This window comes from Eubalaena glacialis, chromosome 7 (genome assembly GCF_028564815.1).
Source record: "Eubalaena glacialis isolate mEubGla1 chromosome 7, mEubGla1.1.hap2.+ XY, whole genome shotgun sequence".
Lineage (NCBI taxonomy): Eukaryota > Metazoa > Chordata > Mammalia > Artiodactyla > Balaenidae > Eubalaena > Eubalaena glacialis.
In genome coordinates this window covers 126,774,607-126,846,695 of record NC_083722.1, presented here as the reverse complement: position 1 = coordinate 126,846,695, position 72,089 = coordinate 126,774,607, and positions in this window count along the sequence as shown.

Here is a 72,089-nt window from a genome sequence, read left to right as displayed (position 1 = left end):
GGTGTACGTACCGAATGGAATAGTAGCCTCGGGAAAAAAATGAACAATGCCGTTTTCAGGACTACACATGAGCCTAGAAATAATCATAGTACGTTAAGTAAGTCAAAAAGGAATGACAAATATCCTATGATATCATTTATACGTGTTATCCATCCTAAGATTGCTCCCAATGAACATATTTCCACAGAAAAACACACTCACAGACTTATAAAACAAACTAATGGTTAACCAAAATGAAAGGTGGGAGGATGGATAAATTAGGATTATGGGGGTAGCATACATATACTAATGTATGTTAAATGTATATAAACATATAACATATAAACTATATGAATTATATAATCACCAATACATATAAAATATATCATGACAAAACACCTACCAAATACCAAGGGAGGTCTACTCAACATTCTGTAATAACGTACATGGTAACAGGATCCGAAGATGAACAGACATATGTATGAATCATTGACCAGATTCTGTACAGCCAGACAATCACAACACTCTAATCAAATTTCCTCCGATAAGAAATATAAATTAAATTTAAAAAACGAACATAAGTAAGGAGACATAAACTTCTGGGGGCTTGTCCCAGCACATTCCACTCTAATTTACAACCGAGGAACACGACGTCCAGGAAGACTCTGTTGCCCTAGTAACAAGAGTTGAGAACGTAATAATGCTGCCGCCTTGTGGCTGTTTCCCACAACAGCAGCTTTAAACACAGTGCTAATGGTCGCTTAATAGTCACGAGGACTGCGGGGCTGTAAATGATACCTGTCCTCAAAAAATGTCCTGGGGTAGGGAATAGGCAAGAAATTTCAACACATGACAAAGTTTTCAAGAAGTCAACATGAGAGGGAAGTTGTACTCACTCTTTAAAAAAAAAGGAAAAGAAAAAAAAAGACATGCCTATAGCTCAGTATAAGGAATTATTAGCTGCATGCAAATCCCACGTCCACAAAGGTTTCAGCTCACACCAGTCAAATGACCATCAGCAAAAAGTCTACAAACTATAAATGCTGAAGAGGTTTTAGGGAACTGTGTACCTTCTAGCTGCTGATGGGGTGTAAAGTGCTAACAGCACTAATGAAAACTGAATGCAGCTGCTTTAAAAGGTAAAAATTGAGCTACCGTATGATGCGGCAGGGCACCTTCTGGGCCTATAACCTAAGACCACCAGAATCGGAAAGACAGAGGCAGGCAAATGTGCACTGCAGCAATATTGAAAGAGCCAAGACATGGAAGCAAAAAAAAGCTCCATAAACAGATGAATGGACAAAGAAGAAGTGGTATATGTACAGAATGGAATATTAGCCACGAAAAAAAATAAAAGAATGGCATATGCAGCACCACGGATGAGCCTAGAGATAATCACACAACGTGAAGTAAGTCACATTGCGAAAGACAAATGTTCTACGATATCACTTATGTTATCTGAAAATTCATAAAAATGAACATATTTCCATAGGGAAAGACAATCTCAGATGGAGAAGACAAACTTATGGTTAAGCCAAAGAAAAGGTGTGAGGAATGGACAAATTAGGATATTGGGGTTAACAAACATATACTAATACATATAAAATATATCATCCCCAAAGACCTATGGAATACCAAGAGTGGTCTATTCAACACTCTACAATAACCTACATGGAAAAGGACACAAAGATCAATAGATATATGTATATGTGTACATGAACAAGATTCTGTGCAGCTAGAAGAAAAGACATTTTAAAATCCAATTTGCTCTGATAAAAATGAAAACTTAAAGACACAAACAAGAATTAAGGAGGCTAAAACTTATGGGGGTTTGTCCTGACACATTCCACTCTAATCTGCAACCTAAAAGCACAACTTGCAGCAAGGTTCTGTTTCCCTAGCAAGCAGAGTTGGCAACGTAGAAATGCTGCCACCTTAAGGCCGTTTCCTCAAACAGCAGCTTTAAATCCACTGCTAATGGTCACTGATATTCACAAGGACTGCAGGGCTGTAAATGACTCATGCCCTCAAAAACTGTCCTGGGGTAGGGAATGGCCAAAAAAATCCAAACGCGGCAAATTTTTCAAGAAGGAAATTTGAAGTTGTAAGTTTAGCTGAATCTTAAAAAAAAATGAAAAGGACATTGATCCACGCAAAACATCAGGAATTATTAGACGCATGCAAATCCAATCTACACAAACGTATCACCTCACACCAGTCAGAATGACCATCAGCAAAACGTCAACAAACAATAGATGTTGAAGAAGTTGTGGAGAATAGCGTAACCTCTCGGTCTAAGTGGGATGTAAACTGGTCACCGCCAATAATAGGAACAGAATGGCAGTGCGTTGAAAGGTAAAAATTGAGTCCCCATATGATCCGGAAGGCCCGCTATTGGGCCTGTCACCTGTGAAAGCCAGAATCAAAAAGACACAGGATGGAACATCGTGTATTGCAGCAGTATTTACAATAGCCAAGACATGGAAGCAACAAAAATGTCCATCATCAGATGAATGGACGAAAAAGTGGTCCATGTACACAATGCAATATTAGACACAGAAAAGAATGAAACAATGCCGTTTGCAGCACCATAGACGAGGCTACAGACAATCACACAACTTGAAGTAAGTCAGAAAGCGAGAGACACATATCCTATGATATCACGTATAGGTCTTATGTAAAAATTGATAGGAATGAACCTATTTCCACAGAGAAGGACACTCACGTGTTCAGAAAACAAGCTTGTGCTTAACCAAACGGAAAGGTGTGAGGAATGTATAACGGAGGATATTGGGTTTAACAGACATATGCTAATACTTATAAAATATATAATCATCAGACATACCGAATACCAAGAGAGGTCTACACAACATTCTGTAATAATCTCTACGGAACAGGATCCAAACATGAAAAGATATATGAATCAATGAAAGACATTCTGTACACCTAGAACAAACACAACATTGCAATCAAATTTGCTCTGAGAAAAATGAAAATTAAACTGAGAATATCAACAACAAATAAGTAGACATAGTTTCTGGGGGTTTGTCCTGGCACATTCCACTCTACTTTACAACCTACAAACAGGACTTCCAGGAAGGCTGTGTTGCCCTAGTAACCAGAGTTGGGAATATAGAAATGCTGCCCCCTTGTGGCCGTTTCCTGCAACAGCAGCTTTAAATGCAGAACTAATGGTCATGTGATATTCACAATTACTACAGGGCTGTAAAGGACACCTGCCCTCAAAAAATGTCCTGGTGCAGGTAATGGCCACAGGAATTCAGGGAACATGGCAAATTTTTCAAGGAAACAATTTGAAGAGGTGAGTTTCTCTGTTTTACTTAAAAAAAAAACGTAGATGAAAGCTCAATATCGGGAATTATTAGACGCATGCAAATCCAACCTACAAGAAGGTATCACCACCCAACACTCAAAATGCCATCAGTAAAAAGTCTACAAACAATAAATTCTGAAGGGGTTTTAGAGAACTGTGTACCCTCTAGTTGCTGGTGGCATGTAAACTGGTAACAGCCAGTAGTGAGAACAGAATGGAGGTGCGTTGAAAGGGAAAAATTTGAACCACCATATGATCTAGTAGGCCCACTGCTGGGCCTAATCCCTGAGAAGACCAGAATCCAAAAGACACAGGCTGGCAATCCTGCACTGCATCAATATTTAGCATTGCCAAGACTTGGAAGTAACCAAAATGTCCATCCACAGATGAATGCACAAAGAAGAAGTGGTCCATGTACACAATGCAATATTCGCCATGGAAAAGGATGAAACACTGCTCTTTGCAGCACCATAGATGAGCCTAGAGATAATCACAGAACATGAGGTAAGTCGGAAAGCAGCCGACAAATAACCTGTGATATCACTCCTAGCTGTTACCTAACAACTGACACGTATGAACATATTTCCACAGAGAAAGACTCTCACAGACTTAGAAAACAAACTATGGTTATCTAAAAGGAAAGGTGGGAGGAATGGACACATTAAGATTAGGGTTACCGTACGTATGCAAATACATATTAAACACACGTATCAAAAAGACCGACCATATACCAAGGGAGGTCTACTGAACGCTCTGTAATAATTTACACGGGGGCTTGCCTGGTGGCACCGTGGTTAAGAATCCACCTGCCAATGCAGGGGACACAGGTTCGATCCCTGGTTCGGGAAGGTCCCACATGCAGCAGAGCAACTAAGCCCGTGCACCACAACTAATGAGCCTACGCTCTGGAGCCCATGAGCCATAACTACTGAGCCCATGCACCACAACTACTGAAGCCCACACGCCTAGAGCCCGTGCTCCGCAACAAGAGAAGCCACTGCAGTGAGAAGCCGGTGCACCGCAACGGAGAGTAGCCCCCGCTCACCGCAACTGGAGAAAGCCCACATGCAGCAACGAAGATCCAACTCAGCCAAAAATAAATAAATAAATAAAATAAATTTATTTAAAAAAATAATAGTAATTTACATGGGAAGAGGATCTGTACATGAGTAGATATATATAATGTTCAATTGAACCTGATTGTGCACACCCAGAACAAACACTATTCTGCTCATTACCCCAATTTAAAAAATTAAAACCACGAACAACAATTAATGAGACATAAAGTTATTGGGGTTTTCCCTGGCACATCCCATTCTAATTTACAACCTAGGAACACAACTTTCAGGAAGGCTCTGCTGCCCTAGTAACCAGACTTGGGAATGGAGAAATGCTGCCGCCTTGTGGCCGTTTCCCACAACAGCAGCTTTAAACACAGGGCTAAGGGTCACTTGAGATTCACAGTAATTGTAGGGCCGTAAATGACACGTGTCCTCAAAACATGTCCTGGGGTAGGTAATGGCCAAGAAAGTTCACAACACGGAAAATTTTTCAAGAAAACAATTTGAAGAGGTAAGTGTTACTCACTCGGTTGTTTTAAAAAAAGAAGAACATGGATAAAAGCTCAATATCAGGAATTATTGGTTGGATGCAAATCCAAACTACAAAAAGATTTCACCACCCAATATTCAAAATGCCATCCGTAAAAAGTCTACAAACAATGCATGCTGACGGGTTGGGGGAGAAATGCATACCCACTATGCTGTTGGTTGGATGTAAACTGGTAACAGCTAATCATGAGAACAGAACGGAGCTGCGTTTAAAAGGTAAAAATTGAGCTACCATATCATGCGGCCGATCCCCTAATGGGCCTATACCCTAAGAAGACCAGAATGGGAAAGGCACAGACAGGCAAACATGCACTGCAGCAATATTTACAATAGCCAAGCCATGCAAGCAAACAAAATGTCCATCAACAGATAAATGGACAAAGAAGAAGTGGTGTACGTACCGAATGGAATAGTAGCCTCGGGAAAAAAATGAACAATGCCGTTTTCAGGACTACACATGAGCCTAGAAATAATCATAGTACGTTAAGTAAGTCAAAAAGGAATGACAAATATCCTATGATATCATTTATACGTGTTATCCATCCTAAGATTGCTCCCAATGAACATATTTCCACAGAAAAACACACTCACAGACTTATAAAACAAACTAATGGTTAACCAAAATGAAAGGTGGGAGGATGGATAAATTAGGATTATGGGGGTAGCATACATATACTAATGTATGTTAAATGTATATAAACATATAACATATAAACTATATGAATTATATAATCACCAATACATATAAAATATATCATGACAAAACACCTACCAAATACCAAGGGAGGTCTACTCAACATTCTGTAATAACGTACATGGTAACAGGATCCGAAGATGAACAGACATATGTATGAATCATTGACCAGATTCTGTACAGCCAGACAATCACAACACTCTAATCAAATTTCCTCCGATAAGAAATATAAATTAAATTTAAAAAACGAACATAAGTAAGGAGACATAAACTTCTGGGGGCTTGTCCCAGCACATTCCACTCTAATTTACAACCGAGGAACACGACGTCCAGGAAGACTCTGTTGCCCTAGTAACAAGAGTTGAGAACGTAATAATGCTGCCGCCTTGTGGCTGTTTCCCACAACAGCAGCTTTAAACACAGTGCTAATGGTCGCTTAATAGTCACGAGGACTGCGGGGCTGTAAATGATACCTGTCCTCAAAAAATGTCCTGGGGTAGGGAATAGGCAAGAAATTTCAACACATGACAAAGTTTTCAAGAAGTCAACATGAGAGGGAAGTTGTACTCACTCTTTAAAAAAAAAGGAAAAGAAAAAAAAAGACATGCCTATAGCTCAGTATAAGGAATTATTAGCTGCATGCAAATCCCACGTCCACAAAGGTTTCAGCTCACACCAGTCAAATGACCATCAGCAAAAAGTCTACAAACTATAAATGCTGAAGAGGTTTTAGGGAACTGTGTACCTTCTAGCTGCTGATGGGGTGTAAAGTGCTAACAGCACTAATGAAAACTGAATGCAGCTGCTTTAAAAGGTAAAAATTGAGCTACCGTATGATGCGGCAGGGCACCTTCTGGGCCTATAACCTAAGACCACCAGAATCGGAAAGACAGAGGCAGGCAAATGTGCACTGCAGCAATATTGAAAGAGCCAAGACATGGAAGCAAAAAAAAGCTCCATAAACAGATGAATGGACAAAGAAGAAGTGGTATATGTACAGAATGGAATATTAGCCACGAAAAAAAATAAAAGAATGGCATATGCAGCACCACGGATGAGCCTAGAGATAATCACACAACGTGAAGTAAGTCACATTGCGAAAGACAAATGTTCTACGATATCACTTATGTTATCTGAAAATTCATAAAAATGAACATATTTCCATAGGGAAAGACAATCTCAGATGGAGAAGACAAACTTATGGTTAAGCCAAAGAAAAGGTGTGAGGAATGGACAAATTAGGATATTGGGGTTAACAAACATATACTAATACATATAAAATATATCATCCCCAAAGACCTATGGAATACCAAGAGTGGTCTATTCAACACTCTACAATAACCTACATGGAAAAGGACACAAAGATCAATAGATATATGTATATGTGTACATGAACAAGATTCTGTGCAGCTAGAACAAAAGACATTTTAAAATCCAATTTGCTCTGATAAAAATGAAAACTTAAAGACACAAACAAGAATTAAGGAGGCTAAAACTTATGGGGGTTTGTCCTGACACATTCCACTCTAATCTGCAACCTAAAAGCACAACTTGCAGCAAGGTTCTGTTTCCCTAGCAAGCAGAGTTGGCAACGTAGAAATGCTGCCACCTTAAGGCCGTTTCCTCAAACAGCAGCTTTAAATCCACTGCTAATGGTCACTGATATTCACAAGGACTGCAGGGCTGTAAATGACTCATGCCCTCAAAAACTGTCCTGGGGTAGGGAATGGCCAAAAAAATCCAAACGCGGCAAATTTTTCAAGAAGGAAATTTGAAGTTGTAAGTTTAGCTGAATCTTAAAAAAAAATGAAAAGGACATTGATCCACGCAAAACATCAGGAATTATTAGACGCATGCAAATCCAATCTACACAAACGTATCACCTCACACCAGTCAGAATGACCATCAGCAAAACGTCAACAAACAATAGATGTTGAAGAAGTTGTGGAGAATAGCGTAACCTCTCGGTCTAAGTGGGATGTAAACTGGTCACCGCCAATAATAGGAACAGAATGGCAGTGCGTTGAAAGGTAAAAATTGAGTCCCCATATGATCCGGAAGGCCCGCTATTGGGCCTGTCACCTGTGAAAGCCAGAATCAAAAAGACACAGGATGGAACATCGTGTATTGCAGCAGTATTTACAATAGCCAAGACATGGAAGCAACAAAAATGTCCATCATCAGATGAATGGACGAAAAAGTGGTCCATGTACACAATGCAATATTAGACACCGAAAAGAATGAAACAATGCCGTTTGCAGCACCATAGACGAGGCTACAGACAATCACACAACTTGAAGTAAGTCAGAAAGCGAGAGACACATATCCTATGATATCACGTATAGGTCTTATGTAAAAATTGATAGGAATGAACCTATTTCCACAGAGAAGGACACTCACGTGTTCAGAAAACAAGCTTGTGCTTAACCAAACGGAAAGGTGTGAGGAATGTATAACGGAGGATATTGGGTTTAACAGACATATGCTAATACTTATAAAATATATAATCATCAGACATACCGAATACCAAGAGAGGTCTACACAACATTCTGTAATAATCTCTACGGAACAGGATCCAAACATGAAAAGATATATGAATCAATGAAAGACATTCTGTACACCTAGAACAAACACAACATTGCAATCAAATTTGCTCTGAGAAAAATGAAAATTAAACTGAGAATATCAACAACAAATAAGTAGACATAGTTTCTGGGGGTTTGTCCTGGCACATTCCACTCTACTTTACAACCTACAAACAGGACTTCCAGGAAGGCTGTGTTGCCCTAGTAACCAGAGTTGGGAATATAGAAATGCTGCCCCCTTGTGGCCGTTTCCTGCAACAGCAGCTTTAAATGCAGAACTAATGGTCATGTGATATTCACAATTACTACAGGGCTGTAAAGGACACCTGCCCTCAAAAAATGTCCTGGTGCAGGTAATGGCCACAGGAATTCAGGGAACATGGCAAATTTTTCAAGGAAACAATTTGAAGAGGTGAGTTTCTCTGTTTTACTTAAAAAAAAAACGTAGATGAAAGCTCAATATCGGGAATTATTAGACGCATGCAAATCCAACCTACAAGAAGGTATCACCACCCAACACTCAAAATGCCATCAGTAAAAAGTCTACAAACAATAAATTCTGAAGGGGTTTTAGAGAACTGTGTACCCTCTAGTTGCTGGTGGCATGTAAACTGGTAACAGCCAGTAGTGAGAACAGAATGGAGGTGCGTTGAAAGGGAAAAATTTGAACCACCATATGATCTAGTAGGCCCACTGCTGGGCCTAATCCCTGAGAAGACCAGAATCCAAAAGACACAGGCTGGCAATCCTGCACTGCATCAATATTTAGCATTGCCAAGACTTGGAAGTAACCAAAATGTCCATCCACAGATGAATGCACAAAGAAGAAGTGGTCCATGTACACAATGCAATATTCGCCATGGAAAAGGATGAAACACTGCTCTTTGCAGCACCATAGATGAGCCTAGAGATAATCACAGAACATGAGGTAAGTCGGAAAGCAGCCGACAAATAACCTGTGATACCACTCCTAGCTGTTACCTAACAACTGACACGTATGAACATATTTCCACAGAGAAAGACTCTCACAGACTTAGAAAACAAACTATGGTTATCTAAAAGGAAAGGTGGGAGGAATGGATACATTAAGATTAGGGTTACCGTACGTATACAAATACATATTAAACACACGTATCAAAAAGACCGACCATATACCAAGGGAGGTCTACTGAACGCTCTGTAATAATTTACACGGGGGCTTGCCTGGTGGCACCGTGGTTAAGAATCCACCTGCCAATGCAGGGGACACAGGTTCGATCCCTGGTTCGGGAAGGTCCCACATGCAGCAGAGCAACTAAGCCCGTGCACCACAACTAATGAGCCTACGCTCTGGAGCCCATGAGCCATAACTACTGAGCCCATGCACCACAACTACTGAAGCCCACACGCCTAGAGCCCGTGCTCCGCAACAAGAGAAGCCACTGCAGTGAGAAGCCGGTGCACCGCAACGGAGAGTAGCCCCCGCTCACCGCAACTGGAGAAAGCCCACATGCAGCAACGAAGATCCAACTCAGCCAAAAATAAATAAATAAATAAAATAAATTTATTTAAAAAAATAATAGTAATTTACATGGGAAGAGGATCTGTACATGAGTAGATATATATAATGTTCAATTGAACCTGATTGTGCACACCCAGAACAAACACTATTCTGCTCATTACCCCAATTTAAAAAATTAAAACCACGAACAACAATTAATGAGACATAAAGTTATTGGGGTTTTCCCTGGCACATCCCATTCTAATTTACAACCTAGGAACACAACTTTCAGGAAGGCTCTGCTGCCCTAGTAACCAGACTTGGGAATGGAGAAATGCTGCCGCCTTGTGGCCGTTTCCCACAACAGCAGCTTTAAACACAGGGCTAAGGGTCACTTGAGATTCACAGTAATTGTAGGGCCGTAAATGACACGTGTCCTCAAAAAATGTCCTGGGGTAGGTAATGGCCAAGAAAGTTCACAACACGGAAAATTTTTCAAGAAAACAATTTGAAGAGGTAAGTGTTACTCACTCGGTTGTTTTAAAAAAAGAAGAACATGGATAAAAGCTCAATATCAGGAATTATTGGTTGGATGCAAATCCAAACTACAAAAAGATTTCACCACCCAATATTCAAAATGCCATCCGTACAAAGTCTACAAACAATGCATGCTGACGGGTTGGGGGAGAAATGCATACCCACTATGCTGTTGGTTGGATGTAAACTGGTAACAGCTAATCATGAGAACAGAACGGAGCTGCGTTTAAAAGGTAAAAATTGAGCTACCATATCATGCGGCCGATCCCCTAATGGGCCTATACCCTAAGAAGACCAGAATGGGAAAGGCACAGACAGGCAAACATGCACTGCAGCAATATTTACAATAGCCAAGCCATGCAAGCAAACAAAATGTCCATCAACAGATAAATGGACAAAGAAGAAGTGGTGTACGTACCGAATGGAATAGTAGCCTCGGGAAAAAAATGAACAATGCCGTTTTCAGGACTACACATGAGCCTAGAAATAATCATAGTACGTTAAGTAAGTCAAAAAGGAATGACAAATATCCTATGATATCATTTATACGTGTTATCCATCCTAAGATTGCTCCCAATGAACATATTTCCACAGAAAAACACACTCACAGACTTATAAAACAAACTAATGGTTAACCAAAATGAAAGGTGGGAGGATGGATAAATTAGGATTATGGGGGTAGCATACATATACTAATGTATGTTAAATGTATATAAACATATAACATATAAACTATATGAATTATATAATCACCAATACATATAAAATATATCATGACAAAACACCTACCAAATACCAAGGGAGGTCTACTCAACATTCTGTAATAACGTACATGGTAACAGGATCCGAAGATGAACAGACATATGTATGAATCATTGACCAGATTCTGTACAGCCAGACAATCACAACACTCTAATCAAATTTCCTCCGATAAGAAATATAAATTAAATTTAAAAAACGAACATAAGTAAGGAGACATAAACTTCTGGGGGCTTGTCCCAGCACATTCCACTCTAATTTACAACCGAGGAACACGACGTCCAGGAAGACTCTGTTGCCCTAGTAACAAGAGTTGAGAACGTAATAATGCTGCCGCCTTGTGGCTGTTTCCCACAACAGCAGCTTTAAACACAGTGCTAATGGTCGCTTAATAGTCACGAGGACTGCGGGGCTGTAAATGATACCTGCCCTCAAAAAATGTCCTGGGGTAGGGAATAGGCAAGAAATTTCAACACATGACAAAGTTTTCAAGAAGTCAACATGAGAGGGAAGTTGTACTCACTCTTTAAAAAAAAAGGAAAAGAAAAAAAAAGACATGCCTATAGCTCAGTATAAGGAATTATTAGCTGCATGCAAATCCCACGTCCACAAAGGTTTCAGCTCACACCAGTCAAATGACCATCAGCAAAAAGTCTACAAACTATAAATGCTGAAGAGGTTTTAGGGAACTGTGTACCTTCTAGCTGCTGATGGGGTGTAAAGTGCTAACAGCACTAATGAAAACTGAATGCAGCTGCTTTAAAAGGTAAAAATTGAGCTACCGTATGATGCGGCAGGGCACCTTCTGGGCCTATAACCTAAGACCACCAGAATCGGAAAGACAGAGGCAGGCAAATGTGCACTGCAGCAATATTGAAAGAGCCAAGACATGGAAGCAAAAAAAAGCTCCATAAACAGATGAATGGACAAAGAAGAAGTGGTATATGTACAGAATGGAATATTAGCCACGAAAAAAAATAAAAGAATGGCATATGCAGCACCACGGATGAGCCTAGAGATAATCACACAACGTGAAGTAAGTCACATTGCGAAAGACAAATGTTCTACGATATCACTTATGTTATCTGAAAACTCATAAAAATGAACATATTTCCATAGGGAAAGACAATCTCAGATGGAGAAGACAAACTTATGGTTAAGCCAAAGAAAAGGTGTGAGGAATGGACAAATTAGGATATTGGGGTTAACAAACATATACTAATACATATAAAATATATCATCCCCAAAGACCTATGGAATACCAAGAGTGGTCTATTCAACACTCTACAATAACCTACATGGAAAAGGACACAAAGATCAATAGATATATGTATATGTGTACATGAACAAGATTCTGTGCAGCTAGAACAAAAGACATTTTAAAATCCAATTTGCTCTGATAAAAATGAAAACTTAAAGACACAAACAAGAATTAAGGAGGCTAAAACTTATGGGGGTTTGTCCTGACACATTCCACTCTAATCTGCAACCTAAAAGCACAACTTGCAGCAAGGTTCTGTTTCCCTAGCAAGCAGAGTTGGCAACGTAGAAATGCTGCCACCTTAAGGCCGTTTCCTCAAACAGCAGCTTTAAATCCACTGCTAATGGTCACTGATATTCACAAGGACTGCAGGGCTGTAAATGACTCATGCCCTCAAAAACTGTCCTGGGGTAGGGAATGGCCAAAAAAATCCAAACGCGGCAAATTTTTCAAGAAGGAAATTTGAAGTTGTAAGTTTAGCTGAATCTTAAAAAAAAATGAAAAGGACATTGATCCACGCAAAACATCAGGAATTATTAGACGCATGCAAATCCAATCTACACAAACGTATCACCTCACACCAGTCAGAATGACCATCAGCAAAACGTCAACAAACAATAGATGTTGAAGAAGTTGTGGAGAATAGCGTAACCTCTCGGTCTAAGTGGGATGTAAACTGGTCACCGCCAATAATAGGAACAGAATGGCAGTGCGTTGAAAGGTAAAAATTGAGTCCCCATATGATCCGGAAGGCCCGCTATTGGGCCTGTCACCTGTGAAAGCCAGAATCAAAAAGACACAGGATGGAACATCGTGTATTGCAGCAGTATTTACAATAGCCAAGACATGGAAGCAACAAAAATGTCCATCATCAGATGAATGGACGAAAAAGTGGTCCATGTACACAATGCAATATTAGACACCGAAAAGAATGAAACAATGCCGTTTGCAGCACCATAGACGAGGCTACAGACAATCACACAACTTGAAGTAAGTCAGAAAGCGAGAGACACATATCCTATGATATCACGTATAGGTCTTATGTAAAAATTGATAGGAATGAACCTATTTCCACAGAGAAGGACACTCACGTGTTCAGAAAACAAGCTTGTGCTTAACCAAACGGAAAGGTGTGAGGAATGTATAACGGAGGATATTGGGTTTAACAGACATATGCTAATACTTATAAAATATATAATCATCAGACATACCGAATACCAAGAGAGGTCTACACAACATTCTGTAATAATCTCTACGGAACAGGATCCAAACATGAAAAGATATATGAATCAATGAAAGACATTCTGTACACCTAGAACAAACACAACATTGCAATCAAATTTGCTCTGAGAAAAATGAAAATTAAACTGAGAATATCAACAACAAATAAGTAGACATAGTTTCTGGGGGTTTGTCCTGGCACATTCCACTCTACTTTACAACCTACAAACAGGACTTCCAGGAAGGCTGTGTTGCCCTAGTAACCAGAGTTGGGAATATAGAAATGCTGCCCCCTTGTGGCCGTTTCCTGCAACAGCAGCTTTAAATGCAGAACTAATGGTCATGTGATATTCACAATTACTACAGGGCTGTAAAGGACACCTGCCCTCAAAAAATGTCCTGGTGCAGGTAATGGCCACAGGAATTCAGGGAACATGGCAAATTTTTCAAGGAAACAATTTGAAGAGGTGAGTTTCTCTGTTTTACTTTAAAAAAAAAACGTAGATGAAAGCTCAATATCGGGAATTATTAGACGCATGCAAATCCAACCTACAAGAAGGTATCACCACCCAACACTCAAAATGCCATCAGTAAAAAGTCTACAAACAATAAATTCTGAAGGGGTTTTAGAGAACTGTGTACCCTCTAGTTGCTGGTGGCATGTAAACTGGTAACAGCCAGTAGTGAGAACAGAATGGAGGTGCGTTGAAAGGGAAAAATTTGAACCACCATATGATCTAGTAGGCCCACTGCTGGGCCTAATCCCTGAGAAGACCAGAATCCAAAAGACACAGGCTGGCAATCCTGCACTGCATCAATATTTAGCATTGCCAAGACTTGGAAGTAACCAAAATGTCCATCCACAGATGAATGCACAAAGAAGAAGTGGTCCATGTACACAATGCAATATTCGCCATGGAAAAGGATGAAACACTGCTCTTTGCAGCACCATAGATGAGCCTAGAGATAATCACAGAACATGAGGTAAGTCGGAAAGCAGCCGACAAATAACCTGTGATATCACTCCTAGCTGTTACCTAACAACTGACACGTATGAACATATTTCCACAGAGAAAGACTCTCACAGACTTAGAAAACAAACTATGGTTATCTAAAAGGAAAGGTGGGAGGAATGGACACATTAAGATTAGGGTTACCGTACGTATACAAATACATATTAAACACACGTATCAAAAAGACCGACCATATACCAAGGGAGGTCTACTGAACGCTCTGTAATAATTTACACGGGGGCTTGCCTGGTGGCACCGTGGTTAAGAATCCACCTGCCAATGCAGGGGACACAGGTTCGATCCCTGGTTCGGGAAGGTCCCACATGCAGCAGAGCAACTAAGCCCGTGCACCACAACTAATGAGCCTACGCTCTGGAGCCCATGAGCCATAACTACTGAGCCCATGCACCACAACTACTGAAGCCCACACGCCTAGAGCCCGTGCTCCGCAACAAGAGAAGCCACTGCAGTGAGAAGCCGGTGCACCGCAACGGAGAGTAGCCCCCGCTCACCGCAACTGGAGAAAGCCCACATGCAGCAACGAAGATCCAACTCAGCCAAAAATAAATAAATAAATAAAATAAATTTATTTAAAAAAATAATAGTAATTTACATGGGAAGAGGATCTGTACATGAGTAGATATATATAATGTTCAATTGAACCTGATTGTGCACACCCAGAACAAACACTATTCTGCTCATTACCCCAATTTAAAAAATTAAAACCACGAACAACAATTAATGAGACATAAAGTTATTGGGGTTTTCCCTGGCACATCCCATTCTAATTTACAACCTAGGAACACAACTTTCAGGAAGGCTCTGCTGCCCTAGTAACCAGACTTGGGAATGGAGAAATGCTGCCGCCTTGTGGCCGTTTCCCACAACAGCAGCTTTAAACACAGGGCTAAGGGTCACTTGAGATTCACAGTAATTGTAGGGCCGTAAATGACACGTGTCCTCAAAAAATGTCCTGGGGTAGGTAATGGCCAAGAAAGTTCACAACACGGAAAATTTTTCAAGAAAACAATTTGAAGAGGTAAGTGTTACTCACTCGGTTGTTTTAAAAAAAGAAGAACATGGATAAAAGCTCAATATCAGGAATTATTGGTTGGATGCAAATCCAAACTACAAAAAGATTTCACCACCCAATATTCAAAATGCCATCCGTACAAAGTCTACAAACAATGCATGCTGACGGGTTGGGGGAGAAATGCATACCCACTATGCTGTTGGTTGGATGTAAACTGGTAACAGCTAATCATGAGAACAGAACGGAGCTGCGTTTAAAAGGTAAAAATTGAGCTACCATATCATGCGGCCGATCCCCTAATGGGCCTATACCCTAAGAAGACCAGAATGGGAAAGGCACAGACAGGCAAACATGCACTGCAGCAATATTTACAATAGCCAAGCCATGCAAGCAAACAAAATGTCCATCAACAGATAAATGGACAAAGAAGAAGTGGTGTACGTACCGAATGGAATAGTAGCCTCGGGAAAAAAATGAACAATGCCGTTTTCAGGACTACACATGAGCCTAGAAATAATCATAGTACGTTAAGTAAGTCAAAAAGGAATGACAAATATCCTATGATATCATTTATACGTGTTATCCATCCTAAGATTGCTCCCAATGAACATATTTCCACAGAAAAACACACTCACAGACTTATAAAACAAACTAATGGTTAACCAAAATGAAAGGTGGGAGGATGGATAAATTAGGATTATGGGGGTAGCATACATATACTAATGTATGTTAAATGTATATAAACATATAACATATAAACTATATGAATTATATAATCACCAATACATATAAAATATATCATGACAAAACACCTACCAAATACCAAGGGAGGTCTACTCAACATTCTGTAATAACGTACATGGTAACAGGATCCGAAGATGAACAGACATATGTATGAATCATTGACCAGATTCTGTACAGCCAGACAATCACAACACTCTAATCAAATTTCCTCCGATAAGAAATATAAATTAAATTTAAAAAACGAACATAAGTAAGGAGACATAAACTTCTGGGGGCTTGTCCCAGCACATTCCACTCTAATTTACAACCGAGGAACACGACGTCCAGGAAGACTCTGTTGCCCTAGTAACAAGAGTTGAGAACGTAATAATGCTGCCGCCTTGTGGCTGTTTCCCACAACAGCAGCTTTAAACACAGTGCTAATGGTCGCTTAATAGTCACGAGGACTGCGGGGCTGTAAATGATACCTGCCCTCAAAAAATGTCCTGGGGTAGGGAATAGGCAAGAAATTTCAACACATGACAAAGTTTTCAAGAAGTCAATATGAGAGGGAAGTTGTACTCACTCTTTAAAAAAAAAGGAAAAGAAAAAAAAAGACATGCCTATAGCTCAGTATAAGGAATTATTAGCTGCATGCAAATCCCACGTCCACAAAGGTTTCAGCTCACACCAGTCAAATGACCATCAGCAAAAAGTCTACAAACTATAAATGCTGAAGAGGTTTTAGGGAACTGTGTACCTTCTAGCTGCTGATGGGGTGTAAAGTGCTAACAGCACTAATGAAAACTGAATGCAGCTGCTTTAAAAGGTAAAAATTGAGCTACCGTATGATGCGGCAGGGCACCTTCTGGGCCTATAACCTAAGACCACCAGAATCGGAAAGACAGAGGCAGGCAAATGTGCACTGCAGCAATATTGAAAGAGCCAAGACATGGAAGCAAAAAAAAGCTCCATAAACAGATGAATGGACAAAGAAGAAGTGGTATATGTACAGAATGGAATATTAGCCACGAAAAAAAATAAAAGAATGGCATATGCAGCACCACGGATGAGCCTAGAGATAATCACACAACGTGAAGTAAGTCACATTGCGAAAGACAAATGTTCTACGATATCACTTATGTTATCTGAAAATTCATAAAAATGAACATATTTCCATAGGGAAAGACAATCTCAGATGGAGAAGACAAACTTATGGTTAAGCCAAAGAAAAGGTGTGAGGAATGGACAAATTAGGATATTGGGGTTAACAAACATATACTAATACATATAAAATATATCATCCCCAAAGACCTATGGAATACCAAGAGTGGTCTATTCAACACTCTACAATAACCTACATGGAAAAGGACACAAAGATCAATAGATATATGTATATGTGTACATGAACAAGATTCTGTGCAGCTAGAACAAAAGACATTTTAAAATCCAATTTGCTCTGATAAAAATGAAAACTTAAAGACACAAACAAGAATTAAGGAGGCTAAAACTTATGGGGGTTTGTCCTGACACATTCCACTCTAATCTGCAACCTAAAAGCACAACTTGCAGCAAGGTTCTGTTTCCCTAGCAAGCAGAGTTGGCAACGTAGAAATGCTGCCACCTTAAGGCCGTTTCCTCAAACAGCAGCTTTAAATCCACTGCTAATGGTCACTGATATTCACAAGGACTGCAGGGCTGTAAATGACTCATGCCCTCAAAAACTGTCCTGGGGTAGGGAATGGCCAAAAAAATCCAAACGCGGCAAATTTTTCAAGAAGGAAATTTGAAGTTGTAAGTTTAGCTGAATCTTAAAAAAAAATGAAAAGGACATTGATCCACGCAAAACATCAGGAATTATTAGACGCATGCAAATCCAATCTACACAAACGTATCACCTCACACCAGTCAGAATGACCATCAGCAAAACGTCAACAAACAATAGATGTTGAAGAAGTTGTGGAGAATAGCGTAACCTCTCGGTCTAAGTGGGATGTAAACTGGTCACCGCCAATAATAGGAACAGAATGGCAGTGCGTTGAAAGGTAAAAATTGAGTCCCCATATGATCCGGAAGGCCCGCTATTGGGCCTGTCACCTGTGAAAGCCAGAATCAAAAAGACACAGGATGGAACATCGTGTATTGCAGCAGTATTTACAATAGCCAAGACATGGAAGCAACAAAAATGTCCATCATCAGATGAATGGACGAAAAAGTGGTCCATGTACACAATGCAATATTAGACACAGAAAAGAATGAAACAATGCCGTTTGCAGCACCATAGACGAGGCTACAGACAATCACACAACTTGAAGTAAGTCAGAAAGCGAGAGACACATATCCTATGATATCACGTATAGGTCTTATGTAAAAATTGATAGGAATGAACCTATTTCCACAGAGAGGGACACTCACGTGTTCAGAAAACAAGCTTGTGCTTAACCAAACGGAAAGGTGTGAGGAATGTATAACGGAGGATATTGGGTTTAACAGACATATGCTAATACTTATAAAATATATAATCATCAGACATACCGAATACCAAGAGAGGTCTACACAACATTCTGTAATAATCTCTACGGAACAGGATCCAAACATGAAAAGATATATGAATCAATGAAAGACATTCTGTACACCTAGAACAAACACAACATTGCAATCAAATTTGCTCTGAGAAAAATGAAAATTAAACTGAGAATATCAACAACAAATAAGTAGACATAGTTTCTGGGGGTTTGTCCTGGCACATTCCACTCTACTTTACAACCTACAAACAGGACTTCCAGGAAGGCTGTGTTGCCCTAGTAACCAGAGTTGGGAATATAGAAATGCTGCCCCCTTGTGGCCGTTTCCTGCAACAGCAGCTTTAAATGCAGAACTAATGGTCATGTGATATTCACAATTACTACAGGGCTGTAAAGGACACCTGCCCTCAAAAAATGTCCTGGTGCAGGTAATGGCCACAGGAATTCAGGGAACATGGCAAATTTTTCAAGGAAACAATTTGAAGAGGTGAGTTTCTCTGTTTTACTTTAAAAAAAAAACGTAGATGAAAGCTCAATATCGGGAATTATTAGACGCATGCAAATCCAACCTACAAGAAGGTATCACCACCCAACACTCAAAATGCCATCAGTAAAAAGTCTACAAACAATAAATTCTGAAGGGGTTTTAGAGAACTGTGTACCCTCTAGTTGCTGGTGGCATGTAAACTGGTAACAGCCAGTAGTGAGAACAGAATGGAGGTGCGTTGAAAGGGAAAAATTTGAACCACCATATGATCTAGTAGGCCCACTGCTGGGCCTAATCCCTGAGAAGACCAGAATCCAAAAGACACAGGCTGGCAATCCTGCACTGCATCAATATTTAGCATTGCCAAGACTTGGAAGTAACCAAAATGTCCATCCACAGATGAATGCACAAAGAAGAAGTGGTCCATGTACACAATGCAATATTCGCCATGGAAAAGGATGAAACACTGCTCTTTGCAGCACCATAGATGAGCCTAGAGATAATCACAGAACATGAGGTAAGTCGGAAAGCAGCCGACAAATAACCTGTGATATCACTCCTAGCTGTTACCTAACAACTGACACGTATGAACATATTTCCACAGAGAAAGACTCTCACAGACTTAGAAAACAAACTATGGTTATCTAAAAGGAAAGGTGGGAGGAATGGACACATTAAGATTAGGGTTACCGTACGTATACAAATACATATTAAACACACGTATCAAAAAGACCGACCATATACCAAGGGAGGTCTACTGAACGCTCTGTAATAATTTACACGGGGGCTTGCCTGGTGGCACCGTGGTTAAGAATCCACCTGCCAATGCAGGGGACACAGGTTCGATCCCTGGTTCGGGAAGGTCCCACATGCAGCAGAGCAACTAAGCCCGTGCACCACAACTAATGAGCCTACGCTCTGGAGCCCATGAGCCATAACTACTGAGCCCATGCACCACAACTACTGAAGCCCACACGCCTAGAGCCCGTGCTCCGCAACAAGAGAAGCCACTGCAGTGAGAAGCCGGTGCACCGCAACGGAGAGTAGCCCCCGCTCACCGCAACTGGAGAAAGCCCACATGCAGCAACGAAGATCCAACTCAGCCAAAAATAAATAAATAAATAAAATAAATTTATTTAAAAAAATAATAGTAATTTACATGGGAAGAGGATCTGTACATGAGTAGATATATATAATGTTCAATTGAACCTGATTGTGCACACCCAGAACAAACACTATTCTGCTCATTACCCCAATTTAAAAAATTAAAACCACGAACAACAATTAATGAGACATAAAGTTATTGGGGTTTTCCCTGGCACATCCCATTCTAATTTACAACCTAGGAACACAACTTTCAGGAAGGCTCTGCTGCCCTAGTAACCAGACTTGGGAATGGAGAAATGCTGCCGCCTTGTGGCCATTTCCCACAACAGCAGCTTTAAACACAGGGCTAAGGGTCACTTGAGATTCACAGTAATTGTAGGGCCGTAAATGACACGTGTCCTCAAAAAATGTCCTGGGGTAGGTAATGGCCAAGAAAGTTCACAACACGGAAAATTTTTCAGGAAAACAATTTGAAGAGGTAAGTGTTACTCACTCGGTTGTTTTAAAAAAAGAAGAACATGGATAAAAGCTCAATATCAGGAATTATTGGTTGGATGCAAATCCAAACTACAAAAAGATTTCACCACCCAATATTCAAAATGCCATCCATAAAAAGTCTACAAACAATGCATGCTGACGGGTTGGGGGAGAAATGCATACCCACTATGCTGTTGGTTGGATGTAAACTGGTAACAGCTAATCATGAGAACAGAACGGAGCTGCGTTTAAAAGGTAAAAATTGAGCTACCATATCATGCGGCCGATCCCCTAATGGGCCTATACCCTAAGAAGACCAGAATGGGAAAGGCACAGACAGGCAAACATGCACTGCAGCAATATTTACAATAGCCAAGCCATGCAAGCAAACAAAATGTCCATCAACAGATAAATGGACAAAGAAGAAGTGGTGTACGTACCGAATGGAATAGTAGCCTCGGGAAAAAAATGAACAATGCCGTTTTCAGGACTACACATGAGCCTAGAAATAATCATAGTACGTTAAGTAAGTCAAAAAGGAATGACAAATATCCTATGATATCATTTATACGTGTTATCCATCCTAAGATTGCTCCCAATGAACATATTTCCACAGAAAAACACACTCACAGACTTATAAAACAAACTAATGGTTAACCAAAATGAAAGGTGGGAGGATGGATAAATTAGGATTATGGGGGTAGCATACATATACTAATGTATGTTAAATGTATATAAACATATAACATATAAACTATATGAATTATATAATCACCAATACATATAAAATATATCATGACAAAACACCTACCAAATACCAAGGGAGGTCTACTCAACATTCTGTAATAACGTACATGGTAACAGGATCCGAAGATGAACAGACATATTATGAATCATTGACCAGATTCTGTACAGCCAGACAATCACAACACTCTAATCAAATTTCCTCCGATAAGAAATATAAATTAAATTTAAAAAACGAACATAAGTAAGGAGACATAAACTTCTGGGGGCTTGTCCCAGCACATTCCACTCTAATTTACAACCGAGGAACACGACGTCCAGGAAGACTCTGTTGCCCTAGTAACAAGAGTTGAGAACGTAATAATGCTGCCGCCTTGTGGCTGTTTCCCACAACAGCAGCTTTAAACACAGTGCTAATGGTCGCTTAATAGTCACGAGGACTGCGGGGCTGTAAATGATACCTGCCCTCAAAAAATGTCCTGGGGTAGGGAATAGGCAAGAAATTTCAACACATGACAAAGTTTTCAAGAAGTCAACATGAGAGGGAAGTTGTACTCACTCTTTAAAAAAAAAGGAAAAGAAAAAAAAAGACATGCCTATAGCTCAGTATAAGGAATTATTAGCTGCATGCAAATCCCACGTCCACAAAGGTTTCAGCTCACACCAGTCAAATGACCATCAGCAAAAAGTCTACAAACTATAAATGCTGAAGAGGTTTTAGGGAACTGTGTACCTTCTAGCTGCTGATGGGGTGTAAAGTGCTAACAGCACTAATGAAAACTGAATGCAGCTGCTTTAAAAGGTAAAAATTGAGCTACCGTATGATGCGGCAGGGCACCTTCTGGGCCTATAACCTAAGACCACCAGAATCGGAAAGACAGAGGCAGGCAAATGTGCACTGCAGCAATATTGAAAGAGCCAAGACATGGAAGCAAAAAAAAGCTCCATAAACAGATGAATGGACAAAGAAGAAGTGGTATATGTACAGAATGGAATATTAGCCACGAAAAAAAATAAAAGAATGGCATATGCAGCACCACGGATGAGCCTAGAGATAATCACACAACGTGAAGTAAGTCACATTGCGAAAGACAAATGTTCTACGATATCACTTATGTTATCTGAAAATTCATAAAAATGAACATATTTCCATAGGGAAAGACAATCTCAGATGGAGAAGACAAACTTATGGTTAAGCCAAAGAAAAGGTGTGAGGAATGGACAAATTAGGATATTGGGGTTAACAAACATATACTAATACATATAAAATATATCATCCCCAAAGACCTATGGAATACCAAGAGTGGTCTATTCAACACTCTACAATAACCTACATGGAAAAGGACACAAAGATCAATAGATATATGTATATGTGTACATGAACAAGATTCTGTGCAGCTAGAACAAAAGACATTTTAAAATCCAATTTGCTCTGATAAAAATGAAAACTTAAAGACACAAACAAGAATTAAGGAGGCTAAAACTTATGGGGGTTTGTCCTGACACATTCCACTCTAATCTGCAACCTAAAAGCACAACTTGCAGCAAGGTTCTGTTTCCCTAGCAAGCAGAGTTGCCAACGTAGAAATGCTGCCACCTTAAGGCCGTTTCCTCAAACAGCAGCTTTAAATCCACTGCTAATGGTCACTGATATTCACAAGGACTGCAGGGCTGTAAATGACTCATGCCCTCAAAAACTGTCCTGGGGTAGGGAATGGCCAAAAAAATCCAAACGCGGCAAATTTTTCAAGAAGGAAATTTGAAGTTGTAAGTTTAGCTGAATCTTAAAAAAAAATGAAAAGGACATTGATCCACGCAAAACATCAGGAATTATTAGACGCATGCAAATCCAATCTACACAAACGTATCACCTCACACCAGTCAGAATGACCATCAGCAAAACGTCAACAAACAATAGATGTTGAAGAAGTTGTGGAGAATAGCGTAACCTCTCGGTCTAAGTGGGATGTAAACTGGTCACCGCCAATAATAGGAACAGAATGGCAGTGCGTTGAAAGGTAAAAATTGAGTCCCCATATGATCCGGAAGGCCCGCTATTGGGCCTGTCACCTGTGAAAGCCAGAATCAAAAAGACACAGGATGGAACATCGTGTATTGCAGCAGTATTTACAATAGCCAAGACATGGAAGCAACAAAAATGTCCATCATCAGATGAATGGACGAAAAAGTGGTCCATGTACACAATGCAATATTAGACACAGAAAAGAATGAAACAATGCCATTTGCAGCACCATAGACGAGGCTACAGACAATCACACAACTTGAAGTAAGTCAGAAAGCGAGAGACACATATCCTATGATATCACGTATAGGTCTTATGTAAAAATTGATAGGAATGAACCTATTTCCACAGAGAGGGACACTCACGTGTTCAGAAAACAAGCTTGTGCTTAACCAAACGGAAAGGTGTGAGGAATGTATAACGGAGGATATTGGGTTTAACAGACATATGCTAATACTTATAAAATATATAATCATCAGACATACCGAATACCAAGAGAGGTCTACACAACATTCTGTAATAATCTCTACGGAACAGGATCCAAACATGAAAAGATATATGAATCAATGAAAGACATTCTGTACACCTAGAACAAACACAACATTGCAATCAAATTTGCTCTGAGAAAAATGAAAATTAAACTGAGAATATCAACAACAAATAAGTAGACATAGTTTCTGGGGGTTTGTCCTGGCACATTCCACTCTACTTTACAACCTACAAACAGGACTTCCAGGAAGGCTGTGTTGCCCTAGTAACCAGAGTTGGGAATATAGAAATGCTGCCCCCTTGTGGCCGTTTCCTGCAACAGCAGCTTTAAATGCAGAACTAATGGTCATGTGATATTCACAATTACTACAGGGCTGTAAAGGACACCTGCCCTCAAAAAATGTCCTGGTGCAGGTAATGGCCACAGGAATTCAGGGAACATGGCAAATTTTTCAAGGAAACAATTTGAAGAGGTGAGTTTCTCTGTTTTACTTTAAAAAAAAAACGTAGATGAAAGCTCAATATCGGGAATTATTAGACGCATGCAAATCCAACCTACAAGAAGGTATCACCACCCAACACTCAAAATGCCATCAGTAAAAAGTCTACAAACAATAAATTCTGAAGGGGTTTTAGAGAACTGTGTACCCTCTAGTTGCTGGTGGCATGTAAACTGGTAACAGCCAGTAGTGAGAACAGAATGGAGGTGCGTTGAAAGGGAAAAATTTGAACCACCATATGATCTAGTAGGCCCACTGCTGGGCCTAATCCCTGAGAAGACCAGAATCCAAAAGACACAGGCTGGCAATCCTGCACTGCATCAATATTTAGCATTGCCAAGACTTGGAAGTAACCAAAATGTCCATCCACAGATGAATGCACAAAGAAGAAGTGGTCCATGTACACAATGCAATATTCGCCATGGAAAAGGATGAAACACTGCTCTTTGCAGCACCATAGATGAGCCTAGAGATAATCACAGAACATGAGGTAAGTCGGAAAGCAGCCGACAAATAACCTGTGATATCACTCCTAGCTGTTACCTAACAACTGACACGTATGAACATATTTCCACAGAGAAAGACTCTCACAGACTTAGAAAACAAACTATGGTTATCTAAAAGGAAAGGTGGGAGGAATGGACACATTAAGATTAGGGTTACCGTACGTATACAAATACATATTAAACACACGTATCAAAAAGACCGACCATATACCAAGGGAGGTCTACTGAACGCTCTGTAATAATTTACACGGGGGCTTGCCTGGTGGCACCGTGGTTAAGAATCCACCTGCCAATGCAGGGGACACAGGTTCGATCCCTGGTTCGGGAAGGTCCCACATGCAGCAGAGCAACTAAGCCCGTGCACCACAACTAATGAGCCTACGCTCTGGAGCCCATGAGCCATAACTACTGAGCCCATGCACCACAACTACTGAAGCCCACACGCCTAGAGCCCGTGCTCCGCAACAAGAGAAGCCACTGCAGTGAGAAGCCGGTGCACCGCAACGGAGAGTAGCCCCCGCTCACCGCAACTGGAGAAAGCCCACATGCAGCAACGAAGATCCAACTCAGCCAAAAATAAATAAATAAATAAAATAAATTTATTTAAAAAAATAATAGTAATTTACATGGGAAGAGGATCTGTACATGAGTAGATATATATAATGTTCAATTGAACCTGATTGTGCACACCCAGAACAAACACTATTCTGCTCATTACCCCAATTTAAAAAATTAAAACCACGAACAACAATTAATGAGACATAAAGTTATTGGGGTTTTCCCTGGCACATCCCATTCTAATTTACAACCTAGGAACACAACTTTCAGGAAGGCTCTGCTGCCCTAGTAACCAGACTTGGGAATGGAGAAATGCTGCCGCCTTGTGGCCGTTTCCCACAACAGCAGCTTTAAACACAGGGCTAAGGGTCACTTGAGATTCACAGTAATTGTAGGGCCGTAAATGACACGTGTCCTCAAAACATGTCCTGGGGTAGGTAATGGCCAAGAAAGTTCACAACACGGAAAATTTTTCAAGAAAACAATTTGAAGAGGTAAGTGTTACTCACTCGGTTGTTTTAAAAAAAGAAGAACATGGATAAAAGCTCAATATCAGGAATTATTGGTTGGATGCAAATCCAAACTACAAAAAGATTTCACCACCCAATATTCAAAATGCCATCCGTAAAAAGTCTACAAACAATGCATGCTGACGGGTTGGGGGAGAAATGCATACCCACTATGCTGTTGGTTGGATGTAAACTGGTAACAGCTAATCATGAGAACAGAACGGAGCTGCGTTTAAAAGGTAAAAATTGAGCTACCATATCATGCGGCCGATCCCCTAATGGGCCTATACCCTAAGAAGACCAGAATGGGAAAGGCACAGACAGGCAAACATGCACTGCAGCAATATTTACAATAGCCAAGCCATGCAAGCAAACAAAATGTCCATCAACAGATAAATGGACAAAGAAGAAGTGGTGTACGTACCGAATGGAATAGTAGCCTCGGGAAAAAAATGAACAATGCCGTTTTCAGGACTACACATGAGCCTAGAAATAATCATAGTACGTTAAGTAAGTCAAAAAGGAATGACAAATATCCTATGATATCATTTATACGTGTTATCCATCCTAAGATTGCTCCCAATGAACATATTTCCACAGAAAAACACACTCACAGACTTATAAAACAAACTAATGGTTAACCAAAATGAAAGGTGGGAGGATGGATAAATTAGGATTATGGGGGTAGCATACATATACTAATGTATGTTAAATGTATATAAACATATAACATATAAACTATATGAATTATATAATCACCAATACATATAAAATATATCATGACAAAACACCTACCAAATACCAAGGGAGGTCTACTCAACATTCTGTAATAACGTACATGGTAACAGGATCCGAAGATGAACAGACATATGTATGAATCATTGACCAGATTCTGTACAGCCAGACAATCACAACACTCTAATCAAATTTCCTCCGATAAGAAATATAAATTAAATTTAAAAAACGAACATAAGTAAGGAGACATAAACTTCTGGGGGCTTGTCCCAGCACATTCCACTCTAATTTACAACCGAGGAACACGACGTCCAGGAAGACTCTGTTGCCCTAGTAACAAGAGTTGAGAACGTAATAATGCTGCCGCCTTGTGGCTGTTTCCCACAACAGCAGCTTTAAACACAGTGCTAATGGTCGCTTAATAGTCACGAGGACTGCGGGGCTGTAAATGATACCTGTCCTCAAAAAATGTCCTGGGGTAGGGAATAGGCAAGAAATTTCAACACATGACAAAGTTTTCAAGAAGTCAACATGAGAGGGAAGTTGTACTCACTCTTTAAAAAAAAAGGAAAAGAAAAAAAAAGACATGCCTATAGCTCAGTATAAGGAATTATTAGCTGCATGCAAATCCCACGTCCACAAAGGTTTCAGCTCACACCAGTCAAATGACCATCAGCAAAAAGTCTACAAACTATAAATGCTGAAGAGGTTTTAGGGAACTGTGTACCTTCTAGCTGCTGATGGGGTGTAAAGTGCTAACAGCACTAATGAAAACTGAATGCAGCTGCTTTAAAAGGTAAAAATTGAGCTACCGTATGATGCGGCAGGGCACCTTCTGGGCCTATAACCTAAGACCACCAGAATCGGAAAGACAGAGGCAGGCAAATGTGCACTGCAGCAATATTGAAAGAGCCAAGACATGGAAGCAAAAAAAAGCTCCATAAACAGATGAATGGACAAAGAAGAAGTGGTATATGTACAGAATGGAATATTAGCCACGAAAAAAAATAAAAGAATGGCATATGCAGCACCACGGATGAGCCTAGAGATAATCACACAACGTGAAGTAAGTCACATTGCGAAAGACAAATGTTCTACGATATCACTTATGTTATCTGAAAATTCATAAAAATGAACATATTTCCATAGGGAAAGACGATCTCAGATGGAGAAGACAAACTTATGGTTAAGCCAAAGAAAAGGTGTGAGGAATGGACAAATTAGGATATTGGGGTTAACAAACATATACTAATACATATAAAATATATCATCCCCAAAGACCTATGGAATACCAAGAGTGGTCTATTCAACACTCTACAATAACCTACATGGAAAAGGACACAAAGATCAATAGATATATGTATATGTGTACATGAACAAGATTCTGTGCAGCTAGAACAAAAGACATTTTAAAATCCAATTTGCTCTGATAAAAATGAAAACTTAAAGACACAAACAAGAATTAAGGAGGCTAAAACTTATGGGGGTTTGTCCTGACACATTCCACTCTAATCTGCAACCTAAAAGCACAACTTGCAGCAAGGTTCTGTTTCCCTAGCAAGCAGAGTTGGCAACGTAGAAATGCTGCCACCTTAAGGCCGTTTCCTCAAACAGCAGCTTTAAATCCACTGCTAATGGTCACTGATATTCACAAGGACTGCAGGGCTGTAAATGACTCATGCCCTCAAAAACTGTCCTGGGGTAGGGAATGGCCAAAAAAATCCAAACGCGGCAAATTTTTCAAGAAGGAAATTTGAAGTTGTAAGTTTAGCTGAATCTTAAAAAAAAATGAAAAGGACATTGATCCACGCAAAACATCAGGAATTATTAGACGCATGCAAATCCAATCTACACAAACGTATCACCTCACACCAGTCAGAATGACCATCAGCAAAACGTCAACAAACAATAGATGTTGAAGAAGTTGTGGAGAATAGCGTAACCTCTCGGTCTAAGTGGGATGTAAACTGGTCACCGCCAATAATAGGAACAGAATGGCAGTGCGTTGAAAGGTAAAAATTGAGTCCCCATATGATCCGGAAGGCCCGCTATTGGGCCTGTCACCTGTGAAAGCCAGAATCAAAAAGACACAGGATGGAACATCGTGTATTGCAGCAGTATTTACAATAGCCAAGACATGGAAGCAACAAAAATGTCCATCATCAGATGAATGGACGAAAAAGTGGTCCATGTACACAATGCAATATTAGACACAGAAAAGAATGAAACAATGCCGTTTGCAGCACCATAGACGAGGCTACAGACAATCACACAACTTGAAGTAAGTCAGAAAGCGAGAGACACATATCCTATGATATCACGTATAGGTCTTATGTAAAAATTGATAGGAATGAACCTATTTCCACAGAGAGGGACACTCACGTGTTCAGAAAACAAGCTTGTGCTTAACCAAACGGAAAGGTGTGAGGAATGTATAACGGAGGATATTGGGTTTAACAGACATATGCTAATACTTATAAAATATATAATCATCAGACATACCGAATACCAAGAGAGGTCTACACAACATTCTGTAATAATCTCTACGGAACAGGATCCAAACATGAAAAGATATATGAATCAATGAAAGACATTCTGTACACCTAGAACAAACACAACATTGCAATCAAATTTGCTCTGAGAAAAATGAAAATTAAACTGAGAATATCAACAACAAATAAGTAGACATAGTTTCTGGGGGTTTGTCCTGGCACATTCCACTCTACTTTACAACCTACAAACAGGACTTCCAGGAAGGCTGTGTTGCCCTAGTAACCAGAGTTGGGAATATAGAAATGCTGCCCCCTTGTGGCCGTTTCCTGCAACAGCAGCTTTAAATGCAGAACTAATGGTCATGTGATATTCACAATTACTACAGGGCTGTAAAGGACACCTGCCCTCAAAAAATGTCCTGGTGCAGGTAATGGCCACAGGAATTCAGGGAACATGGCAAATTTTTCAAGGAAACAATTTGAAGAGGTGAGTTTCTCTGTTTTACTTTAAAAAAAAAACGTAGATGAAAGCTCAATATCGGGAATTATTAGACGCATGCAAATCCAACCTACAAGAAGGTATCACCACCCAACACTCAAAATGCCATCAGTAAAAAGTCTACAAACAATAAATTCTGAAGGGGTTTTAGAGAACTGTGTACCCTCTAGTTGCTGGTGGCATGTAAACTGGTAACAGCCAGTAGTGAGAACAGAATGGAGGTGCGTTGAAAGGGAAAAATTTGAACCACCATATGATCTAGTAGGCCCACTGCTGGGCCTAATCCCTGAGAAGACCAGAATCCAAAAGACACAGGCTGGCAATCCTGCACTGCATCAATATTTAGCATTGCCAAGACTTGGAAGTAACCAAAATGTCCATCCACAGATGAATGCACAAAGAAGAAGTGGTCCATGTACACAATGCAATATTCGCCATGGAAAAGGATGAAACACTGCTCTTTGCAGCACCATAGATGAGCCTAGAGATAATCACAGAACATGAGGTAAGTCGGAAAGCAGCCGACAAATAACCTGTGATATCACTCCTAGCTGTTACCTAACAACTGACACGTATGAACATATTTCCACAGAGAAAGACTCTCACAGACTTAGAAAACAAACTATGGTTATCTAAAAGGAAAGGTGGGAGGAATGGACACATTAAGATTAGGGTTACCGTACGTATACAAATACATATTAAACACACGTATCAAAAAGACCGACCATATACCAAGGGAGGTCTACTGAACGCTCTGTAATAATTTACACGGGGGCTTGCCTGGTGGCACCGTGGTTAAGAATCCACCTGCCAATGCAGGGGACACAGGTTCGATCCCTGGTTCGGGAAGGTCCCACATGCAGCAGAGCAACTAAGCCCGTGCACCACAACTAATGAGCCTACGCTCTGGAGCCCATGAGCCATAACTACTGAGCCCATGCACCACAACTACTGAAGCCCACACGCCTAGAGCCCGTGCTCCGCAACAAGAGAAGCCACTGCAGTGAGAAGCCGGTGCACCGCAACGGAGAGTAGCCCCCGCTCACCGCAACTGGAGAAAGCCCACATGCAGCAACGAAGATCCAACTCAGCCAAAAATAAATAAATAAATAAAATAAATTTATTTAAAAAAATAATAGTAATTTACATGGGAAGAGGATCTGTACATGAGTAGATATATATAATGTTCAATTGAACCTGATTGTGCACACCCAGAACAAACACTATTCTGCTCATTACCCCAATTTAAAAAATTAAAACCACGAACAACAATTAATGAGACATAAAGTTATTGGGGTTTTCCCTGGCACATCCCATTCTAATTTACAACCTAGGAACACAACTTTCAGGAAGGCTCTGCTGCCCTAGTAACCAGACTTGGGAATGGAGAAATGCTGCCGCCTTGTGGCCATTTCCCACAACAGCAGCTTTAAACACAGGGCTAAGGGTCACTTGAGATTCACAGTAATTGTAGGGCCGTAAATGACACGTGTCCTCAAAAAATGTCCTGGGGTAGGTAATGGCCAAGAAAGTTCACAACACGGAAAATTTTTCAGGAAAACAATTTGAAGAGGTAAGTGTTACTCACTCGGTTGTTTTAAAAAAAGAAGAACATGGATAAAAGCTCAATATCAGGAATTATTGGTTGGATGCAAATCCAAACTACAAAAAGATTTCACCACCCAATATTCAAAATGCCATCCATAAAAAGTCTACAAACAATGCATGCTGACGGGTTGGGGGAGAAATGCATACCCACTATGCTGTTGGTTGGATGTAAACTGGTAACAGCTAATCATGAGAACAGAACGGAGCTGCGTTTAAAAGGTAAAAATTGAGCTACCATATCATGCGGCCGATCCCCTAATGGGCCTATACCCTAAGAAGACCAGAATGGGAAAGGCACAGACAGGCAAACATGCACTGCAGCAATATTTACAATAGCCAAGCCATGCAAGCAAACAAAATGTCCATCAACAGATAAATGGACAAAGAAGAAGTGGTGTACGTACCGAATGGAATAGTAGCCTCGGGAAAAAAATGAACAATGCCGTTTTCAGGACTACACATGAGCCTAGAAATAATCATAGTACGTTAAGTAAGTCAAAAAGGAATGACAAATATCCTATGATATCATTTATACGTGTTATCCATCCTAAGATTGCTCCCAATGAACATATTTCCACAGAAAAACACACTCACAGACTTATAAAACAAACTAATGGTTAACCAAAATGAAAGGTGGGAGGATGGATAAATTAGGATTATGGGGGTAGCATACATATACTAATGTATGTTAAATGTATATAAACATATAACATATAAACTATATGAATTATATAATCACCAATACATATAAAATATATCATGACAAAACACCTACCAAATACCAAGGGAGGTCTACTCAACATTCTGTAATAACGTACATGGTAACAGGATCCGAAGATGAACAGACATATTATGAATCATTGACCAGATTCTGTACAGCCAGACAATCACAACACTCTAATCAAATTTCCTCCGATAAGAAATATAAATTAAATTTAAAAAACGAACATAAGTAAGGAGACATAAACTTCTGGGGGCTTGTCCCAGCACATTCCACTCTAATTTACAACCGAGGAACACGACGTCCAGGAAGACTCTGTTGCCCTAGTAACAAGAGTTGAGAACGTAATAATGCTGCCGCCTTGTGGCTGTTTCCCACAACAGCAGCTTTAAACACAGTGCTAATGGTCGCTTAATAGTCACGAGGACTGCGGGGCTGTAAATGATACCTGCCCTCAAAAAATGTCCTGGGGTAGGGAATAGGCAAGAAATTTCAACACATGACAAAGTTTTCAAGAAGTCAACATGAGAGGGAAGTTGTACTCACTCTTTAAAAAAAAAGGAAAAGAAAAAAAAAGACATGCCTATAGCTCAGTATAAGGAATTATTAGCTGCATGCAAATCCCACGTCCACAAAGGTTTCAGCTCACACCAGTCAAATGACCATCAGCAAAAAGTCTACAAACTATAAATGCTGAAGAGGTTTTAGGGAACTGTGTACCTTCTAGCTGCTGATGGGGTGTAAAGTGCTAACAGCACTAATGAAAACTGAATGCAGCTGCTTTAAAAGGTAAAAATTGAGCTACCGTATGATGCGGCAGGGCACCTTCTGGGCCTATAACCTAAGACCACCAGAATCGGAAAGACAGAGGCAGGCAAATGTGCACTGCAGCAATATTGAAAGAGCCAAGACATGGAAGCAAAAAAAAGCTCCATAAACAGATGAATGGACAAAGAAGAAGTGGTATATGTACAGAATGGAATATTAGCCACGAAAAAAAATAAAAGAATGGCATATGCAGCACCACGGATGAGCCTAGAGATAATCACACAACGTGAAGTAAGTCACATTGCGAAAGACAAATGTTCTACGATATCACTTATGTTATCTGAAAATTCATAAAAATGAACATATTTCCATAGGGAAAGACAATCTCAGATGGAGAAGACAAACTTATGGTTAAGCCAAAGAAAAGGTGTGAGGAATGGACAAATTAGGATATTGGGGTTAACAAACATATACTAATACATATAAAATATATCATCCCCAAAGACCTATGGAATACCAAGAGTGGTCTATTCAACACTCTACAATAACCTACATGGAAAAGGACACAAAGATCAATAGATATATGTATATGTGTACATGAACAAGATTCTGTGCAGCTAGAACAAAAGACATTTTAAAATCCAATTTGCTCTGATAAAAATGAAAACTTAAAGACACAAACAAGAATTAAGGAGGCTAAAACTTATGGGGGTTTGTCCTGACACATTCCACTCTAATCTGCAACCTAAAAGCACAACTTGCAGCAAGGTTCTGTTTCCCTAGCAAGCAGAGTTGGCAACGTAGAAATGCTGCCACCTTAAGGCCGTTTCCTCAAACAGCAGCTTTAAATCCACTGCTAATGGTCACTGATATTCACAAGGACTGCAGGGCTGTAAATGACTCATGCCCTCAAAAACTGTCCTGGGGTAGGGAATGGCCAAAAAAATCCAAACGCGGCAAATTTTTCAAGAAGGAAATTTGAAGTTGTAAGTTTAGCTGAATCTTAAAAAAAAATGAAAAGGACATTGATCCACGCAAAACATCAGGAATTATTAGACGCATGCAAATCCAATCTACACAAACGTATCACCTCACACCAGTCAGAATGACCATCAGCAAAACGTCAACAAACAATAGATGTTGAAGAAGTTGTGGAGAATAGCGTAACCTCTCGGTCTAAGTGGGATGTAAACTGGTCACCGCCAATAATAGGAACAGAATGGCAGTGCGTTGAAAGGTAAAAATTGAGTCCCCATATGATCCGGAAGGCCCGCTATTGGGCCTGTCACCTGTGAAAGCCAGAATCAAAAAGACACAGGATGGAACATCGTGTATTGCAGCAGTATTTACAATAGCCAAGACATGGAAGCAACAAAAATGTCCATCATCAGATGAATGGACGAAAAAGTGGTCCATGTACACAATGCAATATTAGACACAGAAAAGAATGAAACAATGCCATTTGCAGCACCATAGACGAGGCTACAGACAATCACACAACTTGAAGTAAGTCAGAAAGCGAGAGACACATATCCTATGATATCACGTATAGGTCTTATGTAAAAATTGATAGGAATGAACCTATTTCCACAGAGAGGGACACTCACGTGTTCAGAAAACAAGCTTGTGCTTAACCAAACGGAAAGGTGTGAGGAATGTATAACGGAGGATATTGGGTTTAACAGACATATGCTAATACTTATAAAATATATAATCATCAGACATACCGAATACCAAGAGAGGTCTACACAACATTCTGTAATAATCTCTACGGAACAGGATCCAAACATGAAAAGATATATGAATCAATGAAAGACATTCTGTACACCTAGAACAAACACAACATTGCAATCAAATTTGCTCTGAGAAAAATGAAAATTAAACTGAGAATATCAACAACAAATAAGTAGACATAGTTTCTGGGGGTTTGTCCTGGCACATTCCACTCTACTTTACAACCTACAAACAGGACTTCCAGGAAGGCTGTGTTGCCCTAGTAACCAGAGTTGGGAATATAGAAATGCTGCCCCCTTGTGGCCGTTTCCTGCAACAGCAGCTTTAAATGCAGAACTAATGGTCATGTGATATTCACAATTACTACAGGGCTGTAAAGGACACCTGCCCTCAAAAAATGTCCTGGTGCAGGTAATGGCCACAGGAATTCAGGGAACATGGCAAATTTTTCAAGGAAACAATTTGAAGAGGTGAGTTTCTCTGTTTTACTTTAAAAAAAAAACGTAGATGAAAGCTCAATATCGGGAATTATTAGACGCATGCAAATCCAACCTACAAGAAGGTATCACCACCCAACACTCAAAATGCCATCAGTAAAAAGTCTACAAACAATAAATTCTGAAGGGGTTTTAGAGAACTGTGTACCCTCTAGTTGCTGGTGGCATGTAAACTGGTAACAGCCAGTAGTGAGAACAGAATGGAGGTGCGTTGAAAGGGAAAAATTTGAACCACCATATGATCTAGTAGGCCCACTGCTGGGCCTAATCCCTGAGAAGACCAGAATCCAAAAGACACAGGCTGGCAATCCTGCACTGCATCAATATTTAGCATTGCCAAGACTTGGAAGTAACCAAAATGTCCATCCACAGATGAATGCACAAAGAAGAAGTGGTCCATGTACACAATGCAATATTCGCCATGGAAAAGGATGAAACACTGCTCTTTGCAGCACCATAGATGAGCCTAGAGATAATCACAGAACATGAGGTAAGTCGGAAAGCAGCCGACAAATAACCTGTGATATCACTCCTAGCTGTTACCTAACAACTGACACGTATGAACATATTTCCACAGAGAAAGACTCTCACAGACTTAGAAAACAAACTATGGTTATCTAAAAGGAAAGGTGGGAGGAATGGACACATTAAGATTAGGGTTACCGTACGTATACAAATACATATTAAACACACGTATCAAAAAGACCGACCATATACCAAGGGAGGTCTACTGAACGCTCTGTAATAATTTACACGGGGGCTTGCCTGGTGGCACCGTGGTTAAGAATCCACCTGCCAATGCAGGGGACACAGGTTCGATCCCTGGTTCGGGAAGGTCCCACATGCAGCAGAGCAACTAAGCCCGTGCACCACAACTAATGAGCCTACGCTCTGGAGCCCATGAGCCATAACTACTGAGCCCATGCACCACAACTACTGAAGCCCACACGCCTAGAGCCCGTGCTCCGCAACAAGAGAAGCCACTGCAGTGAGAAGCCGGTGCACCGCAACGGAGAGTAGCCCCCGCTCACCGCAACTGGAGAAAGCCCACATGCAGCAACGAAGATCCAACTCAGCCAAAAATAAATAAATAAATAAAATAAATTTATTTAAAAAAATAATAGTAATTTACATGGGAAGAGGATCTGTACATGAGTAGATATATATAATGTTCAATTGAACCTGATTGTGCACACCCAGAACAAACACTATTCTGCTCATTACCCCAATTTAAAAAATTAAAACCACGAACAACAATTAATGAGACATAAAGTTATTGGGGTTTTCCCTGGCACATCCCATTCTAATTTACAACCTAGGAACACAACTTTCAGGAAGGCTCTGCTGCCCTAGTAACCAGACTTGGGAATGGAGAAATGCTGCCGCCTTGTGGCCGTTTCCCACAACAGCAGCTTTAAACACAGGGCTAAGGGTCACTTGAGATTCACAGTAATTGTAGGGCCGTAAATGACACGTGTCCTCAAAACATGTCCTGGGGTAGGTAATGGCCAAGAAAGTTCACAACACGGAAAATTTTTCAAGAAAACAATTTGAAGAGGTAAGTGTTACTCACTCGGTTGTTTTAAAAAAAGAAGAACATGGATAAAAGCTCAATATCAGGAATTATTGGTTGGATGCAAATCCAAACTACAAAAAGATTTCACCACCCAATATTCAAAATGCCATCCGTAAAAAGTCTACAAACAATGCATGCTGACGGGTTGGGGGAGAAATGCATACCCACTATGCTGTTGGTTGGATGTAAACTGGTAACAGCTAATCATGAGAACAGAACGGAGCTGCGTTTAAAAGGTAAAAATTGAGCTACCATATCATGCGGCCGATCCCCTAATGGGCCTATACCCTAAGAAGACCAGAATGGGAAAGGCACAGACAGGCAAACATGCACTGCAGCAATATTTACAATAGCCAAGCCATGCAAGCAAACAAAATGTCCATCAACAGATAAATGGACAAAGAAGAAGTGGTGTACGTACCGAATGGAATAGTAGCCTCGGGAAAAAAATGAACAATGCCGTTTTCAGGACTACACATGAGCCTAGAAATAATCATAGTACGTTAAGTAAGTCAAAAAGGAATGACAAATATCCTATGATATCATTTATACGTGTTATCCATCCTAAGATTGCTCCCAATGAACATATTTCCACAGAAAAACACACTCACAGACTTATAAAACAAACTAATGGTTAACCAAAATGAAAGGTGGGAGGATGGATAAATTAGGATTATGGGGGTAGCATACATATACTAATGTATGTTAAATGTATATAAACATATAACATATAAACTATATGAATTATATAATCACCAATACATATAAAATATATCATGACAAAACACCTACCAAATACCAAGGGAGGTCTACTCAACATTCTGTAATAACGTACATGGTAACAGGATCCGAAGATGAACAGACATATGTATGAATCATTGACCAGATTCTGTACAGCCAGACAATCACAACACTCTAATCAAATTTCCTCCGATAAGAAATATAAATTAAATTTAAAAAACGAACATAAGTAAGGAGACATAAACTTCTGGGGGCTTGTCCCAGCACATTCCACTCTAATTTACAACCGAGGAACACGACGTCCAGGAAGACTCTGTTGCCCTAGTAACAAGAGTTGAGAACGTAATAATGCTGCCGCCTTGTGGCTGTTTCCCACAACAGCAGCTTTAAACACAGTGCTAATGGTCGCTTAATAGTCACGAGGACTGCGGGGCTGTAAATGATACCTGTCCTCAAAAAATGTCCTGGGGTAGGGAATAGGCAAGAAATTTCAACACATGACAAAGTTTTCAAGAAGTCAACATGAGAGGGAAGTTGTACTCACTCTTTAAAAAAAAAGGAAAAGAAAAAAAAAGACATGCCTATAGCTCAGTATAAGGAATTATTAGCTGCATGCAAATCCCACGTCCACAAAGGTTTCAGCTCACACCAGTCAAATGACCATCAGCAAAAAGTCTACAAACTATAAATGCTGAAGAGGTTTTAGGGAACTGTGTACCTTCTAGCTGCTGATGGGGTGTAAAGTGCTAACAGCACTAATGAAAACTGAATGCAGCTGCTTTAAAAGGTAAAAATTGAGCTACCGTATGATGCGGCAGGGCACCTTCTGGGCCTATAACCTAAGACCACCAGAATCGGAAAGACAGAGGCAGGCAAATGTGCACTGCAGCAATATTGAAAGAGCCAAGACATGGAAGCAAAAAAAAGCTCCATAAACAGATGAATGGACAAAGAAGAAGTGGTATATGTACAGAATGGAATATTAGCCACGAAAAAAAATAAAAGAATGGCATATGCAGCACCACGGATGAGCCTAGAGATAATCACACAACGTGAAGTAAGTCAGATTGCGAAAGACAAATGTTCTACGATATCACTTATGTTATCTGAAAATTCATAAAAATGAACATATTTCCATAGGGAAAGACGATCTCAGATGGAGAAGACAAACTTATGGTTAAGCCAAAGAAAAGGTGTGAGGAATGGACAAATTAGGATATTGGGGTTAACAAACATATACTAATACATATAAAATATATCATCCCCAAAGACCTATGGAATACCAAGAGTGGTCTATTCAACACTCTACAATAACCTACATGGAAAAGGACACAAAGATCAATAGATATATGTATATGTGTACATGAACAAGATTCTGTGCAGCTAGAACAAAAGACATTTTAAAATCCAATTTGCTCTGATAAAAATGAAAACTTAAAGACACAAACAAGAATTAAGGAGGCTAAAACTTATGGGGGTTTGTCCTGACACATTCCACTCTAATCTGCAACCTAAAAGCACAACTTGCAGCAAGGTTCTGTTTCCCTAGCAAGCAGAGTTGGCAACGTAGAAATGCTGCCACCTTAAGGCCGTTTCCTCAAACAGCAGCTTTAAATCCACTGCTAATGGTCACTGATATTCACAAGGACTGCAGGGCTGTAAATGACTCATGCCCTCAAAAACTGTCCTGGGGTAGGGAATGGCCAAAAAAATCCAAACGCGGCAAATTTTTCAAGAAGGAAATTTGAAGTTGTAAGTTTAGCTGAATCTTAAAAAAAAATGAAAAGGACATTGATCCACGCAAAACATCAGGAATTATTAGACGCATGCAAATCCAATCTACACAAACGTATCACCTCACACCAGTCAGAATGACCATCAGCAAAACGTCAACAAACAATAGATGTTGAAGAAGTTGTGGAGAATAGCGTAACCTCTCGGTCTAAGTGGGATGTAAACTGGTCACCGCCAATAATAGGAACAGAATGGCAGTGCGTTGAAAGGTAAAAATTGAGTCCCCATATGATCCGGAAGGCCCGCTATTGGGCCTGTCACCTGTGAAAGCCAGAATCAAAAAGACACAGGATGGAACATCGTGTATTGCAGCAGTATTTACAATAGCCAAGACATGGAAGCAACAAAAATGTCCATCATCAGATGAATGGACGAAAAAGTGGTCCATGTACACAATGCAATATTAGACACAGAAAAGAATGAAACAATGCCGTTTGCAGCACCATAGACGAGGCTACAGACAATCACACAACTTGAAGTAAGTCAGAAAGCGAGAGACACATATCCTATGATATCACGTATAGGTCTTATGTAAAAATTGATAGGAATGAACCTATTTCCACAGAGAAGGACACTCACGTGTTCAGAAAACAAGCTTGTGCTTAACCAAACGGAAAGGTGTGAGGAATGTATAACGGAGGATATTGGGTTTAACAGACATATGCTAATACTTATAAAATATATAATCATCAGACATACCGAATACCAAGAGAGGTCTACACAACATTCTGTAATAATCTCTACGGAACAGGATCCAAACATGAAAAGATATATGAATCAATGAAAGACATTCTGTACACCTAGAACAAACACAACATTGCAATCAAATTTGCTCTGAGAAAAATGAAAATTAAACTGAGAATATCAACAACAAATAAGTAGACATAGTTTCTGGGGGTTTGTCCTGGCACATTCCACTCTACTTTACAACCTACAAACAGGACTTCCAGGAAGGCTGTGTTGCCCTAGTAACCAGAGTTGGGAATATAGAAATGCTGCCCCCTTGTGGCCGTTTCCTGCAACAGCAGCTTTAAATGCAGAACTAATGGTCATGTGATATTCACAATTACTACAGGGCTGTAAAGGACACCTGCCCTCAAAAAATGTCCTGGTGCAGGTAATGGCCACAGGAATTCAGGGAACATGGCAAATTTTTCAAGGAAACAATTTGAAGAGGTGAGTTTCTCTGTTTTACTTTAAAAAAAAACGTAGATGAAAGCTCAATATCGGGAATTATTAGACGCATGCAAATCCAACCTACAAGAAGGTATCACCACCCAACACTCAAAATGCCATCAGTAAAAAGTCTACAAACAATAAATTCTGAAGGGGTTTTAGAGAACTGTGTACCCTCTAGTTGCTGGTGGCATGTAAACTGGTAACAGCCAGTAGTGAGAACAGAATGGAGGTGCGTTGAAAGGGAAAAATTTGAACCACCATATGATCTAGTAGGCCCACTGCTGGGCCTAATCCCTGAGAAGACCAGAATCCAAAAGACACAGGCTGGCAATCCTGCACTGCATCAATATTTAGCATTGCCAAGACTTGGAAGTAACCAAAATGTCCATCCACAGATGAATGCACAAAGAAGAAGTGGTCCATGTACACAATGCAATATTCGCCATGGAAAAGGATGAAACACTGCTCTTTGCAGCACCATAGATGAGCCTAGAGATAATCACAGAACATGAGGTAAGTCGGAAAGCAGCCGACAAATAACCTGTGATATCACTCCTAGCTGTTACCTAACAACTGACACGTATGAACATATTTCCACAGAGAAAGACTCTCACAGACTTAGAAAACAAACTATGGTTATCTAAAAGGAAAGGTGGGAGGAATGGACACATTAAGATTAGGGTTACCGTACGTATACAAATACATATTAAACACACGTATCAAAAAGACCGACCATATACCAAGGGAGGTCTACTGAACGCTCTGTAATAATTTACACGGGGGCTTGCCTGGTGGCACCGTGGTTAAGAATCCACCTGCCAATGCAGGGGACACAGGTTCGATCCCTGGTTCGGGAAGGTCCCACATGCAGCAGAGCAACTAAGCCCGTGCACCACAACTAATGAGCCTACGCTCTGGAGCCCATGAGCCATAACTACTGAGCCCATGCACCACAACTACTGAAGCCCACACGCCTAGAGCCCGTGCTCCGCAACAAGAGAAGCCACTGCAGTGAGAAGCCGGTGCACCGCAACGGAGAGTAGCCCCCGCTCACCGCAACTGGAGAAAGCCCACATGCAGCAACGAAGATCCAACTCAGCCAAAAATAAATAAATAAATAAAATAAATTTATTTAAAAAAATAATAGTAATTTACATGGGAAGAGGATCTGTACATGAGTAGATATATATAATGTTCAATTGAACCTGATTGTGCACACCCAGAACAAACACTATTCTGCTCATTACCCCAATTTAAAAAATTAAAACCACGAACAACAATTAATGAGACATAAAGTTATTGGGGTTTTCCCTGGCACATCCCATTCTAATTTACAACCTAGGAACACAACTTTCAGGAAGGCTCTGCTGCCTTAGTAACCAGACTTGGGAATGGAGAAATGCTGCCGCCTTGTGGCCGTTTCCCACAACAGCAGCTTTAAACACAGGGCTAAGGGTCACTTGAGATTCACAGTAATTGTAGGGCCGTAAATGACACGTGTCCTCAAAACATGTCCTGGGGTAGGTAATGGCCAAGAAAGTTCACAACACGGAAAATTTTTCAAGAAAACAATTTGAAGAGGTAAGTGTTACTCACTCGGTTGTTTTAAAAAAAGAAGAACATGGATAAAAGCTCAATATCAGGAATTATTGGTTGGATGCAAATCCAAACTACAAAAAGATTTCACCACCCAATATTCAAAATGCCATCCGTAAAAAGTCTACAAACAATGCATGCTGACGGGTTGGGGGAGAAATGCATACCCACTATGCTGTTGGTTGGATGTAAACTGGTAACAGCTAATCATGAGAACAGAACGGAGCTGCGTTTAAAAGGTAAAAATTGAGCTACCATATCATGCGGCCGATCCCCTAATGGGCCTATACCCTAAGAAGACCAGAATGGGAAAGGCACAGACAGGCAAACATGCACTGCAGCAATATTTACAATAGCCAAGCCATGCAAGCAAACAAAATGTCCATCAACAGATAAATGGACAAAGAAGAAGTGGTGTACGTACCGAATGGAATAGTAGCCTCGGGAAAAAAATGAACAATGCCGTTTTCAGGACTACACATGAGCCTAGAAATAATCATAGTACGTTAAGTAAGTCAAAAAGGAATGACAAATATCCTATGATATCATTTATACGTGTTATCCATCCTAAGATTGCTCCCAATGAACATATTTCCACAGAAAAACACACTCACAGACTGATAAAACAAACTAATGGTTAACCAAAATGAAAGGTGGGAGGATGGATAAATTAGGATTATGGGGGTAGCATACATATACTAATGTATGTTAAATGTATATAAACATATAACATATAAACTATATGAATTATATAATCACCAATACATATAAAATATATCATGACAAAACACCTACCAAATACCAAGGGAGGTCTACTCAACATTCTGTAATAACGTACATGGTAACAGGATCCGAAGATGAACAGACATATGTATGAATCATTGACCAGATTCTGTACAGCCAGACAATCACAACACTCTAATCAAATTTCCTCCGATAAGAAATATAAATTAAATTTAAAAAATGAACATAAGTAAGGAGACATAAACTTCTGGGGGCTTGTCCCAGCACATTCCACTCTAATTTACAACCGAGGAACACCACGTCCAGGAAGACTCTGTTGCCCTAGTAACAAGAGTTGAGAACGTAATAATGCTGCCGCCTTGTGGCTGTTTCCCACAACAGCAGCTTAAAACACAGTGCTAATGGTCGCTTAATAGTCACGAGGACTGCAGGGCTGTAAATGATACCTGCCCTCAAAAAATGTCCTGGGGTAGGGAATAGGCAAGAAATTTCAACACATGACAAAGTTTTCAAGAAGTCAATATGAGAGGGAAGTTGTACTCACTCTTTAAAAAAAAAGGAAAAGGAAAAAAAAGACATGCCTATAGCTCAGTATAAGGAATTATTAGCTGCATGCAAATCCCACGTCCACAAAGGTTTCAGCTCACACCAGTCAAATGACCATCAGCAAAAAGTCTACAAACTATAAATGCTGAAGAGGTTTTAGGGAACTGTGTACCTTCTAGCTGCTGATGGGGTGTAAAGTGCTAACAGCACTAATGAAAACTGAATGCAGCTGCTTTAAAAGGTAAAAATTGAGCTACCGTATGATGCGGCAGGGCACCTTCTGGGCCTATAACCTAAGACCACCAGAATCGGAAAGACAGAGGCAGGCAAATGTGCACTGCAGCAATATTGAAAGAGCCAAGACATGGAAGCAAAAAAAAGCTCCATAAACAGATGAATGGACAAAGAAGAAGTGGTATATGTACAGAATGGAATATTAGCCACGAAAAAAAATAAAAGAATGGCATATGCAGCACCACGGATGAGCCTAGAGATAATCACACAACGTGAAGTAAGTCAGATTGCGAAAGACAAATGTTCTACGATATCACTTATGTTATCTGAAAATTCATAAAAATGAACATATTTCCATAGGGAAAGACAATCTCAGATGGAGAAGACAAACTTATGGTTAAGCCAAAGAAAAGGTGTGAGGAATGGACAAATTAGGATATTGGGGTTAACAAACATATACTAATACATATAAAATATATCATCCCCAAAGACCTATGGAATACCAAGAGTGGTCTATTCAACACTCTACAATAACCTACATGGAAAAGGACACAAAGATCAATAGATATATGTATATGTGTACATGAACAAGATTCTGTGCAGCTAGAACAAAAGACATTTTAAAATCCAATTTGCTCTGATAAAAATGAAAACTTAAAGACACAAACAAGAATTAAGGAGGCTAAAACTTATGGGGGTTTGTCCTGACACATTCCACTCTAATCTGCAACCTAAAAGCACAACTTGCAGCAAGGTTCTGTTTCCCTAGCAAGCAGAGTTGCCAACGTAGAAATGCTGCCACCTTAAGGCCGTTTCCTCAAACAGCAGCTTTAAATCCACTGCTAATGGTCACTGATATTCACAAGGACTGCAGGGCTGTAAATGACTCATGCCCTCAAAAACTGTCCTGGGGTAGGGAATGGCCAAAAAAATCCAAACGCGGCAAATTTTTCAAGAAGGAAATTTGAAGTTGTAAGTTTAGCTGAATCTTAAAAAAAAATGAAAAGGACATTGATCCACGCAAAACATCAGGAATTATTAGATGCATGCAAATCCAATCTACACAAACGTATCACCTCACACCAGTCAGAATGACCATCAGCAAAACGTCAACAAACAATAGATGTTGAAGAAGTTGTGGAGAATAGCGTAACCTCTCGGTCTAAGTGGGATGTAAACTGGTCACCGCCAATAATAGGAACAGAATGGCAGTGCGTTGAAAGGTAAAAATTGAGTCCCCATATGATCCGGAAGGCCCGCTATTGGGCCTGTCACCTGTGAAAGCCAGAATCAAAAAGACACAGGATGGAACATCGTGTATTGCAGCAGTATTTACAATAGCCAAGACATGGAAGCAACAAAAATGTCCATCATCAGATGAATGGACGAAAAAGTGGTCCATGTACACAATGCAATATTAGACACAGAAAAGAATGAAACAATGCCGTTTGCAGCACCATAGACGAGGCTACAGACAATCACACAACTTGAAGTAAGTCAGAAAGCGAGAGACACATATCCTATGATATCACGTATAGGTCTTATGTAAAAATTGATAGGAATGAACCTATTTCCACAGAGAAGGACACTCACGTGTTCAGAAAACAAGCTTGTGCTTAACCAAACGGAAAGGTGTGAGGAATGTATAACGGAGGATATTGGGTTTAACAGACATATGCTAATACTTATAAAATATATAATCATCAGACATACCGAATACCAAGAGAGGTCTACACAACATTCTGTAATAATCTCTACGGAACAGGATCCAAACATGAAAAGATATATGAATCAATGAAAGACATTCTGTACACCTAGAACAAACACAACATTGCAATCAAATTTGCTCTGAGAAAAATGAAAATTAAACTGAGAATATCAACAACAAATAAGTAGACATAGTTTCTGGGGGTTTGTCCTGGCACATTCCACTCTACTTTACAACCTACAAACAGGACTTCCAGGAAGGCTGTGTTGCCCTAGTAACCAGAGTTGGGAATATAGAAATGCTGCCCCCTTGTGGCCGTTTCCTGCAACAGCAGCTTTAAATGCAGAACTAATGGTCATGTGATATTCACAATTACTACAGGGCTGTAAAGGACACCTGCCCTCAAAAAATGTCCTGGTGCAGGTAATGGCCACAGGAATTCAGGGAACATGGCAAATTTTTCAAGGAAACAATTTGAAGAGGTGAGTTTCTCTGTTTTACTTAAAAAAAAAACGTAGATGAAAGCTCAATATCGGGAATTATTAGACGCATGCAAATCCAACCTACAAGAAGGTATCACCACCCAACACTCAAAATGCCATCAGTAAAAAGTCTACAAACAATAAATTCTGAAGGGGTTTTAGAGAACTGTGTACCCTCTAGTTGCTGGTGGCATGTAAACTGGTAACAGCCAGTAGTGAGAACAGAATGGAGGTGCGTTGAAAGGGAAAAATTTGAACCACCATATGATCTAGTAGGCCCACTGCTGGGCCTAATCCCTGAGAAGACCAGAATCCAAAAGACACAGGCTGGCAATCCTGCACTGCATCAATATTTAGCATTGCCAAGACTTGGAAGTAACCAAAATGTCCATCCACAGATGAATGCACAAAGAAGAAGTGGTCCATGTACACAATGCAATATTCGCCATGGAAAAGGATGAAACACTGCTCTTTGCAGCACCATAGATGAGCCTAGAGATAATCACAGAACATGAGGTAAGTCGGAAAGCAGCCGACAAATAACCTGTGATATCACTCCTAGCTGTTACCTAACAACTGACACGTATGAACATATTTCCACAGAGAAAGACTCTCACAGACTTAGAAAACAAACTATGGTTATCTAAAAGGAAAGGTGGGAGGAATGGACACATTAAGATTAGGGTTACCGTACGTATACAAATACATATTAAACACACGTATCAAAAAGACCGACCATATACCAAGGGAGGTCTACTGAACGCTCTGTAATAATTTACACGGGGGCTTGCCTGGTGGCACCGTGGTTAAGAATCCACCTGCCAATGCAGGGGACACAGGTTCGATCCCTGGTTCGGGAAGGTCCCACATGCAGCAGAGCAACTAAGCCCGTGCACCACAACTAATGAGCCTACGCTCTGGAGCCCATGAGCCATAACTACTGAGCCCATGCACCACAACTACTGAAGCCCACACGCCTAGAGCCCGTGCTCCGCAACAAGAGAAGCCACTGCAGTGAGAAGCCGGTGCACCGCAACGGAGAGTAGCCCCCGCTCACCGCAACTGGAGAAAGCCCACATGCAGCAACGAAGATCCAACTCAGCCAAAAATAAATAAATAAATAAAATAAATTTATTTAAAAAAATAATAGTAATTTACATGGGAAGAGGATCTGTACATGAGTAGATATATATAATGTTCAATTGAACCTGATTGTGCACACCCAGAACAAACACTATTCTGCTCATTACCCCAATTTAAAAAATTAAAACCACGAACAACAATTAATGAGACATAAAGTTATTGGGGTTTTCCCTGGCACATCCCATTCTAATTTACAACCTAGGAACACAACTTTCAGGAAGGCTCTGCTGCCCTAGTAACCAGACTTGGGAATGGAGAAATGCTGCCGCCTTGTGGCCGTTTCCCACAACAGCAGCTTTAAACACAGGGCTAAGGGTCACTTGAGATTCACAGTAATTGTAGGGCCGTAAATGACACGTGTCCTCAAAACATGTCCTGGGGTAGGTAATGGCCAAGAAAGTTCACAACACGGAAAATTTTTCAAGAAAACAATTTGAAGAGGTAAGTGTTACTCACTCGGTTGTTTTAAAAAAAGAAGAACATGGATAAAAGCTCAATATCAGGAATTATTGGTTGGATGCAAATCCAAACTACAAAAAGATTTCACCACCCAATATTCAAAATGCCATCCGTAAAAAGTCTACAAACAATGCATGCTGACGGGTTGGGGGAGAAATGCATACCCACTATGCTGTTGGTTGGATGTAAACTGGTAACAGCTAATCATGAGAACAGAACGGAGCTGCGTTTAAAAGGTAAAGATTGAGCTACCATATCATGCGGCCGATCCCCTAATGGGCCTATACCCTAAGAAGACCAGAATGGGAAAGGCACAGACAGGCAAACATGCACTGCAGCAATATTTACAATAGCCAAGCCATGCAAGCAAACAAAATGTCCATCAACAGATAAATGGACAAAGAAGAAGTGGTGTACGTACCGAATGGAATAGTAGCCTCGGGAAAAAAATGAACAATGCCGTTTTCAGGACTACACATGAGCCTAGAAATAATCATAGTACGTTAAGTAAGTCAAAAAGGAATGACAAATATCCTATGATATCATTTATACGTGTTATCCATCCTAAGATTGCTCCCAATGAACATATTTCCACAGAAAAACACACTCACAGACTTATAAAACAAACTAATGGTTAACCAAAATGAAAGGTGGGAGGATGGATAAATTAGGATTATGGGGGTAGCATACATATACTAATGTATGTTAAATGTATATAAACATATAACATATAAACTATATGAATTATATAATCACCAATACATATAAAATATATCATGACAAAACACCTACCAAATACCAAGGGAGGTCTACTCAACATTCTGTAATAACGTACATGGTAACAGGATCCGAAGATGAACAGACATATGTATGAATCATTGACCAGATTCTGTACAGCCAGACAATCACAACACTCTAATCAAATTTCCTCCGATAAGAAATATAAATTAAATTTAAAAAACGAACATAAGTAAGGAGACATAAACTTCTGGGGGCTTGTCCCAGCACATTCCACTCTAATTTACAACCGAGGAACACGACGTCCAGGAAGACTCTGTTGCCCTAGTAACAAGAGTTGAGAACGTAATAATGCTGCCGCCTTGTGGCTGTTTCCCACAACAGCAGCTTTAAACACAGTGCTAATGGTCGCTTAATAGTCACGAGGACTGCAGGGCTGTAAATGATACCTGCCCTCAAAAAATGTCCTGGGGTAGGGAATAGGCAAGAAATTTCAACACATGACAAAGTTTTCAAGAAGTCAATATGAGAGGGAAGTTGTACTCACTCTTTAAAAAAAAAGGAAAAGAAAAAAAAAGACATGCCTATAGCTCAGTATAAGGAATTATTAGCTGCATGCAAATCCCACGTCCACAAAGGTTTCAGCTCACACCAGTCAAATGACCATCAGCAAAAAGTCTACAAACTATAAATGCTGAAGAGGTTTTAGGGAACTGTGTACCTTCTAGCTGCTGATGGGGTGTAAAGTGCTAACAGCACTAATGAAAACTGAATGCAGCTGCTTTAAAAGGTAAAAATTGAGCTACCGTATGATGCGGCAGGGCACCTTCTGGGCCTATAACCTAAGACCACCAGAATCGGAAAGACAGAGGCAGGCAAATGTGCACTGCAGCAATATTGAAAGAGCCAAGACATGGAAGCAAAAAAAAGCTCCATAAACAGATGAATGGACAAAGCAGAAGTGGTATATGTACAGAATGGAATATTAGCCACGAAAAAAAATAAAAGAATGGCATATGCAGCACCACGGATGAGCCTAGAGATAATCACACAACGTGAAGTAAGTCAGATTGCGAAAGACAAATGTTCTACGATATCACTTATGTTATCTGAAAATTCATAAAAATGAACATATTTCCATAGGGAAAGACAATCTCAGATGGAGAAGACAAACTTATGGTTAAGCCAAAGAAAAGGTGTGAGGAATGGACAAATTAGGATATTGGGGTTAACAAACATATACTAATACATATAAAATATATCATCCCCAAAGACCTATGGAATACCAAGAGTGGTCTATTCAACACTCTACAATAACCTACATGGAAAAGGACACAAAGATCAATAGATATATGTATATGTGTACATGAACAAGATTCTGTGCAGCTAGAACAAAAGACATTTTAAAATCCAATTTGCTCTGATAAAAATGAAAACTTAAAGACACAAACAAGAATTAAGGAGGCTAAAACTTATGGGGGTTTGTCCTGACACATTCCACTCTAATCTGCAACCTAAAAGCACAACTTGCAGCAAGGTTCTGTTTCCCTAGCAAGCAGAGTTGCCAACGTAGAAATGCTGCCACCTTAAGGCCGTTTCCTCAAACAGCAGCTTTAAATCCACTGCTAATGGTCACTGATATTCACAAGGACTGCAGGGCTGTAAATGACTCATGCCCTCAAAAACTGTCCTGGGGTAGGGAATGGCCAAAAAAATCCAAACGCGGCAAATTTTTCAAGAAGGAAATTTGAAGTTGTAAGTTTAGCTGAATCTTAAAAAAAAATGAAAAGGACATTGATCCACGCAAAACATCAGGAATTATTAGACGCATGCAAATCCAATCTACACAAACGTATCACCTCACACCAGTCAGAATGACCATCAGCAAAACGTCAACAAACAATAGATGTTGAAGAAGTTGTGGAGAATAGCGTAACCTCTCGGTCTAAGTGGGATGTAAACTGGTCACCGCCAATAATAGGAACAGAATGGCAGTGCGTTGAAAGGTAAAAATTGAGTCCCCATATGATCCGGAAGGCCCGCTATTGGGCCTGTCACCTGTGAAAGCCAGAATCAAAAAGACACAGGATGGAACATCGTGTATTGCAGCAGTATTTACAATAGCCAAGACATGGAAGCAACAAAAATGTCCATCATCAGATGAATGGACGAAAAAGTGGTCCATGTACACAATGCAATATTAGACACAGAAAAGAATGAAACAATGCCGTTTGCAGCACCATAGACGAGGCTACAGACAATCACACAACTTGAAGTAAGTCAGAAAGCGAGAGACACATATCCTATGATATCACGTATAGGTCTTATGTAAAAATTGATAGGAATGAACCTATTTCCACAGAGAAGGACACTCACGTGTTCAGAAAACAAGCTTGTGCTTAACCAAACGGAAAGGTGTGAGGAATGTATAACGGAGGATATTGGGTTTAACAGACATATGCTAATACTTATAAAATATATAATCATCAGACATACCGAATACCAAGAGAGGTCTACACAACATTCTGTAATAATCTCTACGGAACAGGATCCAAACATGAAAAGATATATGAATCAATGAAAGACATTCTGTACACCTAGAACAAACACAACATTGCAATCAAATTTGCTCTGAGAAAAATGAAAATTAAACTGAGAATATCAACAACAAATAAGTAGACATAGTTTCTGGGGGTTTGTCCTGGCACATTCCACTCTACTTTACAACCTACAAACAGGACTTCCAGGAAGGCTGTGTTGCCCTAGTAACCAGAGTTGGGAATATAGAAATGCTGCCCCCTTGTGGCCGTTTCCTGCAACAGCAGCTTTAAATGCAGAACTAATGGTCATGTGATATTCACAATTACTACAGGGCTGTAAAGGACACCTGCCCTCAAAAAATGTCCTGGTGCAGGTAATGGCCACAGGAATTCAGGGAACATGGCAAATTTTTCAAGGAAACAATTTGAAGAGGTGAGTTTCTCTGTTTTACTTAAAAAAAAAACGTAGATGAAAGCTCAATATCGGGAATTATTAGACGCATGCAAATCCAACCTACAAGAAGGTATCACCACCCAACACTCAAAATGCCATCAGTAAAAAGTCTACAAACAATAAATTCTGAAGGGGTTTTAGAGAACTGTGTACCCTCTAGTTGCTGGTGGCATGTAAACTGGTAACAGCCAGTAGTGAGAACAGAATGGAGGTGCGTTGAAAGGGAAAAATTTGAACCACCATATGATCTAGTAGGCCCACTGCTGGGCCTAATCCCTGAGAAGACCAGAATCCAAAAGACACAGGCTGGCAATCCTGCACTGCATCAATATTTAGCATTGCCAAGACTTGGAAGTAACCAAAATGTCCATCCACAGATGAATGCACAAAGAAGAAGTGGTCCATCTACACAATGCAATATTCGCCATGGAAAAGGATGAAACACTGCTCTTTGCAGCACCATAGATGAGCCTAGAGATAATCACAGAACATGAGGTAAGTCGGAAAGCAGCCGACAAATAACCTGTGATATCACTCCTAGCTGTTACCTAACAACTGACACGTATGAACATATTTCCACAGAGAAAGACTCTCACAGACTTAGAAAACAAACTATGGTTATCTAAAAGGAAAGGTGGGAGGAATGGACACATTAAGATTAGGGTTACCGTACGTATACAAATACATATTAAACACACGTATCAAAAAGACCGACCATATACCAAGGGAGGTCTACTGAACGCGCTGTAATAATTTACACGGGGGCTTGCCTGGTGGCACCGTGGTTAAGAATCCACCTGCCAATGCAGGGGACACAGGTTCGATCCCTGGTTCGGGAAGGTCCCACATGCAGCAGAGCAACTAAGCCCGTGCACCACAACTAATGAGCCTACGCTCTGGAGCCCATGAGCCATAACTACTGAGCCCATGCACCACAACTACTGAAGCCCACACGCCTAGAGCCCGTGCTCCGCAACAAGAGAAGCCACTGCAGTGAGAAGCCGGTGCACCGCAACGGAGAGTAGCCCCCGCTCACCGCAACTGGAGAAAGCCCACATGCAGCAACGAAGATCCAACTCAGCCAAAAATAAATAAATAAATAAAATAAATTTATTTAAAAAAATAATAGTAATTTACATGGGAAGAGGATCTGTACATGAGTAGATATATATAATGTTCAATTGAACCTGATTGTGCACACCCAGAACAAACACTATTCTGCTCATTACCCCAATTTAAAAAATTAAAACCACGAACAACAATTAATGAGACATAAAGTTATTGGGGTTTTCCCTGGCACATCCCATTCTAATTTACAACCTAGGAACACAACTTTCAGGAAGGCTCTGCTGCCCTAGTAACCAGACTTGGGAATGGAGAAATGCTGCCGCCTTGTGGCCGTTTCCCACAACAGCAGCTTTAAACACAGGGCTAAGGGTCACTTGAGATTCACAGTAATTGTAGGGCCGTAAATGACACGTGTCCTCAAAACATGTCCTGGGGTAGGTAATGGCCAAGAAAGTTCACAACACGGAAAATTTTTCAAGAAAACAATTTGAAGAGGTAAGTGTTACTCACTCGGTTGTTTTAAAAAAAGAAGAACATGGATAAAAGCTCAATATCAGGAATTATTGGTTGGATGCAAATCCAAACTACAAAAAGATTTCACCACCCAATATTCAAAATGCCATCCGTAAAAAGTCTACAAACAATGCATGCTGACGGGTTGGGGGAGAAATGCATACCCACTATGCTGTTGGTTGGATGTAAACTGGTAACAGCTAATCATGAGAACAGAACGGAGCTGCGTTTAAAAGGTAAAAATTGAGCTACCATATCATGCGGCCGATCCCCTAATGGGCCTATACCCTAAGAAGACCAGAATGGGAAAGGCACAGACAGGCAAACATGCACTGCAGCAATATTTACAATAGCCAAGCCATGCAAGCAAACAAAATGTCCATCAACAGATAAATGGACAAAGAAGAAGTGGTGTACGTACCGAATGGAATAGTAGCCTCGGGAAAAAAATGAACAATGCCGTTTTCAGGACTACACATGAGCCTAGAAATAATCATAGTACGTTAAGTAAGTCAAAAAGGAATGACAAATATCCTATGATATCATTTATACGTGTTATCCATCCTAAGATTGCTCCCAATGAACATATTTCCACAGAAAAACACACTCACAGACTTATAAAACAAACTAATGGTTAACCAAAATGAAAGGTGGGAGGATGGATAAATTAGGATTATGGGGGTAGCATACATATACTAATGTATGTTAAATGTATATAAACATATAACATATAAACTATATGAATTATATAATCACCAATACATATAAAATATATCATGACAAAACACCTACCAAATACCAAGGGAGGTCTACTCAACATTCTGTAATAACGTACATGGTAACAGGATCCGAAGATGAACAGACATATGTATGAATCATTGACCAGATTCTGTACAGCCAGACAATCACAACACTCTAATCAAATTTCCTCCGATAAGAAATATAAATTAAATTTAAAAAACGAACATAAGTAAGGAGACATAAACTTCTGGGGGCTTGTCCCAGCACATTCCACTCTAATTTACAACCGAGGAACACGACGTCCAGGAAGACTCTGTTGCCCTAGTAACAAGAGTTGAGAACGTAATAATGCTGCCGCCTTGTGGCTGTTTCCCACAACAGCAGCTTAAAACACAGTGCTAATGGTCGCTTAATAGTCACGAGGACTGCGGGGCTGTAAATGATACCTGCCCTCAAAAAATGTCCTGGGGTAGGGAATAGGCAAGAAATTTCAACACATGACAAAGTTTTCAAGAAGTCAATATGAGAGGGAAGTTGTACTCACTCTTTAAAAAAAAAGGAAAAGAAAAAAAAAGACATGCCTATAGCTCAGTATAAGGAATTATTAGCTGCATGCAAATCCCACGTCCACAAAGGTTTCAGCTCACACCAGTCAAATGACCATCAGCAAAAAGTCTACAAACTATAAATGCTGAAGCGGTTTTAGGGAACTGTGTACCTTCTAGCTGCTGATGGGGTGTAAAGTGCTAACAGCACTAATGAAAACTGAATGCAGCTGCTTTAAAAGGTAAAAATTGAGCTACCGTATGATGCGGCAGGGCACCTTCTGGGCCTATAACCTAAGACCACCAGAATCGGAAAGACAGAGGCAGGCAAATGTGCACTGCAGCAATATTGAAAGAGCCAAGACATGGAAGCCAAAAAAAGCTCCATAAACAGATGAATGGACAAAGAAGAAGTGGTATATGTACAGAATGGAATATTAGCCACGAAAAAAAATAAAAGAATGGCATATGCAGCACCACGGATGAGCCTAGAGATAATCACACAACGTGAAGTAAGTCAGATTGCGAAAGACAAATGTTCTACGATATCACTTATGTTATCTGAAAATTCATAAAAATGAACATATTTCCATAGGGAAAGACAATCTCAGATGGAGAAGACAAACTTATGGTTAAGCCAAAGAAAAGGTGTGAGGAATGGACAAATTAGGATATTGGGGTTAACAAACATATACTAATACATATAAAATATATCATCCCCAAAGACCTATGGAATACCAAGAGTGGTCTATTCAACACTCTACAATAACCTACATGGAAAAGGACACAAAGATCAATAGATATATGTATATGTGTACATGAACAAGATTCTGTGCAGCTAGAACAAAAGACATTTTAAAATCCAATTTGCTCTGATAAAAATGAAAACTTAAAGACACAAACAAGAATTAAGGAGGCTAAAACTTATGGGGGTTTGTCCTGACACATTCCACTCTAATCTGCAACCTAAAAGCACAACTTGCAGCAAGGTTCTGTTTCCCTAGCAAGCAGAGTTGGCAACGTAGAAATGCTGCCACCTTAAGGCCGTTTCCTCAAACAGCAGCTTTAAATCCACTGCTAATGGTCACTGATATTCACAAGGACTGCAGGGCTGTAAATGACTCATGCCCTCAAAAACTGTCCTGGGGTAGGGAATGGCCAAAAAAATCCAAACGCGGCAAATTTTTCAAGAAGGAAATTTGAAGTTGTAAGTTTAGCTGAATCTTAAAAAAAAATGAAAAGGACATTGATCCACGCAAAACATCAGGAATTATTAGACGCATGCAAATCCAATCCACACAAACGTATCACCTCACACCAGTCAGAATGACCATCAGCAAAACGTCAACAAACAATAGATGTTGAAGAAGTTGTGGAGAATAGCGTAACCTCTCGGTCTAAGTGGGATGTAAACTGGTCACCGCCAATAATAGGAACAGAATGGCAGTGCGTTGAAAGGTAAAAATTGAGTCCCCATATGATCCGGAAGGCCCGCTATTGGGCCTGTCACCTGTGAAAGCCAGAATCAAAAAGACACAGGATGGAACATCGTGTATTGCAGCAGTATTTACAATAGCCAAGACATGGAAGCAACAAAAATGTCCATCATCAGATGAATGGACGAAAAAGTGGTCCATGTACACAATGCAATATTAGACACAGAAAAGAATGAAACAATGCCGTTTGCAGCACCATAGACGAGGCTACAGACAATCACACAACTTGAAGTAAGTCAGAAAGCGAGAGACACATATCCTATGATATCACGTATAGGTCTTATGTAAAAATTGATAGGAATGAACCTATTTCCACAGAGAAGGACACTCACGTGTTCAGAAAACAAGCTTGTGCTTAACCAAACGGAAAGGTGTGAGGAATGTATAACGGAGGATATTGGGTTTAACAGACATATGCTAATACTTATAAAATATATAATCATCAGACATACCGAATACCAAGAGAGGTCTACACAACATTCTGTAATAATCTCTACGGAACAGGATCCAAACATGAAAAGATATATGAATCAATGAAAGACATTCTGTACACCTAGAACAAACACAACATTGCAATCAAATTTGCTCTGAGAAAAATGAAAATTAAACTGAGAATATCAACAACAAATAAGTAGACATAGTTTCTGGGGGTTTGTCCTGGCACATTCCACTCTACTTTACAACCTACAAACAGGACTTCCAGGAAGGCTGTGTTGCCCTAGTAACCAGAGTTGGGAATATAGAAATGCTGCCCCCTTGTGGCCGTTTCCTGCAACAGCAGCTTTAAATGCAGAACTAATGGTCATGTGATATTCACAATTACTACAGGGCTGTAAAGGACACCTGCCCTCAAAAAATGTCCTGGTGCAGGTAATGGCCACAGGAATTCAGGGAACATGGCAAATTTTTCAAGGAAACAATTTGAAGAGGTGAGTTTCTCTGTTTTACTTTAAAAAAAAACGTAGATGAAAGCTCAATATCGGGAATTATTAGACGCATGCAAATCCAACCTACAAGAAGGTATCACCACCCAACACTCAAAATGCCATCAGTAAAAAGTCTACAAACAATAAATTCTGAAGGGGTTTTAGAGAACTGTGTACCCTCTAGTTGCTGGTGGCATGTAAACTGGTAACAGCCAGTAGTGAGAACAGAATGGAGGTGCGTTGAAAGGGAAAAATTTGAACCACCATATGATCTAGTAGGCCCACTGCTGGGCCTAATCCCTGAGAAGACCAGAATCCAAAAGACACAGGCTGGCAATCCTGCACTGCATCAATATTTAGCATTGCCAAGACTTGGAAGTAACCAAAATGTCCATCCACAGATGAATGCGCAAAGAAGAAGTGGTCCATGTACACAATGCAATATTCGCCATGGAAAAGGATGAAACACTGCTCTTTGCAGCACCATAGATGAGCCTAGAGATAATCACAGAACATGAGGTAAGTCGGAAAGCAGCCGACAAATAACCTGTGATATCACTCCTAGCTGTTACCTAACAACTGACACGTATGAACATATTTCCACAGAGAAAGACTCTCACAGACTTAGAAAACAAACTATGGTTATCTAAAAGGAAAGGTGGGAGGAATGGACACATTAAGATTAGGGTTACCGTACGTATACAAATACATATTAAACACACGTATCAAAAAGACCGACCATATACCAAGGGAGGTCTACTGAACGCTCTGTAATAATTTACACGGGGGCTTGCCTGGTGGTACCGTGGTTAAGAATCCACCTGCCAATGCAGGGGACACAGGTTCGATCCCTGGTTCGGGAAGGTCCCACATGCAGCAGAGCAACTAAGCCCGTGCACCACAACTAATGAGCCTACGCTCTGGAGCCCATGAGCCATAACTACTGAGCCCATGCACCACAACTACTGAAGCCCACACGCCTAGAGCCCGTGCTCCGCAACAAGAGAAGCCACTGCAGTGAGAAGCCGGTGCACCGCAACGGAGAGTAGCCCCCGCTCACCGCAACTGGAGAAAGCCCACATGCAGCAACGAAGATCCAACTCAGCCAAAAATAAATAAATAAATAAAATAAATTTATTTAAAAAAATAATAGTAATTTACATGGGAAGAGGATCTGTACATGAGTAGATATATATAATGTTCAATTGAACCTGATTGTGCACACCCAGAACAAACACTATTCTGCTCATTACCCCAATTTAAAAAATTAAAACCACGAACAACAATTAATGAGACATAAAGTTATTGGGGTTTTCCCTGGCACATCCCATTCTAATTTACAACCTAGGAACACAACTTTCAGGAAGGCTCTGCTGCCCTAGTAACCAGACTTGGGAATGGAGAAATGCTGCCGCCTTGTGGCCGTTTCCCACAACAGCAGCTTTAAACACAGGGCTAAGGGTCACTTGAGATTCACAGTAATTGTAGGGCCGTAAATGACACGTGTCCTCAAAACATGTCCTGGGGTAGGTAATGGCCAAGAAAGTTCACAACACGGAAAATTTTTCAAGAAAACAATTTGAAGAGGTAAGTGTTACTCACTCGGTTGTTTTAAAAAAAGAAGAACATGGATAAAAGCTCAATATCAGGAATTATTGGTTGGATGCAAATCCAAACTACAAAAAGATTTCACCACCCAATATTCAAAATGCCATCCGTAAAAAGTCTACAAACAATGCATGCTGACGGGTTGGGGGAGAAATGCATACCCACTATGCTGTTGGTTGGATGTAAACTGGTAACAGCTAATCATGAGAACAGAACGGAGCTGCGTTTAAAAGGTAAAAATTGAGCTACCATATCATGCGGCCGATCCCCTAATGGGCCTATACCCTAAGAAGACCAGAATGGGAAAGGCACAGACAGGCAAACATGCACTGCAGCAATATTTACAATAGCCAAGCCATGCAAGCAAACAAAATGTCCATCAACAGATAAATGGACAAAGAAGAAGTGGTGTACGTACCGAATGGAATAGTAGCCTCGGGAAAAAAATGAACAATGCCGTTTTCAGGACTACACATGAGCCTAGAAATAATCATAGTACGTTAAGTAAGTCAAAAAGGAATGACAAATATCCTATGATATCATTTATACGTGTTATCCATCCTAAGATTGCTCCCAATGAACATATTTCCACAGAAAAACACACTCACAGACTTATAAAACAAACTAATGGTTAACCAAAATGAAAGGTGGGAGGATGGATAAATTAGGATTATGGGGGTAGCATACATATACTAATGTATGTTAAATGTATATAAACATATAACATATAAACTATATGAATTATATAATCACCAATACATATAAAATATATCATGACAAAACACCTACCAAATACCAAGGGAGGTCTACTCAACATTCTGTAATAACGTACATGGTAACAGGATCCGAAGATGAACAGACATATGTATGAATCATTGACCAGATTCTGTACAGCCAGACAATCACAACACTCTAATCAAATTTCCTCCGATAAGAAATATAAATTAAATTTAAAAAACGAACATAAGTAAGGAGACATAAACTTCTGGGGGCTTGTCCCAGCACATTCCACTCTAATTTACAACCGAGGAACACGACGTCCAGGAAGACTCTGTTGCCCTAGTAACAAGAGTTGAGAACGTAATAATGCTGCCGCCTTGTGGCTGTTTCCCACAACAGCAGCTTTAAACACAGTGCTAATGGTCGCTTAATAGTCACGAGGACTGCAGGGCTGTAAATGATACCTGCCCTCAAAAAATGTCCTGGGGTAGGGAATAGGCAAGAAATTTCAACACATGACAAAGTTTTCAAGAAGTCAATATGAGAGGGAAGTTGTACTCACTCTTTAAAAAAAAAGGAAAAGAAAAAAAAAGACATGCCTATAGCTCAGTATAAGGAATTATTAGCTGCATGCAAATCCCACGTCCACAAAGGTTTCAGCTCACACCAGTCAAATGACCATCAGCAAAAAGTCTACAAACTATAAATGCTGAAGAGGTTTTAGGGAACTGTGTACCTTCTAGCTGCTGATGGGGTGTAAAGTGCTAACAGCACTAATGAAAACTGAATGCAGCTGCTTTAAAAGGTAAAAATTGAGCTACCGTATGATGCGGCAGGGCACCTTCTGGGCCTATAACCTAAGACCACCAGAATCGGAAAGACAGAGGCAGGCAAATGTGCACTGCAGCAATATTGAAAGAGCCAAGACATGGAAGCAAAAAAAAGCTCCATAAACAGATGAATGGACAAAGAAGAAGTGGTATATGTACAGAATGGAATATTAGCCACGAAAAAAAATAAAAGAATGGCATATGCAGCACCACGGATGAGCCTAGAGATAATCACACAACGTGAAGTAAGTCAGATTGCGAAAGACAAATGTTCTACGATATCACTTATGTTATCTGAAAATTCATAAAAATGAACATATTTCCATAGGGAAAGACAATCTCAGATGGAGAAGACAAACTTATGGTTAAGCCAAAGAAAAGGTGTGAGGAATGGACAAATTAGGATATTGGGGTTAACAAACATATACTAATACATATAAAATATATCATCCCCAAAGACCTATGGAATACCAAGAGTGGTCTATTCAACACTCTACAATAACCTACATGGAAAAGGACACAAAGATCAATAGATATATGTATATGTGTACATGAACAAGATTCTGTGCAGCTAGAACAAAAGACATTTTAAAATCCAATTTGCTCTGATAAAAATGAAAACTTAAAGACACAAACAAGAATTAAGGAGGCTAAAACTTATGGGGGTTTGTCCTGACACATTCCACTCTAATCTGCAACCTAAAAGCACAACTTGCAGCAAGGTTCTGTTTCCCTAGCAAGCAGAGTTGCCAACGTAGAAATGCTGCCACCTTAAGGCCGTTTCCTCAAACAGCAGCTTTAAATCCACTGCTAATGGTCACTGATATTCACAAGGACTGCAGGGCTGTAAATGACTCATGCCCTCAAAAACTGTCCTGGGGTAGGGAATGGCCAAAAAAATCCAAACGCGGCAAATTTTTCAAGAAGGAAATTTGAAGTTGTAAGTTTAGCTGAATCTTAAAAAAAAATGAAAAGGACATTGATCCACGCAAAACATCAGGAATTATTAGACGCATGCAAATCCAATCTACACAAACGTATCACCTCACACCAGTCAGAATGACCATCAGCAAAACGTCAACAAACAATAGATGTTGAAGAAGTTGTGGAGAATAGCGTAACCTCTCGGTCTAAGTGGGATGTAAACTGGTCACCGCCAATAATAGGAACAGAATGGCAGTGCGTTGAAAGGTAAAAATTGAGTCCCCATATGATCCGGAAGGCCCGCTATTGGGCCTGTCACCTGTGAAAGCCAGAATCAAAAAGACACAGGATGGAACATCGTGTATTGCAGCAGTATTTACAATAGCCAAGACATGGAAGCAACAAAAATGTCCATCATCAGATGAATGGACGAAAAAGTGGTCCATGTACACAATGCAATATTAGACACAGAAAAGAATGAAACAATGCCGTTTGCAGCACCATAGACGAGGCTACAGACAATCACACAACTTGAAGTAAGTCAGAAAGCGAGAGACACATATCCTATGATATCACGTATAGGTCTTATGTAAAAATTGATAGGAATGAACCTATTTCCACAGAGAAGGACACTCACGTGTTCAGAAAACAAGCTTGTGCTTAACCAAACGGAAAGGTGTGAGGAATGTATAACGGAGGATATTGGGTTTAACAGACATATGCTAATACTTATAAAATATATAATCATCAGACATACCGAATACCAAGAGAGGTCTACACAACATTCTGTAATAATCTCTACGGAACAGGATCCAAACATGAAAAGATATATGAATCAATGAAAGACATTCTGTACACCTAGAACAAACACAACATTGCAATCAAATTTGCTCTGAGAAAAATGAAAATTAAACTGAGAATATCAACAACAAATAAGTAGACATAGTTTCTGGGGGTTTGTCCTGGCACATTCCACTCTACTTTACAACCTACAAACAGGACTTCCAGGAAGGCTGTGTTGCCCTAGTAACCAGAGTTGGGAATATAGAAATGCTGCCCCCTTGTGGCCGTTTCCTGCAACAGCAGCTTTAAATGCAGAACTAATGGTCATGTGATATTCACAATTACTACAGGGCTGTAAAGGACACCTGCCCTCAAAAAATGTCCTGGTGCAGGTAATGGCCACAGGAATTCAGGGAACATGGCAAATTTTTCAAGGAAACAATTTGAAGAGGTGAGTTTCTCTGTTTTACTTAAAAAAAAACGTAGATGAAAGCTCAATATCGGGAATTATTAGACGCATGCAAATCCAACCTACAAGAAGGTATCACCACCCAACACTCAAAATGCCATCAGTAAAAAGTCTACAAACAATAAATTCTGAAGGGGTTTTAGAGAACTGTGTACCCTCTAGTTGCTGGTGGCATGTAAACTGGTAACAGCCAGTAGTGAGAACAGAATGGAGGTGCGTTGAAAGGGAAAAATTTGAACCACCATATGATCTAGTAGGCCCACTGCTGGGCCTAATCCCTGAGAAGACCAGAATCCAAAAGACACAGGCTGGCAATCCTGCACTGCATCAATATTTAGCATTGCCAAGACTTGGAAGTAACCAAAATGTCCATCCACAGATGAATGCACAAAGAAGAAGTGGTCCATCTACACAATGCAATATTCGCCATGGAAAAGGATGAAACACTGCTCTTTGCAGCACCATAGATGAGCCTAGAGATAATCACAGAACATGAGGTAAGTCGGAAAGCAGCTGACAAATAACCTGTGATATCACTCCTAGCTGTTACCTAACAACTGACACGTATGAACATATTTCCACAGAGAAAGACTCTCACAGACTTAGAAAACAAACTATGGTTATCTAAAAGGAAAGGTGGGAGGAATGGACACATTAAGATTAGGGTTACCGTACGTATACAAATACATATTAAACACACGTATCAAAAAGACCGACCATATACCAAGGGAGGTCTACTGAACGCGCTGTAATAATTTACACGGGGGCTTGCCTGGTGGCACCGTGGTTAAGAATCCACCTGCCAATGCAGGGGACACAGGTTCGATCCCTGGTTCGGGAAGGTCCCACATGCAGCAGAGCAACTAAGCCCGTGCACCACAACTAATGAGCCTACGCTCTGGAGCCCATGAGCCATAACTACTGAGCCCATGCACCACAACTACTGAAGCCCACACGCCTAGAGCCCGTGCTCCGCAACAAGAGAAGCCACTGCAGTGAGAAGCCGGTGCACTGCAACGGAGAGTAGCCCCCGCTCACCGCAACTGGAGAAAGCCCACATGCAGCAACGAAGATCCAACTCAGCCAAAAATAAATAAATAAATAAAATAAATTTATTTAAAAAAATAATAGTAATTTACATGGGAAGAGGATCTGTACATGAGTAGATATATATAATGTTCAATTGAACCTGATTGTGCACACCCAGAACAAACACTATTCTGCTCATTACCCCAATTTAAAAAATTAAAACCACGAACAACAATTAATGAGACATAAAGTTATTGGGGTTTTCCCTGGCACATCCCATTCTAATTTACAACCTAGGAACACAACTTTCAGGAAGGCTCTGCTGCCCTAGTAACCAGACTTGGGAATGGAGAAATGCTGCCGCCTTGTGGCCGTTTCCCACAACAGCAGCTTTAAACACAGGGCTAAGGGTCACTTGAGATTCACAGTAATTGTAGGGCCGTAAATGACACGTGTCCTCAAAACATGTCCTGGGGTAGGTAATGGCCAAGAAAGTTCACAACACGGAAAATTTTTCAAGAAAACAATTTGAAGAGGTAAGTGTTACTCACTCGGTTGTTTTAAAAAAAGAAGAACATGGATAAAAGCTCAATATCAGGAATTATTGGTTGGATGCAAATCCAAACTACAAAAAGATTTCACCACCCAATATTCAAAATGCCATCCGTAAAAAGTCTACAAACAATGCATGCTGACGGGTTGGGGGAGAAATGCATACCCACTATGCTGTTGGTTGGATGTAAACTGGTAACAGCTAATCATGAGAACAGAACGGAGCTGCGTTTAAAAGGTAAAAATTGAGCTACCATATCATGCGGCCGATCCCCTAATGGGCCTATACCCTAAGAAGACCAGAATGGGAAAGGCACAGACAGGCAAACATGCACTGCAGCAATATTTACAATAGCCAAGCCATGCAAGCAAACAAAATGTCCATCAACAGATAAATGGACAAAGAAGAAGTGGTGTACGTACCGAATGGAATAGTAGCCTCGGGAAAAAAATGAACAATGCCGTTTTCAGGACTACACATGAGCCTAGAAATAATCATAGTACGTTAAGTAAGTCAAAAAGGAATGACAAATATCCTATGATATCATTTATACGTGTTATCCATCCTAAGATTGCTCCCAATGAACATATTTCCACAGAAAAACACACTCACAGACTTATAAAACAAACTAATGGTTAACCAAAATGAAAGGTGGGAGGATGGATAAATTAGGATTATGGGGGTAGCATACATATACTAATGTATGTTAAATGTATATAAACATATAACATATAAACTATATGAATTATATAATCACCAATACATATAAAATATATCATGACAAAACACCTACCAAATACCAAGGGAGGTCTACTCAACATTCTGTAATAACGTACATGGTAACAGGATCCGAAGATGAACAGACATATGTATGAATCATTGACCAGATTCTGTACAGCCAGACAATCACAACACTCTAATCAAATTTCCTCCGATAAGAAATATAAATTAAATTTAAAAAACGAACATAAGTAAGGAGACATAAACTTCTGGGGGCTTGTCCCAGCACATTCCACTCTAATTTACAACCGAGGAACACGATGTCCAGGAAGACTCTGTTGCCCTAGTAACAAGAGTTGAGAACGTAATAATGCTGCCGCCTTGTGGCTGTTTCCCACAACAGCAGCTTTAAACACAGTGCTAATGGTCGCTTAATAGTCACGAGGACTGCGGGGCTGTAAATGATACCTGCCCTCAAAAAATGTCCTGGGGTAGGGAATAGGCAAGAAATTTCAACACATGACAAAGTTTTCAAGAAGTCAACATGAGAGGGAAGTTGTACTCACTCTTTAAAAAAAAAGGAAAAGAAAAAAAAAGACATGCCTATAGCTCAGTATAAGGAATTATTAGCTGCATGCAAATCCCACGTCCACAAAGGTTTCAGCTCACACCAGTCAAATGACCATCAGCAAAAAGTCTACAAACTATAAATGCTGAAGAGGTTTTAGGGAACTGTGTACCTTCTAGCTGCTGATGGGGTGTAAAGTGCTAACAGCACTAATGAAAACTGAATGCAGCTGCTTTAAAAGGTAAAAATTGAGCTACCGTATGATGCGGCAGGGCACCTTCTGGGCCTATAACCTAAGACCACCAGAATCGGAAAGACAGAGGCAGGCAAATGTGCACTGCAGCAATATTGAAAGAGCCAAGACATGGAAGCAAAAAAAAGCTCCATAAACAGATGAATGGACAAAGAAGAAGTGGTATATGTACAGAATGGAATATTAGCCACGAAAAAAAATAAAAGAATGGCATATGCAGCACCACGGATGAGCCTAGAGATAATCACACAACGTGAAGTAAGTCAGATTGCGAAAGACAAATGTTCTACGATATCACTTATGTTATCTGAAAATTCATAAAAATGAACATATTTCCATAGGGAAAGACAATCTCAGATGGAGAAGACAAACTTATGGTTAAGCCAAAGAAAAGGTGTGAGGAATGGACAAATTAGGATATTGGGGTTAACAAACATATACTAATACATATAAAATATATCATCCCCAAAGACCTATGGAATACCAAGAGTGGTCTATTCAACACTCTACAATAACCTACATGGAAAAGGTCACAAAGATCAATAGATATAGGTATATGTGTACATGAACAAGATTCTGTGCAGCTAGAACAAAAGACATTTTAAAATCCAATTTGCTCTGATAAAAATGAAAACTTAAAGACACAAACAAGAATTAAGGAGGCTAAAACTTATGGGGGTTTGTCCTGACACATTCCACTCTAATCTGCAACCTAAAAGCACAACTTGCAGCAAGGTTCTGTTTCCCTAGCAAGCAGAGTTGGCAACGTAGAAATGCTGCCACCTTAAGGCCGTTTCCTCAAACAGCAGCTTTAAATCCACTGCTAATGGTCACTGATATTCACAAGGACTGCAGGGCTGTAAATGACTCATGCCCTCAAAAACTGTCCTGGGGTAGGGAATGGCCAAAAAAATCCAAACGCGGCAAATTTTTCAAGAAGGAAATTTGAAGTTGTAAGTTTAGCTGAATCTTAAAAAAAAATGAAAAGGACATTGATCCACGCAAAACATCAGGAATTATTAGACGCATGCAAATCCAATCTACACAAACGTATCACCTCACACCAGTCAGAATGACCATCAGCAAAACGTCAACAAACAATAGATGTTGAAGAAGTTGTGGAGAATAGCGTAACCTCTCGGTCTAAGTGGGATGTAAACTGGTCACCGCCAATAATAGGAACAGAATGGCAGTGCGTTGAAAGGTAAAAATTGAGTCCCCATATGATCCGGAAGGCCCGCTATTGGGCCTGTCACCTGTGAAAGCCAGAATCAAAAAGACACAGGATGGAACATCGTGTATTGCAGCAGTATTTACAATAGCCAAGACATGGAAGCAACAAAAATGTCCATCATCAGATGAATGGACGAAAAAGTGGTCCATGTACACAATGCAATATTAGACACAGAAAAGAATGAAACAATGCCGTTTGCAGCACCATAGACGAGGCTACAGACAATCACACAACTTGAAGTAAGTCAGAAAGCGAGAGACACATATCCTATGATATCACGTATAGGTCTTATGTAAAAATTGATAGGAATGAACCTATTTCCACAGAGAAGGACACTCACGTGTTCAGAAAACAAGCTTGTGCTTAACCAAACGGAAAGGTGTGAGGAATGTATAACGGAGGATATTGGGTTTAACAGACATATGCTAATACTTATAAAATATATAATCATCAGACATACCGAATACCAAGAGAGGTCTACACAACATTCTGTAATAATCTCTACGGAACAGGATCCAAACATGAAAAGATATATGAATCAATGAAAGACATTCTGTACACCTAGAACAAACACAACATTGCAATCAAATTTGCTCTGAGAAAAATGAAAATTAAACTGAGAATATCAACAACAAATAAGTAGACATAGTTTCTGGGGGTTTGTCCTGGCACATTCCACTCTACTTTACAACCTACAAACAGGACTTCCAGGAAGGCTGTGTTGCCCTAGTAACCAGAGTTGGGAATATAGAAATGCTGCCCCCTTGTGGCCGTTTCCTGCAACAGCAGCTTTAAATGCAGAACTAATGGTCATGTGATAGTCACAATTACTACAGGGCTGTAAAGGACACCTGCCCTCAAAAAATGTCCTGGTGCAGGTAATGGCCACAGGAATTCAGGGAACATGGCAAATTTTTCAAGGAAACAATTTGAAGAGGTGAGTTTCTCTGTTTTACTTAAAAAAAAAACGTAGATGAAAGCTCAATATCGGGAATTATTAGACGCATGCAAATCCAACCTACAAGAAGGTATCACTACCCAACACTCAAAATGCCATCAGTAAAAAGTCTACAAACAATAAATTCTGAAGGGGTTTTAGAGAACTGTGTACCCTCTAGTTGCTGGTGGCATGTAAACTGGTAACAGCCAGTAGTGAGAACAGAATGGAGGTGCGTTGAAAGGGAAAAATTTGAACCACCATATGATCTAGTAGGCCCACTGCTGGGCCTAATCCCTGAGAAGACCAGAATCCAAAAGACACAGGCTGGCAATCCTGCACTGCATCAATATTTAGCATTGCCAAGACTTGGAAGTAACCAAAATGTCCATCCACAGATGAATGCACAAAGAAGAAGTGGTCCATGTACACAATGCAATATTCGCCATGGAAAAGGATGAAACACTGCTCTTTGCAGCACCATAGATGAGCCTAGAGATAATCACAGAACATGAGGTAAGTTGGAAAGCAGCCGACAAATAACCTGTGATACCACTCCTAGCTGTTACCTAACAACTGACACGTATGAACATATTTCCACAGAGAAAGACTCTCACAGACTTAGAAAACAAACTATGGTTATCTAAAAGGAAAGGTGGGAGGAATGGACACATTAAGATTAGGGTTACCGTACGTATACAAATACATATTAAACACACGTATCAAAAAGACCGACCATATACCAAGGGAGGTCTACTGAACGCTCTGTAATAATTTACACGGGGGCTTGCCTGGTGGCACCATGGTTAAGAATCCACCTGCCAATGCAGGGGACACAGGTTCGATCCCTGGTTCGGGAAGGTCCCACATGCAGCAGAGCAACTAAGCCCGTGCACCACAACTAATGAGCCTACGCTCTGGAGCCCATGAGCCATAACTACTGAGCCCATGCACCACAACTACTGAAGCCCACACGCCTAGAGCCCGTGCTCCGCAACAAGAGAAGCCACTGCAGTGAGAAGCCGGTGCACCGCAACGGAGAGTAGCCCCCGCTCACCGCAACTGGAGAAAGCCCACATGCAGCAACGAAGATCCAACTCAGCCAAAAATAAATAAATAAATAAAATAAATTTATTTAAAAAAATAATAGTAATTTACATGGGAAGAGGATCTGTACATGAGTAGATATATATAATGTTCAATTGAACCTGATTGTGCACACCCAGAACAAACACTATTCTGCTCATTACCCCAATTTAAAAAATTAAAACCACGAACAACAATTAATGAGACATAAAGTTATTGGGGTTTTCCCTGGCACATCCCATTCTAATTTACAACCTAGGAACACAACTTTCAGGAAGGCTCTGCTGCCCTAGTAACCAGACTTGGGAATGGAGAAATGCTGCCGCCTTGTGGCCGTTTCCCACAACAGCAGCTTTAAACACAGGGCTAAGGGTCACTTGAGATTCACAGTAATTGTAGGGCCGTAAATGACACGTGTCCTCAAAAAATGTCCTGGGGTAGGTAATGGCCAAGAAAGTTCACAACACGGAAAATTTTTCAAGAAAACAATTTGAAGAGGTAAGTGTTACTCACTCGGTTGTTTTAAAAAAAGAAGAACATGGATAAAAGCTCAATATCAGGAATTATTGGTTGGATGCAAATCCAAACTACAAAAAGATTTCACCACCCAATATTCAAAATGCCATCCGTACAAAGTCTACAAACAATGCATGCTGACGGGTTGGGGGAGAAATGCATACCCACTATGCTGTTGGTTGGATGTAAACTGGTAACAGCTAATCATGAGAACAGAACGGAGCTGCGTTTAAAAGGTAAAAATTGAGCTACCATATCATGCGGCCGATCCCCTAATGGGCCTATACCCTAAGAAGACCAGAATGGGAAAGGCACAGACAGGCAAACATGCACTGCAGCAATATTTACAATAGCCAAGCCATGCAAGCAAACAAAATGTCCATCAACAGATAAATGGACAAAGAAGAAGTGGTGTACGTACCGAATGGAATAGTAGCCTCGGGAAAAAAATGAACAATGCCGTTTTCAGGACTACACATGAGCCTAGAAATAATCATAGTACGTTAAGTAAGTCAAAAAGGAATGACAAATATCCTATGATATCATTTATACGTGTTATCCATCCTAAGATTGCTCCCAATGAACATATTTCCACAGAAAAACACACTCACAGACTTATAAAACAAACTAATGGTTAACCAAAATGAAAGGTGGGAGGATGGATAAATTAGGATTATGGGGGTAGCATACATATACTAATGTATGTTAAATGTATATAAACATATAACATATAAACTATATGAATTATATAATCACCAATACATATAAAATATATCATGACAAAACACCTACCAAATACCAAGGGAGGTCTACTCAACATTCTGTAATAACGTACATGGTAACAGGATCCGAAGATGAACAGACATATGTATGAATCATTGACCAGATTCTGTACAGCCAGACAATCACAACACTCTAATCAAATTTCCTCCGATAAGAAATATAAATTAAATTTAAAAAACGAACATAAGTAAGGAGACATAAACTTCTGGGGGCTTGTCCCAGCACATTCCACTCTAATTTACAACCGAGGAACACGACGTCCAGGAAGACTCTGTTGCCCTAGTAACAAGAGTTGAGAACGTAATAATGCTGCCGCCTTGTGGCTGTTTCCCACAACAGCAGCTTTAAACACAGTGCTAATGGTCGCTTAATAGTCACGAGGACTGCGGGGCTGTAAATGATACCTGCCCTCAAAAAATGTCCTGGGGTAGGGAATAGGCAAGAAATTTCAACACATGACAAAGTTTTCAAGAAGTCAATATGAGAGGGAAGTTGTACTCACTCTTTAAAAAAAAAGGAAAAGAAAAAAAAAGACATGCCTATAGCTCAGTTTAAGGAATTATTAGCTGCATGCAAATCCCACGTCCACAAAGGTTTCAGCTCACACCAGTCAAATGACCATCAGCAAAAAGTCTACAAACTATAAATGCTGAAGAGGTTTTAGGGAACTGTGTACCTTCTAGCTGCTGATGGGGTGTAAAGTGCTAACAGCACTAATGAAAACTGAATGCAGCTGCTTTAAAAGGTAAAAATTGAGCTACCGTATGATGCGGCAGGGCACCTTCTGGGCCTATAACCTAAGACCACCAGAATCGGAAAGACAGAGGCAGGCAAATGTGCACTGCAGCAATATTGAAAGAGCCAAGACATGGAAGCAAAAAAAAGCTCCATAAACAGATGAATGGACAAAGAAGAAGTGGTATATGTACAGAATGGAATATTAGCCACGAAAAAAAATAAAAGAATGGCATATGCAGCACCACGGATGAGCCTAGAGATAATCACACAACGTGAAGTAAGTCAGATTGCGAAAGACAAATGTTCTACGATATCACTTATGTTATCTGAAAATTCATAAAAATGAACATATTTCCATAGGGAAAGACAATCTCAGATGGAGAAGACAAACTTATGGTTAAGCCAAAGAAAAGGTGTGAGGAATGGACAAATTAGGATATTGGGGTTAACAAACATATACTAATACATATAAAATATATCATCCCCAAAGACCTATGGAATACCAAGAGTGGTCTATTCAACACTCTACAATAACCTACATGGAAAAGGTCACAAAGATCAATAGATATAGGTATATGTGTACATGAACAAGATTCTGTGCAGCTAGAACAAAAGACATTTTAAAATCCAATTTGCTCTGATAAAAATGAAAACTTAAAGACACAAACAAGAATTAAGGAGGCTAAAACTTATGGGGGTTTGTCCTGACACATTCCACTCTAATCTGCAACCTAAAAGCACAACTTGCAGCAAGGTTCTGTTTCCCTAGCAAGCAGAGTTGGCAACGTAGAAATGCTGCCACCTTAAGGCCGTTTCCTCAAACAGCAGCTTTAAATCCACTGCTAATGGTCACTGATATTCACAAGGACTGCAGGGCTGTAAATGACTCATGCCCTCAAAAACTGTCCTGGGGTAGGGAATGGCCAAAAAAATCCAAACGCGGCAAATTTTTCAAGAAGGAAATTTGAAGTTGTAAGTTTAGCTGAATCTTAAAAAAAAATGAAAAGGACATTGATCCACGCAAAACATCAGGAATTATTAGACGCATGCAAATCCAATCTACACAAACGTATCACCTCACACCAGTCAGAATGACCATCAGCAAAACGTCAACAAACAATAGATGTTGAAGAAGTTGTGGAGAATAGCGTAACCTCTCGGTCTAAGTGGGATGTAAACTGGTCACCGCCAATAATAGGAACAGAATGGCAGTGCGTTGAAAGGTAAAAATTGAGTCCCCATATGATCCGGAAGGCCCGCTATTGGGCCTGTCACCTGTGAAAGCCAGAATCAAAAAGACACAGGATGGAACATCGTGTATTGCAGCAGTATTTACAATAGCCAAGACATGGAAGCAACAAAAATGTCCATCATCAGATGAATGGACGAAAAAGTGGTCCATGTACACAATGCAATATTAGACACAGAAAAGAATGAAACAATGCCGTTTGCAGCACCATAGACGAGGCTACAGACAATCACACAACTTGAAGTAAGTCAGAAAGCGAGAGACACATATCCTATGATATCACGTATAGGTCTTATGTAAAAATTGATAGGAATGAACCTATTTCCACAGAGAAGGACACTCACGTGTTCAGAAAACAAGCTTGTGCTTAACCAAACGGAAAGGTGTGAGGAATGTATAACGGAGGATATTGGGTTTAACAGACATATGCTAATACTTATAAAATATATAATCATCAGACATACCGAATACCAAGAGAGGTCTACACAACATTCTGTAATAATCTCTACGGAACAGGATCCAAACATGAAAAGATATATGAATCAATGAAAGACATTCTGTACACCTAGAACAAACACAACATTGCAATCAAATTTGCTCTGAGAAAAATGAAAATTAAACTGAGAATATCAACAACAAATAAGTAGACATAGTTTCT